Source organism: Chrysochloris asiatica, unplaced genomic scaffold, assembly GCF_000296735.1.
Source record: "Chrysochloris asiatica unplaced genomic scaffold, ChrAsi1.0 scaffold00100, whole genome shotgun sequence".
Classification (NCBI taxonomy): domain Eukaryota; kingdom Metazoa; phylum Chordata; class Mammalia; order Afrosoricida; family Chrysochloridae; genus Chrysochloris; species Chrysochloris asiatica.
In genome coordinates, this window is record NW_006408618.1 from 1,258,559 (window position 1) to 1,325,496 (window position 66,938).

The window sequence follows — 66,938 nt, forward strand, 5'->3', positions numbered from 1 at the left end:
TTCGCCCTCAGCCCTGGTAAAAATCAATCTGTTCCATCATCTCAAAAGCACAGAAGTCAGGGGATGCACAAAGAGTCTATTTAAGATAGAAGAAGACAGAAGACTTTTGGGGCTGCTGCCACTTGGTGCTGAAAGGACCCTTTGCCTTTCTGAGATCCTCATTGGGGCCCTGTATCACCTGATGGGCATCAGGCCTCTGGCATGAGTGGCCAGGCCCATGGTGCTGAGCAAATGCCATGGATTTGGGAAGCAGATCCTACCTAACTATCCCACCTCTGGGGAATCTTCTCATCACAGTAAAGATGAAAATGATATTTTGGTTTGGTGAGCGATTGATTGCTCATGTTTTCCAAGATAAACCAATGCTAATGGCACCTGTGAATTAGAAAAGAAAAAATAAACCAAATGTGTTGGCGTGGTCTAAGAAGACCTTCCAACGGGTCTGCCATTTTGATGCTACCTAACCTGTGCAGTTCCACACTGCTGGGCGCGTGCCTCCTCCAGCCTAACCTTACTTTTGTCTTTAACTCTGGCTCTCACTGGTCACTTTGCCTAGATCAAACTTTGAAGTATATTACAAATGACGCTGTAGGATAAGCACTGGATTGCTAATCACAAGGTCAGTGGTTCAAACCCACCAGCTACCCCTTGGAAACCCATCACAGGGTCGCTGTAAGTCAGAACTGAATCAACGGCACTTAACAACTACAACAAATGACACCACCCATTTTTGAAGTTTGAATAGTTGTCAGAGAGTTTGTGTCATTGTTGTGTTGTTAACTGTTATCAAATTGGTGCTGACTCATACCCTATAGAGTGTTTCCATGGAGTCGCTACTGGGTTTGAACAGCCGACCTTGTGATTAGGTGCCCAATGCTTATCCTAAAGTGCCACACCCCTGTCAAAATGTACGTTACCCAGAGAATTAGCACACAAGTTCTGCTAGTGAAAAATAATAGCATGTTTAAGATGATATGAGGCCGTCACACAAAAACCACATCTTCTAGGTGGAGAGGATGCGTCAAAAATCCATTCCTCCTACCGACTAACACGCACACTCTGATTGCCACTCTCTGCTGTGAACTCAACCCAAAAAACCACACCCATTGCCTTCAAGTCGATTCCAATGCATAGTGACACCATGTGACCCTAGAAGTGCTCCATGGGGTTTCTTTCCTTAGCTGTAATCTTTATGAATGTAGATTCCAGGTTTTTCTGCCATGATGCTACTGGGTAGTTTGGAACCGTTATCCTTTAGACTAGCAGCTGATCACAAACCACTTGTGCCATGTAGGAACTTCCTTAAACCCACTGAGACTTATGTCTTTAACCCTTTATCCCAGTTTATATCAACCATCACAAGAACCCCAAGACTACTGGGTTGCCCTCCTTTCCTGACCTCTAATCTCCATACAGGTATGTAGGTTCCTATTCTGTGCCCTCTTTAATTCACTGCCCATAATTGCAAAGTTTCCTCTCTCTTCAGTCCCCTGTCTGTGTCCTTTACCTTCCTGCTTTAATGAACCAGATTCTCCCTAAGGACACTGGATGGCAGCTTGCCTCCCACAGGCTACATACTGCTGAGCTTGAAGTGGGTAGGAAATCTCCCCATTTTTGCTTTCAGGCATTTTCCCTCTCTCCTCCCTACAGCTCCGAGCTTTGAGCCTCATGGATTCAGATCACAGCACACACAATCTCCTACACACACACAATTTATCCTTGCTTTCATCTACCAGCCCCAGTTCCTTCTCCTTTAGGATGATATTAGCTCCCACCCAACTGTCATTCTTTCAGTACTACTACTCCTCCTATCTTAATCTGAATTCTTGGGGATTTCCATATACCTGTGGGCATTCTTTGTAACACTCCATTTTCTTGGATTTCACTTTTCCAATTGTCTTGTCCTTCACTCTACCTCAGCTACTCAATTCCAAATTTATAGCCTTATCTTTATCCACTCCCGGATATCTGCTTTCTGTCTTTCTAGGCTATCCCTCTATTCTTTTAACTCCTTGCATCTCTAACACATTTTTATTGTCCCTCATCACCTGAGGTTCACTCTCCTTCTTACGCAACCTAAAGTCAGTCATTACAGTCACACATAGATGTGTGTATACACACACATTCATACCTTTTCCTTTAACCTGCTTAAATTTGATAAACCCACCACTCTGGTAAAGCCACCTATCCACCTACTCTGGTGTGTACCCATGTACAGGATTTTGGAGACACAAACAACAACCACACTAACTGGTTTCACTTTTAAATTAATGATTCCCATACGCCAGACTGCAAAGCCATTTGAACTGCTAGGTCGGTGGTTCAGGCTCACCAGCTGCTCCTTGGAAACCCTATCTATACAGGGTCGCTATGGGTCAGAGTTGACTCAACAGCACTTAACAACAACAACATACTCAATGAACCCTTAATGTCTTACTAAGCATCTCTAATCCATTCACTCTCTCTGTTTCCAAAGTTATTTCACACCTTCTCTCTTGCCCTTTCCCCATCACTTCCTCCCATCTCACTCTCAGATGATTGGTGACCTTACCTTCTAATTTCCTGGAAAAACTGATGCTATCAGAATAGAACTCTAAAGATTTCCATCACCTCATGTACCCATTTTATATATATATTATATATATATATAATATCCACGTACTCTGCCTTCCCATTTGTTACCATAGCTCAACTACTTCTGGTTTATCTAAAGCCAATCTGCCCTCTTAGGTACTAGATCCTGTCTCCTCTTGCCTACTCAAGAATATTGCTCCAGCAACTCTTTCCCATCTGTCTTTACGTTTCATTTCCATTAGCACACAAACATAGTATAATTTCTCCCATTTTAACAACAAAAAGTTCTTGTCCTCACTTCCCCTTTCAGCATCTGTCTTGCTTCTTGGCTGTCCTTTGAAGCAACAATTCCAGAAAGCTGTACATGCTGCCTCCAATTCCTCTTCTATTGTCTCTTAAACCCGCTCCAAATAGTTTATTTCTGTCACTCTACCAAAAAGCTGTTCTTTTCAGTGCCCCCAATGATCTTGTCTTTGCTAAGTCCAATAGTCAAGCCTCAGATTGGTTTATCAGAATTTAGCCCAGTTGTAGTTTAAACTTTGAGATATGTTCTGCACTTGGTTTCTGGGATACTCAACTCTTGGTTTTCCTTCTGCCTCAGTGATTGTGCTGCCCCAATCTCTTTGTTCGTTCTTCTCGCCAAGATTTTAATTCATAGTCTTTGGTCCTTTTCTCTATATATGCCCACTTCCTTGGTTATTTTGTCTAGTCTCATGACTTTAAATACAGTGTATATACCAACAACTTCCAAATTTATATCTCTTTTCCATACATCACTTCCAAACTATCTCCAACTCTTTATTCAACATTTCTGCCTGGATGTCTTTAAATACATTTCCAAGCCAACAGACCCCAAACCGAATTCCTAATCTATTTCCCACAACTCTGGGACCCCATCCTACTCCTCATCTCAACTGATGGAGTCACCATATTTCCAGTTGTTCAGGTCAAAAACCTTGGAATCATTTGTGGCTTCTTTCACACCTTACATCTAAAATGCCTGGAAGCACTGTTGATTCAACCGTCAGATTATGTCTGGATTGTAACTATTCTTCCCCACTTCCTCTGTTCTCTCGCTGTTCAGAGGTGGCAACATCTCTTAGTTGGATTGCTACTACAGCTTTCCAATGCTTCTACTACATCTGCTCTTGCCCCACAGCATGGTGATGCTGGTTGTGTGCTGTTGAGTCGGTTCTAACTCATAGCAACCCCCTGTAGAGCTTTCGAGGATGTAAATCTTTGGGAGAGCAGAAAGTCTCATTTTTCTTCCAGGGAGTAGCTGGTAGATTTTCATTTCTGACCTTGCGATTAGCAGCCCAGTGTGTAACCAACTCACTTATACGACCAGGACTCTGTAAACAGAATAAGCCTTTAAATATATGGTGGTGTGCCGTGGAGTCGGTTCCGACTCATAGCGACTCTGTATTGGGATTCCGAGGATGTAAATCTTTACAGGAGCAGAAAGCCTCATCTTTCTCCTGCAGAATGGCTGAGTTTTGAACTGCTGATCTTGAGATTAGCAGCCTGACTTGTAACCACTAGGTCAGATCATGTCCTTCTTTTGCCAAAGACCTTCCAGTGGCTCCCATCTAACTTAAAAACCAAGGTCCTTTTACTAGGCCCTCTCATACACATTGCCTTTCTGACCTCACCTTTTGTTCTCTTCATTCATTCTATTTCAACCATTCCTTACTCTTCCTCCAACACACCAGGCATTCTTTTGCCTTGAGACCTTTCCAGCAGCTGTTCCCTCTACCCAGATGATTCTCCTGACTTCTTTCAAGTTTTTGGTTAATTGTTACTTTTTCCATGAAACCTCACTGACTCCCAATTTAACAGGTTTCTCATATGCACAATTAACTGTTCTAGAATACATATTCTTCACATTATCCATACTTTGTTATGTTCCATGTAGTTGAATGCCTTTGAATAGTCAATAAAATACAAGTAAACATCTTTCTAGTATTCTCTACTTTTAGTCAAGATCCATCTGACATCAACAAAGATATCCCTTGTTCTGTGTCCTCTTCTGAATCCAACTGGAGTTTCTGACAGCTCCTTGTTGATAGACTGCTGCAACTGTTTTGAATGATCTTCAGCAAAACTTAACTTGCAAGTGATATTAATGATATTGTTTGATGATTTTCACATTCTGTTGGGTTATCTTTCTTTGGAATGGGTACAAATATGAATCTCTTTCAATCAAATGGCCAGATATCTGTCTTCCAAATGTCTTGGCACAGACAAGTAAGCGTCTCAAACACTGCATCAGTTTGTTGAAACATTTCCATCTGTACTCCATCAAATCCTGAAGCTGCCTTTTCACCAGTGCCTTCATTGCAGCTTAAACTTCTTCCTTCAATCATATAGTATGCCTTGAAATAGTTGAGCATCAACCATTTCTTTTTGGTACAGTGACTCTGTGTATATACCTTCCATCTCTTTTGTTTCGTGCATCATTCAATCCTTGGTAAAATCGAACTGCTGACCTTGCGGTTAGCAGCCCAGCTTATAACCACTACGCTATCAGGGTTCTTTACTCAGAGAATACTTCAATATTGCAAACTGAGGCTTAAATTTTTTCTTCAGAGTTCAGCTTGACAAATGCTGAACATGTTCTTCCCTTTTGGCTTTCTAACTCTAGGTCTTTTTGCACTGTTTATTATTATAATGTTTGACTTTATCTTCTCGAGCTGCCCTTTGAAAATTTCTGTTCAATTCTTTTACTTTGTCATTTCATTCAGTTGCTTTAGCTTCTCTATGCTCAAGAACAAGTTTCAGAGTCTCTTCTGACATCCATTCTGATATTTTCTTTCTTTCTTTCCTGCCTTTGTAATGACTTTTTGCTTTCTTCCTGTCTGATGTTCGTGATGTCATCCCACAACTCTGTTGGTCTTCAGTCATTATTGTCTAATGCATCAAATCTGTTCTTCAGATGGTCTCTAAATTCAGGTGAACATACTCGAGGTCTTTTTTTTTTGGCTCTTCTGGGCTTGTTTTCATTTTCTTCAGCTTCAGCCTGGATTTTCATATGAGCAATTTGATGATGTGTTCCATAGTCATCCCTTTGCCTTATTTTGACTGGTGATATTGAACTTCTCCACCACCTCTTCCCACAGATGTAGTCAATTTGATTTCTGTGTATTCTATCTGGTGAGATCCACATGCATAGTTTCATGGTGTTTAAAAAATATATATTTGCAATGAATAAGTCATTGGTCTTGTAAAATTCTACCATGTGATCTCCAGTATTGTTTCTATCACCAAGAATATATTTTCCAACTACTGATCCTTCATCTTTTGCATTCCAATCACTGGTAATTATCAATGCATCTTTATTGCATGTGTGATCAATTTCAGATTGAAGAAGTTGATAGAATTCTTCAATTTCTTCATCATTGGCTTTAGTGGTTGGTACATAAATTTGAATAATAGTCATATTAACTGGTCTTCTTATAGATATATGGAAATAATCCTATCACATACAACACTGTACTTCAAGATAGATCTTTAAATGTTATTTTTGACAATGAATGCAGCTCCATTTCTCTTCAATGTGTCCTTTGCAGCAGAGTAAACCACATGATAGTCTAATTCAAAATGCTCAATACTAGTCAATTTCTCCACACTAATACTACTAGGATATCCATTTTTATGTAGTCCATTTAATTTTTTTTATGATTTCCAATTCCTAGATTCATACTTCACAAATTCTACATTCCAATTATTAATAGATGTTTGCAGCTGTTTCTTCCCATTTTGAGTTGTGTCACATCAGCAAATGAAGTTCTCATCCTTTGCTTCATTCGTGTCATTAAGGTCAACTCTATTTTGAGGAGGCAGTTCTTACCCAATCACATTTTGAGCACCTTCTAATCTGAGGGGCTCATCTTCCAGCACTATTTATCTGACAATATACTGCTGTTATTTATAAGGTTTTCGGTGACTAACCGTTCAGAAGTGTTTCACTTCTCATTCCTAGTCTATAAGCTCTGCTGAAACCTGTTCAACCCTGCGTGACCTTGCTGGTACTTAAAACACCAGTGGTATAGTTTCTAGCACCACACAAGCCATCACAGTATAACAAACTGACAGACAAGGTGTGGGCAATTTACTTATATGTTTACCGCTAGACTGTAAGTTCCACTGGGTCAAGTAAGGATCTTTGTTTTAGTCATAGATATTTCCCACATATATAGAACAGTGGCTATCCCATGTAAGTGCTCAATAAGTATTTGTTGAGTTAATAAATTCCTGAGACTAAATATCATAAATGTGTGTAGAGGGAGGCCTAGGCAGACACAAAATGTTGTGTTGGATGTTGAAAGAACAGAATAAGAGATGGAGGGGATGCTTACTCAATAAAGCATTTAGTACAACTGCCTATCAGTTCACCTGTAGGCCTAGATGCATTTCAGTTGTCAGGAAAGTAACTGACACCCCAACTGTCAATGCAGTCTCCTCACAGTCTGTCTCAACTGTAAAGTGGATGTAGTACTTGTCTTACAGAACTGTTATAATAAGTAAGTAAGATAATGTATATAAAGTGTCTAAAGTAGGTACTATTTTTCATCAAATCCCAGTGTGCCAGTTTCTTCCTGAACTCATAGGGACCTCAGAAAGCATTTTAGTTGTTGTTAAGTGCTGAGTCAGTCCTGACCCATAGTGATCCTTTCTAGGGTTTCCGAGGAGCAGTTGGTGAGCTTGAACCACCAACCTTGTGGTTCAAACTGACTTTGCAGGCCAGCACATTAACCCACAGTGATAGTTGCAAAACCACAATTCAGCAAGAACATGAGTCCTACTGCATTTCATTATAAAACTGTATTATCAATTAATTCCACAAGATGGCACTATGTTCCAGCTCTAGCTCCCCAAATTCAATGGATTTAAAATATTGTATAATTGCGTGACTGATGCCCTCTGCTGGCTTATCTATTTGTCCTTGAGCCTTTGAAGATGGCTCCATATGCACCCTCGACCATGAACTCTTAAACCCGTACTTTAAGCTGGCTGCTCAGAGGCTTTCTCAAAAATTTACAGCTCTGATATAATCTTCCAGGAATAACACATCAGTATGGTCACCACACAGCACCACTGATGCACATACTGTGTGTGTTGCTGCACCCAGATCTTCACAACCTTCTAGCTACATACCTCTGATCAGCCACATGATGGCACAAAATAAAGCACAGCTGCCATCCTCTAGCTCTCCCCGTCCCCTCTCCCTTCATCTCACCTACAATCCCTAGTGCCATTTTGGAGAACTAGGCAAAGCCTCCCACCTCACTCTCATATGGCACCAACCCCCCTCCAGTCTTACCTATAAATTGGTAAGAAGCAGAACTGAGAGGAGGTGGGGGGACATGCCGAGAGGAAACGGAAGGAAGCTTCTTATTCAATAGGCTGAGATTTAGCGCTCTCCCCTTTCCTACACTCACCAGAATGGTCTCAAGAAATGAAAAGCATTAATATTGTTTGCACCCATTACATGTGGCTCAAATTTAAGGGATTGATTGGATCCCTGAACTTAAGCGATGAGTTACTTTCTCAACAACTGCCACACTTGTCAGATCAGTGTAAGCAAGCCTAATCTAGGCCTGAATCCCAGGCCAATAGCAACATTTAAGGGACAGTGAGTTCTTAACATTTTTTTTTTACAAGTTTTTGTTGTTAAATGCCATCGAGTAGGTTTCAAACCTCAACGACCCTGTATAGGGTTTCCGAGGAGCAAGTGGTGAGCTTAAACTGCCGACCTTGCAGTTCCAACCAACTTTGCAGTCCAGCACATTAACCCACAGCGCCACTCCAGTACAAATTGTTGTTGTTGTTGTTGTTAAGTGCCGTCGAGTCGGTTCCGACCCATAGCGACCCTGTACAGGGTTTCTGAGGGTATAAATCTTTACGGGAGTAGAAAGCCTCATCTTTCTCCCGCAGAGCAGCTGGTAGTTTCGAACCACTGACCTTAAAGTTCGCAGCCCGATTCGTAACCACTACGCTACCAGAGCTCCTCCAGTACAAATTAGGTCTTTTTATTTATGTTTTCCCTGAACCTTTTTGGAATCCATTTACATTCCAGGCCTTAGCAACCTCTTGGAAAAAGTGTATAAACTTAGGTTTACTTGTCTTAATAAGTAAAATTTTGTCCTTAGCCATTTTATTTCAAGACCCTCTCTCTTTCCAACCTTCCTCCTAGACTGTGGCTATCTATTGTCTAATCCACTTTCAGAGGGCAGCCTCCTTTCCCTTTGCTTCCTATCATTGGGACTATTTTAGTTGTCTGTCTCTAACACCACGCTAGTCTGGTTGCGGGGTAACCACTTCTACATAAAGCATTCCAAATAAGCAGCACTGGATTCTGTTTAGATCTCAGTAACCTTCTAAATTATGCCCAGAATGTTGAGCCCCGTGCCCACCAATTACTGCATATGGAACACCTGCTTGAACCACCTCAACACATCAAACTTAACATGCCCCATTCTTAGGTCATTACTGACTTTACCCCTTAAGTCCACTCTCATTTGTTTCTTCATGGCATAATCCATAAAAACACAAATCCACTCAAGCTTGAAGCTCTATGGTCATCCCTCCCAATGTGAAGTTACAAATTTGTCTCTATGCTCATTGGTGGTTAGATGACATCAGGTCAATCCCAACATACATAAATATAAATCCAGTTGCTGTGGAGCTGACAGTGACTCAGGGCAACCCCATGTGTTCCAGAGTAGAACTGCAAGTGAAAATTCCACGATTTTCAAAGGCTATGACAATTCTAGGAGTTCTGGTAGCGTAGTGGTTACGAATCGGGCTGCTAACCTCTGGGTCAGCAGTTTGAAACTACCAGCTGTTCCGTGGGAGAAAGATGAGGCTTTCTGCTCCTGTAAAGATTTACAGCCTCGGAAACTCTGTACAGGGTCGCTGAGTTGGAACCGACTCCATGGCACATGACAATGACAACAACATGACAATTAAAGGTAGACCAGGCCTTTCTTCCAAGGTATTTCTGGGTGCATCTGAACCACCACCTTTTTGGTTAGTAGCCAAGTGCTTAATCATTTGTGCTACCCAGGGAGTCTTTCTATGTACGTTGGCTGTACCAGGATATATATAATATAGATATCAGAAACTCTATACTGGGTCACTATGACTCAGAATCGACTCAACAGCACTAATCAACTAATTAATATGTGTGTATAATATAGAATCTTACCATATCCCATTTTAAAAGCTCCTTTATTTCCCATTGACTACAGGTTACGAATCAGGCTGCTAATCTCAAGGTCAGCAGTTTGAAACTACCAGCTGCTCCGTGGGAGAAAGATGAGGCTTTCTGCTCCCGTAAAGATTTACAGCCTCGGAAACCCTGTACAGGGTCACTATGGGTCAGAACCGACTCCACGGCACATAACAACCACTAGTATTTGCATGTATATATACTCTCTATATAGTAGAAGCCTGGTGTGGCGCTGTGGGCTAATGTGCCAGACTGCAAAGCCATTTGAACTGCAAGGTTGGTGGTTCAAGCTCACCAGCTCCTTGGAAACCCTATATAGGGTTGCTATGGGGCAGAATCGACTCAACGGCACTTAAAACAAAAACAGCATGCAATAATGCAAATTATTCAGTGTTCTCAGGTTCATCCCGCCTCACTATAACCCACCTACCCCGGGGTCCTCACCATAGCCAAAATGCATCACTCAATGGGCTGTAACAGTCTTCTCCCTACAGCCATCATTCTTCCATCCAAAATGAGTCTCCTGCCCCACCCTTCACCCCAGTCCATCCTGTCTCCCCACCCCTTGCCATCTCCACATTGAATTTCTACCACCGCCAAAATGAATAGGATCAGAACCTGACTGACTCCAAACACTACACAGTAAGGGAGGAAAGAGCTGTAACTGACACAGGCATGTTCATTCATTCATTCATTCATTCATTCCAAGGAACAATTCTTGAAAGTGGTTCAAATACGGAGTATTCTGTTCACATCTATGGATATGGTCACCATGTAAATTCCCTAAAATTTAATATTGGAAATCCATGCAAATAAGGCAAATTGTTAAAACATGAAAGAAAAAATTTTTTTATACAACTCCTTATCACCTTCAACCACCAGCACCTGGCCCTGATGTGGACTGTATAATAAATGTGAACCAAATCTGGCCACTCTGGAGACCTGAGAAGACCAAACTCAATGTACATGAGATGGATGTTCTGGGCTCCACCAGTCTGTCCTTGAGACCATTCTTTTCCACTGACCAGTGTTTTGGGTCCATGAAACCAGTCTAATTGATTTTGTTGGTGTTGTTCTGACTCGACAACCCTGTAGAGGGTTTTTAGATTGTACATCTTTGAGGGAGCAGAAAGCCTCATCTTTTTCCCACAGGGTGGCTGGTAGGCTGGAACTGCTGACCGTGTACTTCACAGTCCAGTGCTAATTCTACAGAGCCACCACTTTACTTAACTGGCTTTAGTGGTGGTGGTGTGCCGTGGAGTCAGTTCCAACTCAGGGACCCTGCATAAGGTTTCCGAGGCTGTAAATCTATACAGGAACAGAAAACCTCATCTTTCTCCCGCAGAACAGCTGGTAGTTTCGAACTGCTGACACCTGACTCGTAACCACTATGCTACCAGAACTTTTATCAAGAAAAAAAATAGTCATCTGTCCAAATTCTAATCAGAAAAAACTGTGTGAATCGAGTGAGCTAAAGGTACAAGTTCTGAATTCTCCTGTTCAAGGCATTTTTGAGAAATCTGTGTTCAGAGAAACAAGAGCATTACTTCTTAAGAACACCATGCCTTGATGAGATTTCTGAATTTCTAGCAAAGGTACAGTATAGCAACTTGCCCCAAATGAATTACCTCATGAAGATCATCTGTTCAGAGGCACTTGCTACATTTTACACCTTGTCTCTGGTCTCGAGTCAGTCTACGTATCAACATAGTAACCATAATTGTTGTTAAAAGTGCCCTGGAGTGAGTGGATTAGGGCTCATACCAACCCTGTATATGATAGATACTAGTATCTAGTTCTAGGATTATATTGATTAAATTAGATAATGTACACAAAATGCTTTGAAAACTGGCAGACACATTATACTATTTGTTGTTAAGTGCCATGGAGTCTGACTCATAGGGATCCTGAACAGGGTTTCCAAGGAGTGGCTGGTGGGTTTGAACTGTCAACCTTGTGGTTAACAGTCCAGTGGTTATCCTACAGTGCCACACCAACACAGTAACAGCTAACACTAAATAGTATAGGAGTCATTACCTACAATTTATAGAGCCTAAATTCTAGATTATCTATGGCAGTGGTGGTTATGTGTGGTGGAGTGGGTTCCGACTCATAGCAACCCTGTAGAGTTTCAGAGGCTGCAAGCCTTTATGGGAGCAGAAAGCCTCACCTCTCTCCTGCAGTGTGACTGGTAGATTTGAACTACTGACCTTGTGGTTAGCAGCTCAGCTCCTAATCCACTATGTTGTTAAGTATCATGGACTCGGTTCTGACTCATAGTGACCCTGCACAGGGTTTCCAAGGCTGTATATCTTTACATGAGAATGCCTCATCTTTCTCCCGCGGAACTGCTGGTAGTTTTGGACTGCTGACTTTGAAGTTGGCAGCCCAACTCGTAACCACTATGCTACCAGAGCTCCTTAATCCACTATGTTGTTGTTAATATGCCATCAAGTTGATTCCAACCCATAGTGACCCTGTATAGGGTTTCTGAGGAGCAGCTGGTGAGCTTGAACCGTCGATCTTGCAGTTCAAACAGCTCTGCAGTCTGGCGCAGTAACCTACAGCACCACACCAGCATTCCGCTATACTAGGCTTCAAATCCACTATACTAGGCTTCAAATCCTCTATACTAGGCTTCAAATTGTTACTCAAACCTTCCATTCCACTTTCCACCCCAACAAGTCCTCATAAACTTAAACTCCCATTAAACTTATCTGTCGGTCTCTGTGCCTATTCCCAAAATACATGTGGAACACTTGTTGAGTGCCAATGAGTCAGTTTCACCTCATAGCAATCCAATATAGGGTTTCTGAGGAGCTACTGGGAGTTTGAATCACTGACCTTGTGGTTTAAACCGACCTTGCAGTCCTGCGCTTATCCTACAGTGCCACTAGTAGTCACATTTTGCCTGCAAATGCTTTTATCTTGCAAGGGGGTTCCTTTTATTTAAACTTAAAGGGAAATTTACAAGTCAGTTTGCACAATGAAAACCAGATTTGCAGCTAGTGAAATTTCATTTGGAATTCCACAAATCTGAATCTAGGCCCAAAATGTTAATAGAAACAATCAGATGGAGCAGAGTGTTAGCCCTCACTGTATGGGGCACACTGTCTCCAGTTTTCCAGAGTTGCCATTAGTCATAGTACCATAGCTTCACTGGTTCATAGAACTGACATGACCTCAGAAGGCCTTCACCATCTAAAGGCTCTTACCATCTAAACACCACCCACCATCCAAGACTAACTTCAAATTCTAACTCCTTTATACTTCCTAACTAGCTGAACTTTACCCCCAGTCTCTCTGAACTCCTAGAGCATCACACTACTCCTTGTAATGGTGCACAAACTTCACTGCATAAGCAACCAAGTGTAGAGAGCCTCTATTTTGTTCATATTTCAGTTACCCTACAAAAGTACTTCGGCTCAATGACAGACAAAATGTTTGCTAAAAATATCTGTGGTTATACACAGAACAAAGTATAAACTCTGAATTAAGTTTAACTAAAACCAACTTTGTGATCTTGGGCAACTAGTAAACTAGACCAAGTATCCAAAATTCTAGGATTAGACATTAGAATTCTAGATAATGAAGTCCACATCGGTGCTAAATATATATATATATATATATATATATATATATATATATATATGGCATGGTTACAAATAGGGCTGCTAACCTCAAGGTCAGCAGTTTGAAACTACCAGCTGTTCCACGGGAGAAAGATGAAGCTTTCTGCTCCTGTAAAGAATTTGCAGCCTTGGAAACCCTGTACAGAGCCACTATGAGTCAGAATCAACTCCAAGTTACTTAACAACAACATATCTATGTAGTCCTATGTAGCTGTGGGCTAATGCACTGGACTGCAATGTCAGTTTGAACCAGAGTCGGCAGTTCAAGCTCACCAGCTGCTCCTTGGAAACCCTATACAGGGTCGCTATGGGTTGGAACCGACTTGACAGCACTTCACAACATATGTATGCATGTATGTAAGAATATACAAGGAGAGCAGGGGTTCCATACGAAAAGCACTTAACAGTGAACACAAAGTCAACGGTTCGAGCCCACCAGTTGCTCCACAGGAGAAACACGAGGCTTTCTGCTTCCACAGATTCAAAGCCTCGGAAACCCTATATATAAATTTGCATATTCTCTTTTCTGTTAGTGCCGTTGAGTCAGTTCTGACCCGTAGCAACTCCATTTAGGGTTTCTGAGGAGCAGCTGGTGGGTTTGAACCACCGACTTTGTGATTCAAACCAACCTTGCAGTCCAGCGCATTATCCTGCAGCACCACACCTGGACTACATTTCTGTAGTTTTTACTCTCTTTCCTCTACAGGTCCCTTCTATTTATTTACTTCTATAGAAAAATCATGAGACCAAGTGATTGACGTGGTTTTTTTTTAATAAATAGGAGCCAAATCACTTCATTTGTTACAGTGAATAATAAATAAGAGGCAATAATTCAAGAGGGCCCTGCAAAGGTTTGCCATCCACAAAATAACAGAAAGAACCTTCCCCACCTCAGCCTTTGGTTAACTTTTTCTTTTGAACTCTGCTCTCCCACCTATATAAGCATGCTACTTCCAGAATGGAACTCCGTCTTCATATCTTATACTAGTTGGGAGACTAGTTTATCAGCTTGCCTTAATCATGGACTCTGGAGACCCCTAACTTAGCTGAGGAACCTGGACAAGTCTTCTTTGATTTCAGCTTCATCCCAAGGCCCATGAATGTTTTCTTTAAAGAGTTGCAGGCGAATGAGGTAGAAAGGACATAGACACGAGATGGAAACAAGCAAAAGGGCAAAGAGGATGGCTCCCACGCCACTGATGGATAGCAGGCCTCCCAGGGCTGAAAACGCGAAGAGCAGTGTGACCCCCACATAGCTGCAAGGAGTACATGCCTTCAGTTTCTTCTGCAACATGGGCCACAAGGCAAAAATCTGGATGGCAAATGTCACCATGATGAAGGCATGCAGGGACCGGGGCAGCCGTGTGGCTAGGCAGACAGAGGCAAAGATGGCCATGTTCAAGGACAGTGTGCTGGACACAATGGCAGCATTGGCACCGTAGTCAAAGAAGATGAGGTGGCCTAACAGCATGAAGACTGACATGGCATAGATGGTGTCAGTGCTGACCGACTCGGTCAGGGTCTTCAGCACTGGGGAAAAACCATATGTGAAAGTAATGAAAACTAGTGCACTCTTCAAGTCTGCCCACCGAGTCCGCCCACTCTTCTTCCGCCCTTCACCTCCATCGATGAGATCGAACAGAACATAGCCAATCAGTGAAGAAGCCAGGCCAGTCCCAAAAAGCCAGTGTGGGGCCAGAAGACCCTCGTCCATATACCACCAGATAACCACAAAAACACACACACTACACAGCTGCTGTATCACCACACTGGACTCAAACACCACAGCCCAGTATTGGTATTTCCGGGCATAGATGTTTTTCCGGAGCTCTTCCAGGAATCGCCGATCAACATAGTTATCTGGGAATGGCTGTCGTTCATACAGGACCTTCTGCCACCTGGCCTCCTTGGTGTTAGTTACTGGTTGGTCACACATTATACTTTCCCTCAAACTCCGGCCAGTTCAGTCTCCCCCGCAGAAGTCCATGTGGTTCTGGTTCTTTACAAAGTTTTGAAATAAGACCTCTCTGGAAATTCCATGCTGTGCTGTAGTTGATATTTTATCCACCTTCCCTTGCTTTCAAAGGCAGCAACCCAGGCTAGGCCTTTGATAGATGAGCTTGTTCTCTGAGGCAGGATAGTACAGCAGTTGCCTAGAAAGAGAGAGACAATGAACTTTGAAAGTTGTGAAGGGTTTAGGATAGGACTCAGTTAAACAATCAAACCAACTCAGTCCACTACAAGTCTGCGCAAAACCTGGTGGTCATTTTCTAATTATGAACATTAAAATTGCACTTCACATTTTAAAACTACAACTTTTTAAAACGTGTACATTGTAATAGCTCACGTTTATAATAAATGTGAGTTAGCATTTATTCAGCACCTACCATGTACTAGGTGCCTTGCAAACTTTCATTTAATCTTCACAATCTTTCCAAGTTGTTATCAGTCCCACTTTAACTAGTAAAAAGGCTGAGGTTCCAATTGCGTTGGAAACTTCAGCCAAAGTTAACAACAGAGCCAGGATTCAAACCAACGTCAGATCTCAAGCCTGTGACTGACATCGTCTAAACCAGTTCTTAATTTATGGTTCATGGACCCCTGAGTCTACGAATAGACTTCAGAGGGTCTGGTCTAAGGATAACAGTACAATAAGCACACTACAGCAAGATAAAGGCTCTGTGGTTCATTTAGTCAATACCAAGGAATAAAGGAAACTAAAGATTCTTCAGCCATTAATTGAGTTTAACACCCTTTAAAGAGTTATCATTCGTCTTACAGCCGCAAAACTCTTGTAAGAACCAAAGAAAAGAAAATCATCACTCGCTTTTCACAACGATTAAGAGTCAGAAACACCAAGGCCATGCAGCAAATCTAAAGAGGAAAAAACCTCTTATTGCCCAACCTTGATTTCTTCCATGGAGACCACGATAAGCTTTGCTTCTCAAGCCAGACACCCTCCAAGGCAGCCCACGCCCAGACGGGCAACGCCCACCGGCAGGGCTGGGTGGAGGTAGGGTGTCCCTGGGGTGCCTTACCCACCCTCCCGGGCCTCCCCTGACTGCCGCAGCCCCTCACCCAGCCTTGGGACTACGGGAGATGGCAAAGGAGAAGGGGACTCGGAACCACTGACGCCCACTAGGAACCCACCTACCCGCGGATTCCCAGGGGGGAGCGGCCAGAGGAGGGCGGCCGCCCGCCTCCTTCCCCATCCGGGGCGCCGGGGGGTGTTGCGAAGGCGACAGAACACTTCCGGGTCCACCACAACCTCAGCGGCAAGAGCGTCTGTCTCCGCCTCGGGAGAACCACGAGAACGCTGTTGCTCCCTGCTGGCGGCTTGGAAGGCCTCCTGGCTTCTCTTCCAGAGACCTGACCAAAAGGAACGCTGGGAACACTCCTCAATAGGAAAGGAAATCCCAACAGAAAGTCAGGTAATGCGGCATCAAAGGGCCTAGTGGGACAAGTGGGGATAGGGACAGGAGAGAGGCTGGCCGGTAGAAAAAAGAGACAATAACAGCTACTTTCATTGAGCTGCTATTATTAAATCGGACTTCTGGTATGGTCTTGAGGATTAATTCTCAGGACTGCAAGTTCGGTTTGAACCTCAAGGTGGACAGTTCAACCTCAACAGCCTCTCCTAGGAAGCCCTATACAGGGTCTCTATGGGTTGGAACTGACTCAACAGCACTTAACAACAATTATTAAGTCAGGCGCAGAGTTTGGGATTTCCACACCACCCTGCATTGTTCATCGTCCAGTGAAGACCAACAAGCATCAAGCACTGCGCTAAGTGCTCCTGATAAAGCAGCTGAGGACACAGATATAACGCCCTACTTTGACGGAGGGCTCACATACACTGTGATTTGGCCAACCAAGAACACACAGCTGCAAAGTGCGTGAACAGAGATCAGCTCCCTGATCTCTCGAGCTTCAAAGCCTGCTTCTTTTCCAGAATATGTCAGAGTAGACTGAAAACCTAGCCAAAGGGCTGAAAAAAGAGGTTACTAATAATTCTGTTTTACCCATTTTATGGGATAGTTACAAGGGTCAAATATAAAGCATGTGAAAGTGTTTTGTAAAGTATTTGCTTTTCTAGAACAATAAAGCATGACTTTTTCCATTCTTGGGAAACTGTTAGATTACTTCTGTCGTTGTAATGATAGCAATGGTCAAGTGTGGCAGATTCTTCACGATGATCTCTTTCCATTTCTCTCCAGGTTTCTGTTCCAAAATTTGAGAAGATTCCTTGGCTTAGCGAGGCCAGCCTCACCAACAAGCCGTTAGTGCTCAGCATCCCCAAAAGGTAACTGTTGACCCTCTGAAGGCAAAACTTTCAAGAAAGGTCTCACAGAGGATGGTTTCTTGGGGGTGAGGATTGGTTATCAGAAGGGCACACTGAGAAACCCAAGGCAAGTGCTTGCAAAACAGAAATGGTCTGCATTTCTCAGACAAAGATGAGTACTGAGTACAGGCCTGGCCTGGAGAGATGTTGCCTCAAATTACTTCCCTCTAGATCACCACCACTTAACTACCAGAGAATTTTTAACCTTAGAAACTGCCTCTCAAGACCTGTCCTGGCCTCTTTCTCAGTCCTTACCCCACCATTTTGCTCTGCCGTAGTTTGAAATTTTCAAATTTCAGCCATCAAAAGCCTAGATCCACGTATTCCAATCCTTACAGAGTAGCAGCTCACAACATTTGACTTTGAGGCAATGTCCCCCAGTCCCTAAATAGTCCCTCTTCCAAATAAACTGCTATAGAACACATATTTCTGGGTTCTCTTTGTTTTCATTGGAGAAGCCTTGCGTAATGAAGGTTTCAGTGCTATCAGAAGCAATATCTCCCAGAATGTGGTGCTTTAATTCACTGGGAGGAAGGGGAAGTGGAAGGAAGGGTAGATATCAGACTGTAAGACCATGTGGGAGGCTGGGAGAAGGCCCGGCCAGGGAGGGAGAGACAAATTCCTAGACACATTGTAGACTAAAACATGGTCAGCTCCCTGGCAAGAGAAGCTGTACTCTCTAAAAGCAGTTTTCCTCCTGCTGCTGGTAATGATACCGCAAAATAGTGGCTCTGATACCTGCTGTAAGAGAAGGCAACACTCAGAGAACTGAGTATGATGAAGCAAGCAAGGTTTAATGTATATGGGATATGCTGGAGGCAGAGGGACTGTGTGTTCACCAAAGACTGTCACCCTAAGTAGAAAGAGGATTGATAGGGATTTGGGGCATGGGATGGAGACCAGGAATTTCAGAAACTTCTTTGTTTCTATGTTAGCCCTTAGGGTGGTTAACCTAAAGGAATGTATAGACAAGGTTAGCACTAATGACTTCTCTCCATACAAGATGGAGCTGCTTTACTCAGTTGTGACGTAACCTCTGCCCTTTGTTGTTGGTGGTGGTAGTTTTCTGTTCTTGGGAAACAGGATTACATTCTCACTGGGCTACTGCCTGCTGATCGGGGATGTAGATGAGGCCTCAGAAGGAAGCTAACTGCTGGGGTTCTTATATGCCGATGGAAGTCAGTGACTTCTTGTCAGATTTGAAGGCTCGTCTCGGTCTGTGGAGGAATGACAGGACAGGTTAGTCAATGTGAAAACACCAGCTGCTTGGGTGCTCTTAGTTATGCCTCCAGTGATTGTCTTAACTAAGGCTTCTTGTGGTTAAGGGCTGTGGAGTCCATTCTGACTCTTAGTGACGCCGTATAGGGTTTCCAAGGCTGTGAATCTTTACCTCATCTTTCTCTCACAGAACAGCTGGTCAGCTTGAACCACCGACCTTGTGGTTTACAGTCCATTGCTTATCCTGCAGAGCCACTTTGGTCACAACTAAGCAGGGTGAACAGGTGCAAATTAGGATTTCTGTGATCACAAGGGTAAGAACTGAAGTAACCAAGAGCCCAAAGTAGGGAAAGGGAGAAAGCTGGCATCTCTTACTGGTGATGGCACAGACACTGCCTGCCATGCTAGAAGAAAATCAAGGGCGACGCCTAGGAAAGTCCCTCCTGTGAGGAGGTTTTAGTTCTGCTTGTGCTGGCTGGAGGAAGTGACTCAATACTTAATTTCAAATGCACTCTGCTTCTGACCTCAGTCACTCAGTCATCAGAGGGACATGAGGTACTCACGAAAAGGTGGCATCTGAACAGTTCAACTTAGGTACAAGATGGAATTAAGCTGTGCCTTCAGATTTCATGCTTGAGAACATTTCCTCCTCTTAATCAGAGATTAAGGAGCTTGGGTAGTGTAGTGGTCATGAGTCAGGCTGCTAACCTCAAGCAAGGTCAGCAGATCAAAACTGACAGCCATTCCTCGGGAGAAAGATCAGGCTTTCTGCTCCCATTCGATATACAGGGTCGCTATGAGCTGGACATCTTGTCAGGAGGGAGCAGTCACTGGAGAAGGATATCATGTTTGGTAAGGTGGAGGGTCAGAGAAAAAGAGGAAGACCCCCAACGAGATGGATTAGCCAAGTGGCAGCATTGATGGACTCAAGTGCTGCAACAGTAGTGAGGTTGGCCCAGGATCGGGCAGTATTTTGTTCTGCTGTGCATAAGGTTGCTGTGGGTCAGTGCCGACTCGATGGCCCCTAACAACACCAACAATGAGCCGGAACTGACTCCATGGCATACTACCAGCACTCAGAGATTGAGGGCAGTCAGACCAATGACTAAAGGCTGGACTTCGCTGGCTTCCTAGATGAAGGCCATAGCATGGTAGTCTCTCACCAGAGACCATCTAATTTTTCACCAGGACTTAGTAGTGGCATGTCTATTACACTGATTATAGAATTGAGCAGAGCTAACCGCACGCCACCTCGGTCAAAGACATCTCTTTCCTTCCAGCACACAGCAACAGCCAACTATAAGCAGACTACAAATTAAAAACATTACTCCTCCTCATGAAGATGGCCTAACCCATGTGATGCTTTATTCCATAGGCAACATATTAATGATTTCAAATAACACTCATTCATAAGCTAACCTTAGGCATATAATACAAAAGCCAAGGATATGAGAATAGATACTAAACATGAACGTTTTACCAGTCCATAAACCCAAATTGCCAAGCTAAGGCAACCGTAAAAGCAAGAGATTTGGATGAAGTCCAGTGGCCTGAAAAGTCCAAGACCTAGGCTACCAAGGAACGTCTGCGCTGAATCTTAAAGGAATGTTCTAGTTCCTTTAACCTGTGACAAATGTTAAATACAACTAACTGCAGCTTATTCTAGCAGGGTCCTGCCAAGAGGCAGTTGAACAGAATAGGGGACACTTAAAATCGGGTTTAAAATCAGGAAAGTTGGGCCTCAGGGTTATATTCTTTTACCATATTTATCTAATCTGTAAACTGAACAAATAATCCAAGATGCTGGATGATATGAAGCATGTGGCATCAGGATCTGAGGAAGTCTCATTAACAACTTGCAATATGCAGATGAACACAACCTTACTTGCTGAAAGAAAAAGAGGATTTGAAATCTTTACTGATGAAGCTCAAAGATTACAGCCTTTAATATGGATTGTACCTCCATGTAAAGAAAACAAAAATCCTCACAACTGGGAAAAGAAATGACGTTAAGATAAATGGAAAAAGGAGTCCTGGTGTGGAGCTGTGGGATAAGCACTGGACTTCTAACTGAGAAGTTGGCGGTTCAGACCCATCAGGTGCTTAGAAACCCTATACAGGGTTGTTATGAGTCGGAACAGACTTGACAGCACTTAAAAACAAGAAATGGAGAAAATATTTAAATTGTCAAAGACCTTAATTTGCTTGTATTCACAATTAATGCTCATGGAAGCAACAGTGAAGAAATTAAACAATGTAGTGCATTAGGCATATCTGCTGTGTGCACAATCTCTTTGAAGTGTTCAAGAGCAAAAACGGAAGTTTGAGATTTAAGGTGCACCTGATGCAAGCCATAGTATTTTCAGTCACCTTATATACATGTGAAAATTGGACAATGAATATGGAAAACCAAGAAAGAATTAATCCATTTGAGTTATGGTGTTCACGACAAATATTGAAAGTATTATTGATTACCAGAAGAACAAACAAATCTGTCTTGGAAGAAGTACAGTAGATTGCTCCTCAGAAGTCAGAATAGACAGACTTCATCTCTCATATTTTGAATATATCAGGAGGGACCAATTTCTGGAGAAGGACATCATGTTTGGAAAAGTGGAAGATCAGAGGAAAAGAGGAAAATCCCCAACAAGAGATACTGAAACAGTAGCAGAAACAATGGACTCAAAAGTAACGTATGTGAGGACAGGTGCAGGACCAGGCAGTGTTTCATTCAGGTGTGCATGGGGTCACTGTGAGTTAGAATGGACTCAACAGCACCTAACAACCGCATGAAAGATACATGGTTAACAGTGTAACATAAGTTGAATCCTCTTGTAGGGAGTCATCTAAAACATCCCAAATATTCTTCCTGAAGGTAAACTGCCCCTCTCTACCGATGATTATAAGTTACTTTCTCAGAATAGGCAAAACTCAAAAGAAGATGTATATGTGTGTATACACCCCCACAGAGCATCCCAGCTTCAATTATGAACCTCCACAGAAATTCTTTGATCATCACAACTGTAGGACCCAATCACACTGGAGGAACCATTTGGTCTCCTGAAAAAAAATGACAAAATCTGAGGCTAGATCCCTTCCCAGATTCAACTACGCAACACGGTGAGGACAGCTTGATCACAAACATTAGAGAAGTATTCCATACTAACTTTGCATTGGAGACCAAACAAAATGGCCACTGATAAATAGTGTTTCTACTCCATATCACCAGTACCAACATACTTCCTTTAGAGTCCATATCTAATTGTTGTTGTTAAGTCCTGTTGATTCAGTTCTGACCATACTGACCCTGTACAGGGTTTCTGAGGAGCGGCTGGTGAGTGTGAACTGCTGACCTTGGAGTTCTGGGTATTATGCCACAGCGCCATACCAGGACCCTGACCTTTCTAATAGACCTTTCTAATGTTGTTGTTAAGTGCTGTCAAGTCGGATCCAACTCGTAGTGACCCTATATAGGGTTTCCAAGAAGTGGCTGGTGAGTTTGAACCACTGACCTTGTGGTTCAAACTGACCTTGCAGTCCAGTGCTTTAACCTATAGAACCACACCAAGACCTTTCTAATAGAACCCTTTAAAAAGAGCACAATGCTCAGAGCCACACCTTCTCAGTAGCCTCTTTGGCTAACAGTTTAAATTGAAATGGCCTCTAGGCATCAATTTCTTTGTAAGACTTAAAGTTCAAAAGGAGCAAAGCAGAAAACACCAACAACACTAGGCCAGTAGTCTGAAACAATTCACAAAACCAAAACCTGAAAGACCTCGTACCAAGAACAACAAATATCATGACATTGTGTCAATATTTAAGCAGTTACTCTGTTGTTGTGAAGTGCCATCTAGTCAGTTCCAACTCATAGCAACCCTGTACAGGGTTTCCCAGGAGCAACGAGTGAGTTTGAACCACCAACCTTGTGGTTCAAACCAACCTTGTGGTCTGGTGCATTATTCCACAGCACCACTAGCTCCCACCAAATGATTGGGTCCTTAAGTGCTGTCTAGTTGGTTCTAACTCATAGCGACCATGTATAGGGTTTCCAAGGAGCAGCTGGTGAGTTTGAGCCACAGATCTGTGGTTCAAACCAAACTTGCAGTCTGGAACTTTAATCCACAGTGCCACACCAGAACTCCAAATGATTGGGTTGTTGTTGTTAAGTGCCATCGAGTCGATTCCGACCCTTAGCGACCCTGTATAGGGTTTCCAAGGAGCAGCTGGTGAGCCTGAACCGCTGACCTCGCAGTTCAAATGACTTTGCAGTCTGACGCATTAGCCCACAGCACCACACCAGGACTCCAAATGATTGTGTGGGACCATGCAAATAGAATACACAGGACTCTAATGCCAAGATTGTTTAGTTTTGCCATCCCACTCGGTTTAAAAGGAGCTATCTCAGAAGCAGGAATAGACAATCACAGAACCACCAAGAAATAAAAGCTAAAAGGAGAGTACTAGATTTCTACTTGAACAAGCGGCAGCAGTAGAGGAGGTGGCAGAGGTGGTGACATGGAGAGACAGAGCAGCTGTGGGCTTCATGGCCCATGGACCGAGTAAAGTTGAGTGCCTACGGGTAGGAGGCTGGCTTACAGAATGTGCCATTTGGCCATTTACAGACTGACCAAAGGAAATTTACAACACTTGACTGAGCAGGGGAGATGCCAAGGGGCCACAAAGTTGAGGAGCCAAAGACAAGAGTGAGGCATGCCTGCAGTATGGCAGACAAGAGTTGTTCCTGAATTGCATCCTGAATTGTTTCTGATCCTGAATTGTACTCTGTTCATGTCCTGTAAGTTCTCTGTGGCTGCTGCTACGGACACTCAAACCCAGCAGAGAAGGATGCAGTAGAAGGGATTGTTGGTGTCACACTAGGGTAAAGAAGGTTGCAGGGTGGAGGCAGGTCTGACATCTGCTTCATAGGAATTGGCCTTGGACTGATTTTGAGTTTGACCTCCCTGCCATTTTTGCAAACATTTAGCAGAAAAAAAGCTTACTGTCATTTTTCTCTGCAAAATCTTAGCCTGCATTTTATGCTTTTCTAGTCATAGTTTTTATTATAATCTTGTTTTTATTAAAATTTACCAACAAAAGTTTTAATCTGAAGAGATACAATTCTGAACCCATTAGTTAGACAAATTGTTGTTAGGTACTATAGAGTCGGCACAGACTCATAGCAACCCTAAGCACAGCAGAACGAAATAATGTCCGATCCTGGGCCAACCTCACTACTGTTGCCACACTTGAGTCCATCGATGCTGCCACCTGGCCAATCCATCTTGTTGGGGGTCTTCCTCTTTTTCTCTGACCCTCCATCTTGCCAAGCATGGTATCCTTCTCTAGCAACTGTTCCTTCCTGACAATATGTCCAAAGTATGAGAGACAAAGTTTGGTCATCTTGACCTTTAAGGAGCACTCTGGCTGTACTTCTTCCAAAACAGATCTATTGGTTCTTTTGGCAGTCCATGGCACTTTCAGTATTCTCCTCCAACACCACAACTCAAAGGCATATGATGTTCTTTATTCACTGTTCAGCTTTCACATCCATATGAAGGTTATTGAAGATACCATGGCTTGGGTCAGGCGCACCTTAGTCCTCAAGCTGACATCTTTGCTGTTCAACACTTAAAAAAATTTTTTTTAAACTTAAAAAAATTTAGACAAATTAGAAGGGGAAAAAAATGGTTCTTTACACCAGAAAAAATAGAACTTTTAAGACACTCATATTATTATTTTCATATAAAAACCCATAGTTAAGTTTTTAGTATATTCAGTGGCTTATCTCTGTTCTTGGTGATTTGGGAATTAGCTGTACGTTGTGAATCCATCACCTTCCAAAGTTGTGGACATCCTGGTTTAGTCTGGTAGGTTCCAGGTTTAACACATCAGTTCTTTCTGCAAGTCTAATAGGTTGAGTGGTAGATTGTGTGGTTTAGTTCTTCTGTGTCTTTGTTGAGTACATTTCTAGTTCTGTCCTTCACTGAAAGTGATGTATTAAAACCACTTACTATTAGCTCTGGTAGCGTAGTGGTTACGAATCGTGCTCTGAGCCGCAAGGTCAGTGTTCGAAACTACCAGCTGTTCCACGGGAGAAAGATGAGGCTTTCTGCTCCTGTAAAGATTTACAGCCTCGAAAACCCTGTACAGGGTCACTATGAGTCGGAACTGATTCCACAGCATACAACAACATTCTTATAGAATTGTCTATTTCTTTCTTCAATGCTATTTGAGTTGATTTATGTATTTTGAGGCTCTTTCTTTAGGAGCACAGATATTTATTATGTTTATGGTCTCTTGTTCAATTGACCCTTTAATCATGATTTAATGTCCTTCTTTGTCTCTTATGCTAATGGTGTCATTTTGCTAGTTTTTCCCTTTAAGTCTATTTCATCAGAGATCAATATTGTCAACTCCTGCTTGTTTTCTATTATCATTAGCTTGATATATTTTTTCTAGTTTTTAATTTTTAGTGTATTTTTATCTTTGTGTGAAAGGTGTGTTTCTTTTTTGTAGTTTTTGAAGGATACTGTTTTCTTATCCATTCTGCTATTTTCTGCTCTTCACTGGTGCATTTAGTCTCTTTACATTTATGATAAGCACTTGACTGTGAACCACAAGCACAGAGGTTTCAGCTCACTAGCTGCTTTGCAGGAGAAAGACGAGGCTCTGTACTTCCACGAAGGTTTAAAGCCTTGGAAATTCTATACAAGGTCGCTATAAGTTGAAAACAACTCAACAACAACAACAATCCTCTGCCCACTAAATAATTTTCTCTTCCCTCCCATCCTTGGTGACTATCATAAAATTTTTATTTAGCAAGAAAATCCTCTCTGAACTTCTTACAACAGGGTCTTATACAACATTTGCCCTTTTGTGATGGACTAATTTCACTAAGCATAATGTCTTCCGGGTTCATTACGTTATGAGGTGCTTCCCAGATTGGTCGTTATTCTTCAGTGTTGCATAGTATTCCATTGTGTGTATGTACCAAAGTTGTATCCATTCTGCTACTCTCTTTCTCTTAACTGTGGCATTTAATCCATTTATGGTCAGCATAATTATTGATAGGTATGAATGGATTGCTATAATTTTGCTGTGCGTGTTTTTTTGTGGTGTTGCTAGTTTCTTTGTTCCTGCAAAAACCATGAAGGAGGTATGTCTGACTTCCCTGGCTTCACAAGAGGGAAAAAGAATGAAACTCAAAATCAGCACAAGACTGATGCCTATGGAGTGGAGGTCAGACATGCCTTCACCCTACAATCTTCTTTATACTATTCTGACACCAACCATCCCTATAGAACTCTCTGCTTCACATCTGGGTTCAATAATCCATTGCAATGGCCACACAGAACTCATAACAATTCTCACGATTATGGGTTCATCCAGGAAGTGAACATACTACAATTCAGGATCAAAAAGAACGCAGTTCTCCAGTCAGAAACACCTCTTGTCTACCATATTGCAGGCAAGCTTCCTTCTTCAGTCTCTCAGCCATGTGGCCCTTTGGCCTTTTCCTGCTCTGGAAAGTGTTACAAAACTCTTGATCCAGTCTGTAAATGCACAAAGGGCACATTCTACAAGCCAGAATCCTGCCCACAGACACTCATGGGCCTAGAGTCCACAGCTGCTCTGTCTCTTCATGCCACCAGCTCTGCTCTCACTACTTTTCTGGGTAGGGATCTCACATTCCACTCATGCTCTTCTTTCTTGATGGTCCTGGGATCCTCTGTTCCTGCTTCTAAAAGTCTCCTTTTACACCTAGTTAGTTAGTTAGTTAGTTAGTTAGTTAGTTAGTTAGTTAGTTAGTTAGTTAGTTAAAACTAACCACCACTACCAGCCTTAAAGTTCTGTATACCTTAAAGTTCCAGCCTTAAAGTATACCCTATTTGCACGGTCCCAACTCTATCACTTGATAGAATTAAGAAGATTTTGGATAGAAAAGCCATACCAAGTAAATTCAAGGTACCACAGTTACACATACATTTCTGCACTGAGTTAATTTTGTTTGTAGGTTTTCTTTTCATTTTCTTTATTGCTATTCCAAGGAGCTCTGGTAGCGCAGTGGTTACGAATTGGGCTGGGAATCGCAAGGTCAGCAGTTCGAAACTACCAGCTGCTTCTCAGGAGAAAGATGAGGCTTTCTGCTCCCGTAAAGATTTACAGCCTCAGAAACCCTGTACAGGGTCGCTATGAGTCGGAACTGACTCCATGGCACATAACAACAACAACAACAAATAAATCTTTCAGATTTTGCTTTTTTTATTTTGATGTTTAGGTGTATTAATTGTCTTTGAGTTGTTGTTATTGTTAGATGTCATTGTGTTGATGACCAACTCATAGTGACCCTATGCAAAACCAAACAAAATACTACCCGGTCCTATGCCAACCTCACAATTGTTGCTATGTTTGAGTCCTTTGCTGCTGCCACTGTGTCAATCCATCTCATTGGGGTCCTCCACTTTTTCTCCTACCCTCCATTTTACCAAGCATGATATCCTTCTCCAGAGATTTGTTCCTCCTGATAATATGTCCAAAGTATGAGAGATGAAGTCTGGCCATCCTGGCTTGTAAGGAGAATTCTGGCTGTACTTCTTTCAACACAGATATGTTTATTCGTTTGGCAGTGCATGGTACTTTTAATATTCTCCTCCAACAGCATAACTCAAATGCATCAATTCTCCTGTCTACGTTATTCATTGTCCAACTTATAAATACATATATAGGAAGTTTTTAAAAATACCATGGCTTGGGTCAGGTGCACCTTAATCCTCAAACTGACTGCTTTGCTCGGAAACACTTTAAAAGTTCTGTACAATCAATTTGCCTAATGCAGTATATCATTTGATTTCTTGACTGCTGCTTCCATGAGTGTTGATGGTTGATCCAAGCAAAATTAAGTCTTTGACAACTCCAGTCTTTTCTTCATGTCTATGGATGTTTTTTATTGGTGAGGATTTCTGTTTTCTTTACATTGAGGTGCAACCCATGCCAAAGTCTGAGGTTTTTGATCTTCATCAATAAGTATTTTATGTTCTCTTTGCTTTCAGCAAGCAGGATTGTATCATCTGCATATCGCAAAGTGTTAATGAGTCTTCCTCCATTCCTGGTGCCATGTTTTTCTTTATATAGTCCAGTTTCTCAGAGTATTTGTTCAGTGTACAGATTGAATAAGTATAGTGAAAGAATACAACCCTGGCACACACCTTTCCTAATTTTAAACCATTTGGTGTTCCCTTGTTCTTTTTAAAAACACTGCCTCTTGGTTTATTTACAGGTTCCTCATAAGTAACATTAAGTGTTCCGGAATACTTATTCTCCACAATGTTATTCCTAGCTTGTCATGACCCACAAAATGAAAGCCTTTGTGTAGTCAATAAAGCACAGGTAGACATCTTTCTGGTATTCTATGCTTTCAGTCAAGATTCATCTGATGCCAGCAATACCTGTCATTCCACATCCTCTTCAGAATACAGCTTGAACCTCTGGAAATTCTCTGTCAATGTATGATTGCATACATTGTATTATCTTAAGCAAAATTTTACTGGCATGAAATATTAATGACATTGTCCGATGGTCTATGCATTTGTCACCTCTCTTTGAAATGGGCACAAATATGGATCTCTTCCAGTCAGTCTTCTAAATTTCTTGGCATAGATGAGTGATTGCCTCCAGTGCTGCATCAGTTTGTTGAAAGATTTCAGTCTGTATTCTGTCAATTCCTGGTACCTTGTTCCTTGCCAATGCATTAAATGCACCTTGGACTTCTTCCTTCAGCTCTTGATCATATGCTACCTTTTGAAATGGTTGACCATCAACCATTTGTTTTTGGTACAGTGATTCTATGTATTCCTTCCTTCCTCATTTTGATGCTTTCTGCATCATTCAAGATTTTGCCCACAGAATCCTTCAATATAGCAAGACAAGGCTTGAATTTTTTCTTCAGTTTCTCACCTTGAGAAACGCTGAGTGTATTCTTCCCTTTTGTTTTTCTAATTCCAGGTCTTTGCACATTTCCTTATAATATTTGACTTTTGTCTTCTTGAGATGCTGCCACACTCAGCTTTATTCAGTCCATGGGCCTAGAGCCCTCAGCTGCTTTGTGTCTCCATGTCCCTGCTTTGCTCCTGGTCCTTTGCTAGGCAGGGATCTCACATTCCACTCATGTTCTTCTTTCTTGATGGTCTTGGAATCCTCTCTTCTTGCTTCTGAAACAGCTCCTTTTAAAACCTAGCTGAATGGCAAAACTAACTAATCGCAGCCTTAGAGCCCTGTATACCTTATTTGCATTGTCCTGCCCAATCACTTGGTGAGAATTAATAAGACATTGGATAGAAAAGCCATATCAAGTAAATTCAAGGTATCACAATTATCCAAATTTCACATGTATATGAGGTGATTGAAAGTACCATGGCTTGGGTCAGATGCGCCTTAGTCCTCAAACTGGTATCTTTGCTCTTGAACACTTAAAGAGGTTTTGTGAAGCAGATTTGCCTAGTGCAATATGGCATTTGGTTTCTTGACTGCTGTTTCCATGAGTGTTGATTGTGAATCCAAGCAAAATGAAATCTTTGAAAACTTCAATGTTTTCTCCATTTATTATAATGTTATTAATTTGTCCAGTTGTGAGGATTTTTGTTTTCTTTACATTGTGGTGCAATTCATACTGAAGGTTGTGGTCCTTAGTCTTCATCAGTGAGTATTATAAGTGTTCTTTGTTTTCAGCAAGCAAGATTGTATCACCTACATATTGTAAGTTATTCATGAGTCTTCCTCTCAGATATTTGCTCAGCGTACATGTTGCATAAGTATGGCAAAATAATACAGCCCTGGTGCACACTTTTCCTGATTTTAAAGCATTGTGTGTCCTTATTCTGTTCTAACAACTGCCTCTTGGTCTATGTTCAGGTTCCTAGTGAGCACAATCAAGTGTTCTGGAATACCCATTCTTGGCAGTGTTTACTGTAGCTTGTCATGATCTGCAGAGTCAGAAGCCTTTTTTGCACAGTCAATACAGCATAAATAAACATCTTTCTGGTATTCTGTGCCTTCAGCTAAGATCTTTCTGACATGAGTAATGATGTCCCTACACCATCTTCTGACTCCAGCTTGAGTTTTTGGCAGTTCCCTGTCAATGTACTGTTTAAACAGCTTTTGAATTATCTTTAGCAAAATTTTACTTGCATGTGATATTAATGATATTGCCACCAGGAAAGCCAATTATTTGGAGACAGGGGTCTGGTAAAACATAAAGCAAGGTTTAACGCAATTTGAATATACAGGCGGCAGAGGGCCTGCATGCCCGCCTAACACGACCTTATTAAGAAGAAAGGGGAAAAAGGATTTATAGGATTTGGGGACAGCTGGTAGTGGTCTGAGGACTTTCAGAAACTTAATTCTTTGGTCTTTTTATCTCAGATTGTTTTGATCCCTCTTTTGATAAATTTCAGGAACTTCTTTATTCCTATGATAGTCCTCAAGGTGGAAATTAACTACTTATTTACCTAAAGGAAGTAAAGGAAGGTTAGCACTCATGACCTCCCTCCTGACAAGATGGACTCCACATGAGAAAGATTCCTGGTGCTCCCCCTATACCCCCATGTCAAAAGCACATAGTGTGATTCTGTCATTTTCAGTAAGCAGTTTAAAAGTTTTATTTTCTGAACATTCTTTAGTACTTATTATTTGTTGTTGTCATTAAGTGCCATTGAGTCCGTTCTGACTCATAGCAACCCTGTGTAGGGTTTCTGAGGAGTGACTGGTGAGCTTGAACTGCCAACCTTATGGTTCAAACTGACCTTGCTCAACTCTTAACTACAACAGGCAGGCAGAGATTCACTAGACCCAAAAGCTTGCTTATAAAACAACCCTAGATGATACACTTACTCAGAGTTGTAGAACACCAGGGAGCAGCATGAGTGAGGACCCCTTAACACTTTTATTGGCGGCCTGGCAGTATGAATTCAAGCATAGTCTAGTGTGAGGTGGGTCCATAAGAAATGAGAAGAATTAGCCAAATGGAGACTACAATGGACCAAGGGCCCCTCCCTTTCTCAGGGAGACATCCGCACTCAACCCTAGCCAGTTGCCTACAAGTACCTTCACCCAGTTATCAGAAATACTCGTTTTGCTAACAATGCCAGAAATTTGGAGTTTTAGGTGAAATTGCTAGTGACCATCCCATCTCACCTGCACACCGAGGTGTCCCTAGCCAGGAACAAAGCACCCCTGTGTCTGGCTGTCCTGCCCCCAGCTTGCTCATTCCTTAATTACGCAAGCCATTGATGTTGTAGATTCTGACTTATGACGACTCACTGTGTACAGAGTAGAACTGCATTCCATAAAGTTTTCCATACTATGATCTTTTGGCCAAACTTTGCTTCCAAGACACCGCTAGGTGGGTTTGAACCACCAGGCTTTCTGTTTAACCATTTGGACTCAGAAGCCTTTGAGAAGGGTGGAAAAGGAGGGAGGTGGGTGTGAGACAGGCAGGCCCAGAACACAAGTGAGCCCAGGTGGGCATCCTTAGCACCTTCTACAGTTACTGCCAGGTGCTGAGCATCAGAGTGGTCCTCTGTAGACAGCCAGCTGGGAAGGGAGGGTGGTGGTTCGTCCTCCACCAGCTAAGCAAGTCACAGGAGAAATTACTTAAGGTGGGACGTGAAGTGCAACTCATTCCCATTCTGGAAGGATTGGGAGCAGCTATCTCAACCCTTGTTAACAGGATGGAGCGGAGTTACCTCACAAGGGTTCTAAGTAAACAACTGGACCGCCCCTGTGAGGGGCCCTGAGCCTTCAGGAGGACACGCTAGGAATACACAGTATGTATTTTGAAAGGACTGTTTGTTTAAGTAGCAACAATTTCTTAAGGAGTAGAAATGCCTCACCTGGCCTTGAGTTCTGGACTATTAATTTTTGGCAAAAGCCTTTTCTGAGTCACTGACATTGGGAAAAAGGTCTAAATGTGCCTTCAATAGTAGATAGCTTTGGGCAAGCAGTTCTAAGGCAGTACAGTCCAAAAAAGTAAAGGGACATTTAGTAAAATGTGCTCAGAGTTCCGGAAAGACACTGTGGGGTGAGAGGAAGTGAGACTGTGCCTGGTACAGACCTCCAGTTCTTCCAAAGAGGATTCTTTCAGGTGGGCCTGAATGTGCTGAAGCCACACTCCTCATCCATCGCCAAATCCCTTTCAATTCACACAAAAAATCCATTTATTTAAGAATATGCTTTTCTGAAGCACTTCTAACCTGGCCTTCTGGTCTCTCTGGGTCAGTATTTGAGGGCAGGTCCAAAGCACCTATTCTTTTATCAAAGACAGAGGCAGTGAAGGAACGTCTTCCAATCTACTACCCCATCTTGCAGGGCCCAAGGAAGTGGTGAGGAGGAATGAAACAATGAATTCCTCTGGAACAGCAAACTCCTTTCGCAAGTCTTGGTTATCAGTGAACAATGGATAATGGAATCCTTCCTAGTTAGAAAGGAGAGAGTTCTTGCTATAGCTGCCAGCATTCTGAGTCTCCATGTTCCGGGTGCCAGGGCACTCACAGTGCTGCACACACAGGTAGCTCAAGCTTACTAGGCTCCTTGCACTGTAATGACATGAATCACAGCAGCCACCAAGGAGGTCATAGGCATGTCACCCTGGGGAGAGAATGGTGTGTCCCTGCAGTAACGTGGTATCACTAGCTTACTGGAAGGAATGTTTCTGAAGGAAAAGAGTAGTTGGAGGGAGAAGATGATGTTCCATGGAAGGAAGGAAGTGGACCGTGGCATTGGGCAGGGGTATATAAGGATGCAGGACAGGAGTGAAAGGACAGGCACTCACTCATTAAACATCAATAACTTCTATCCAGGTCCTTACAGAAGGAGATCTGGAGTGTGTGTTACCCATCACACATCTGCTTTTACCAACCGCTTTTCCTTGCCTTATTTATATACTGTCTCTAGCCATCCAGATCTGGCTCTGGTAATTCAAAACAAAATGGAGATAAAACTGCATACAATTCACAATATAAAGTTTTAAAACAAAATAAAAGGGAGAGAGAAACCAAAAGAACTCGGGAGAATAAAGCCATCTTCTAGGAGCTCTTTTATGGGCTGGACCTCCCAGAATTGGGGTAGAAGGGGAGAACTCCTTAGGGTGGCCCTTGTGTTCTCTCTCAAACAGCCAAGGGCCTGATGCCCAGTCAGTGCATTCTAACTTTCTCTTATTTTGATTACTCAGGTCTCCTCAGCCCTCTGCTACTTGTCTGATTTCATCCAAGAAAGATATGAATTTGCCATTTTTGTTTCAAGTTCCAGATGCCTTATCTAAGGTACACAAAATTTTAAAATATTGAAATAAAACCAACAGTGCTTCTCGAATGACATGGAACGTGAATACAAAGGTGTTCCCTCTATTCTTAGCATAGCATTGTGCCTGGAACATCATCCAACTTCAATAAATATTTGTTGCATGAAAGAAATGAGCACCCTAACCACCCTGTTGCAACGGCTTTAGGACCTCAGGCATCTGGATATAAGGAAATAAGAATAAAGGTTGTCCTATGAGGATTTTTAGTTTGAAATATGTAGAGAAATGCTCAGATTTGTCATTCATAAGCAAATTTATTTTATAGCAAAGTAGTCATGGTAAGGCATGCAAATTAGAGACATGTATTTATTTAGAGCTGGAGAATTGAATTACAATGTTAGCTTACTGATTAGAATCAATATTTAGACTTCAGGCACTTATCTTTAATTGGTGGTCTTTGGAGGAAGGCTTGGCTACATTTCAAACTCAGAGGGTGTCTCCTGTAGCTAGGGTTAGCTGTGGCGAGCTGTATCTTAGCACACTCTGGGCCTTTAGAGAGAGTCAGAAAGACCTTTTTCCAAGTATATGGTGAATGTGCCAAAGTCCAGGGGTTATATATGATTTTTAACCATGACTTTGTATAATAGGAGCCGGGGCTGTCATGCTTAATTAAGACTAGTGTGTTAAATCTTCTGTGTTTTGTATTTTACGGTGAACCAGATGGTGTAATGTTGAATCTTTCTTCAGGATTAGAGATTAAGTGGTTCATTTATGACATATTGAAATCTCAAAGCCAGTTTACAGCAGTTTAGGTACACGTTTATCACAGTATGTACAGCTGTCTTAGAGAGAATGTTTACTAGCAACCTTACATAGTTCTGTTTCTATTTCTAACTTCAGAAATTTTCTGTTACTAACAGCACATTATAAGTGATGTTATACATGGTTTGAGAGTAACACAGGATAAGGTTGTTGTTAAGTGGCATCAAGTCAATTCACACTTATCGTGACCCTATACAATAGCCTATCCAAACCCTACACCGGGTTTCTGAGGCTATAAATGTTGTGGGAACACACAGCCTCCTCTTTCTCCTGCGGAGCAGCTGGTGGACTCAAGCTACTTACCTTGTGCTTATCCTATAGAGTTACCATGCTCCACAGGTATAAAGTCAAAGTCATAAAAAGGAAAACCAATAAAACAAACCTTGTGTAGTCTTCTCCTTAAAGAGTGTGAAAACTTCAGTGACCTCAACCAATTCTAATTTCTGGAGTCCCTGACACTCACCTCCAAAATGAATCATTCATATCTCCTCCATCTATGGAATTTTAAATTAACAACTTATCTCCCCACCACCTCACAGAAAGTATAAAAGGGTCTTGGTGGTGAGCTACGTTGGCTGCTTGGTGACCCACAGTGATGCCTTGAGCTGTACAGAGTCTTCCCTGAGAGAAGGCTATGCCGTCTCTTCACCGGGGATGTTGTACATCCCTCCTATAGGGTTGTGGTAGGCAGAAAGTGCAGCTCTGTTTCTAGAGCACTTGGTGCACTTAGTGCCTCATCCCTAGGGAGTACTCAGTACAGGTGAGCCGCAAGTATTAGGAGCTTTGATGTTATTGTTCTTGTTAAGTGCCATCGAATTGGTTCTGACTCATAGCCACCCTGTATAGGGTCTCCAAGAGGGGCTGGTGGGTTTGAACCATCAACCCTGAGGTTAACAGTCCAGTGCTTACCCTATAGCCCCACACCAGGACTCCAAGATTATTGTTGTTATGCGCCGTGAGTCAGATCTGACTCCTAGTGACTGTATATGGGGTTTCTGAGGAGCAGTTGGTTGGTTTGAACTGCCGGCTTTGCAGTTAACAGTCCAGTGGCTTTCCTGCAGCGCCACACCAGGACTCCAGGATATCAGGTAATAAATGCTGACTGAGCCCTCTGTGTTTGCTTTAACATGGTTTCAGAGATCAGTCAGTCACAGTGGCAGCCTACACAAATGAGTGGGTGGATGGGGAGGTCCACAACAGTAAGATGAATGTCCTACAGAGGGAGAATGCACTTTGAAGGAAAAGGGAGAGAAAGGTCACCTCCAGGCCAGGAGAGAAATGAGCAGAGGGACAGGAAGGAATCATTCAAGAAGGAAGTGATCTGTGCCCTGGATCCTGCAGACACACTTCTCACACGTGGAAGGCAAAGCCAGGAGAGGAGGAATAGCTGACAGGGCTCTCCAGTGAAGGGAAGAGCAGGAGTAAAGACATGGAGACTGCAAGTGCAGAAAATACTTGTCAGGGACTCTGCAGACAGCAAAGTACGGGTATGGGGAAGGGAACCAGAAGATGGGTGGGCCCAGCCAGAGCAGAGAAAGCCAGGAGGAGTCAAGAGCAGTGAGAAGACATCCCAGCTGAGCAGTGTCAAGATGGGAGCTGTACCCTAACTCCTTGGCAAAACCTTGGCAAGAGGGTACCAGTGGTGTCAGGTCATCAACTATAGGGCTGAGTAGAGGTAGGATGGAAAATCAGCAATAACTTTCAGTCCCTGCATCTTTCTGAATTTTCTGGGTTCTCACTGTCAGTGAGTGCTCTTTCATCCCAGGTTTCCTCTAGGGTCGCAATCACTATCGCATCCTATATACTAAGACTCTAGACACTGAACTGGCGGGGCCAGTGGACGGGCAAGGAGAAGGAAAAATAACGATGGGAAGTGAAAGAGGCCTTGCTCCAGCAGGAGTTAGCATTTCTTGTCTGCAATGCTCACCGTTGGCCACTAGATAGCAGCCGAGAGCAATTGTTCATTCAATGGCTGTGCTGGAGGTCAGTCTCAGGATAATCCCTTGACCCAAATAAGACCAAAACCCACTGCCTTCAAGCCGATTCCCATTCATGGTGATGGTGCCTGTGTGCTGTGGAGTCGGTTCCGACTCATAGTGACCCTGTACAGGATTTCCAAGGCTGTAAATCTTTACGGGAATAGAATGCCTCATCTTTCTCCTGTGGAACAGCTGGTAGTTTCTAACTGCTGACCTTACGGTTCGCAGCCCAATTCGTAACCACTACGCTACCAGAGCTCCTTATTCCCATTCATAGAGACCCTATATAGAAGTCACAAATACATGGCTCCTACTGGAGAGGTGAACAGGGCGTCTCACCCTAGCCCTATCAAAAGAGAGTCGCCCTTGCAAATGGGAAAGGCAAATAGGAAACCCAGGCTTCTTTCTCTGTTGGTGACACCTGCCGGTTGCATGTTGTTGTTGTTAAGTGCCATCAAATCAGTTCCGACTCACAGTGACTCTGTATAAGGTTTCCGAGGACCTGCTGGTGGGTTTGAACCACTGACTTTGTGGTTAGCAGTCCAGTGCTTATCCTACAGTGCCACACCAGGACCACAACTGCCCAACTCATAGCAACCCTTTATGTTGTTGTTATTGTTGTGAAGTGCCATTGAGTCATTTCCGACCCATAGTGACCCTGTACAGGATTTCCAAGGAGCAGCTGGTAAGCTTGAACCGCCAACCTTGCAATTCAAACAACTTTGCAATCTGGTGCATTAACCCACAGCACCACACCAGAACTCCAGCAACCCTTTATAGACTTCCTCAAATGTGATTCTAGTCTCCAGTGACTGCTCCGAGCATGAGGCATGCATGACTACATGTGAGGCAAAAGCAGGTTCAGCTGTTGAGCTGCTCCTTCCTGGAAAGACACTGTTGTGTGTCAGGGGAGAGGAATGCACTGCGGAAACTATCTCTCCCTGCAGCCTCCACATCAGACCTGCCAAGAGGCTGCTGGCAACCAGAGGCCCTGGCACAAAGGTGCAGAGGCACAAAGGTCCTGCCACCTGGCACCGTTTCTCTTCAACATCACAGGTCAAAGAGCAGAACTTTGAACAGCCACCTTTCAAGCTGCATTCCTTCCCTGCCCAGGAACAGCTCCAAGGTAGATGCAGGCTGCATGTGTCTAGGGTGCTATACAACCATAAAACAGAGGCTCAGACATAGGGAGAGGGAGACAGAGATAATAAGAGAACAGAAGCCAAGGAAGAGACAGAAGGGAGGGGCGAAGGCAAAAACAACAACAACACACACAGAGAAAAGGAGAGGCAAAGCGTAATAAAGAAGACATATATAAAAAATAAAAGACTAAGAATTAAGCCTAAACCTTTCCCCATTTAAAAACATCTCCAGCGTAGAGGCTTCTTTGTTAGGCATACCTTTCACCTGTTGTTTTTTACAGTCATCAGCTTTGGACTCATGAAGATGCATGAAATAGGAAAGTGGATCATACCGTTGAATAGCTGAGGCCAAGAGGTGGCTTACTCAGCAATCCACAGCCAGGAACAAGCAGATGTGTGTGGGTGATGTGGAACACGGCAGCTGGATACCAAAAACACTTTTGTCCACTGCCGGGGGTGGTGTGTAAGTTAGCCCGAGCTCCACAACCACCAATAAATTATAAAATCTCCTCATTTCTCTCTCTACTCTCTCTGATACGGGTTTGCTGTTCTGGTCTAATGAGTCAGAGTAAATTAAGGAGACCATATTTATTTTATCTGAGAGCCCTGGCTAAGAAAGGCACAGCTGGGGGAAAAATGTATAGGGTGGTGGCTTCCACTTTTCTCCTGAGTTTTCTCTCTTTGGATTTTCTCAAGAACTCTTTTTATTGGTTTTTTTGTCATCGACTATACATTTTGAAAATTCATGACCACAGCCCACCCCTAAATGCTTGCCCTGTTTATGGTGACACATACACTTATGAAAGAGAAGTAATAATGAGTCCTGGTGTGGTGTTGTAGGATTGACTGCAAGGTCAGTGGTTCAAACCCATCAGCTGCTCCTTAGAAACCCTAAGTAGGGTTGCTATGAGTGGGAACCAACTCTATGGGATTTAACAACAGCACACTTCATCCTACCAAAATCATGATCCGATGTATAGGAAATTCCCAAAGGTGTGGCATGCAGCACATTTTCTCTTACAAAAGATAAAAGGAGAGAGATGTGAGCAAAGAAAGAAGGACCTTTTACTACCAAGAAAAGAGGCAGGAGTGGAGTGTATTCTTTGACCTGGGGTCTGTGCACTGTGAGCTCTTTGGTCTAGGGAATGATTGATGTCAGGACACATGGGAATCTCCAAGGAATGCTGGGTCTGTAGATGCTGAAAGGAGACAAGGACGTTTTCCGAAGCCAGGTACTGTGAATTTGGACGTCTAGCTTTCTAAACTGTGAGAGAATACATTTCTGTAAGTTAAAGCCATCCACTTGTAGTATTTCTGTCATAGCAACACTAGATAACAAGACAGGGTATAAGAATCATATGGGTTGTAAGATTTGACTCTTCCTTTGAACAATTGTTGTTTTTAACTCTTTAATCCAAAGAATGGTCTGACTTGCCACTATTTCAATAAATGTAGTGTTGGACTAGTCTCTTAACCTTTCTGAGCCAACATTTCCTTGCTACATTAACTGAAAGAGTTGAACTAGGTGGCCTATGAGGTCTTTTCAGTTATGGCAGGAGTGGAAAGGAGAAAGAAATAGAAATATCAAATATCAAGAAGGACAGAGGCAAGATTGTCAGTGCTTGTGATGCCTATTTTAAAAATCACTGTCTGGAGCTTATATTTTCAGCTTTTGTTATGTAGACAGGTGTGTGTGTATGTGAGTGTAAAAGAGAGACAGACAGAGAAACATGATTCGTTACCAAGGAGGATACAAGAAGGCCAACTACTGAGGCCATGGTTCAGAGCTCAGGGATCACAGCAGGTACTGACCTGGGATATTAGAATAATTTCCGTTGTGAAATGTGGAGAGCAAGATTTGGCTTCTGGGGACTGGCTAAATCATGTACCATACCTTGGCCAAGCTACAAATAGGTTGCTGTCACTCTCCTACCATAACTGTCATTTGTTGTCTTAAGGACAGCTGCTTGGAAAGTGAGAGCCCCGTTAAGATTTCAGAGCCTCTTCTTTTGGCGACTTTGATTCCAAAGATGCTATCACCAGGGACTTGTGCTGTGAGTCTCTGGCCAACTCAATCTGATTTCTGCAACTGCTGCTGAGCTGGCTTTAATGAAAGTACCAGTGATAATGAACAGGGAGGGATAGAGACGCAAAGCTGAGAAGGAAAGTGAGACAGGAAGGAGGGATCTGAGGCCTACAGAACATGGAATTGTTTGTAGCCTGTATAGGCAGGTCTTCCCCAGGGCTCTCATCCTCCTCCCCATGTATGGAGGAGGTGACTGTGAGTCTGAAGCTGACATCATTACCACATTCCTGGCAGACATGAGAGAAGTCACAGATCAAAGGTCGATTTTCACCTCCTCATGTAAAGCATAGGCGGGATCTGGCTACTGCTCTGTCTTTTTGGCCACAGAGACCACTATTGGTAGAGGAGGAGAACCCCAGGAGTTTCCGTGATTGACCAAACTCACTCCAGTTGCTCATAGTTCCAGGTCTAGAACAGAGCTCTTTGGATTCCTAGCCAATGATCTTCCCTAGCACGTTATAACACAGTAGCATCATATAATGCTTCCCAGGAGACAGCATTATAAGAGTGGTCTTCACACATGTTTATATTTTGTGTATTAGGTAGAGTCCTGATGTGATGCTGTAGAGTCAGCATTGGACTGCTAACTGCAAGATCGGCAGCTCAAATCCACCAGCTGCTCCTCAAAAACCCTATAGAGGGTTGCTATGAGTTGAAACCACCTTACCAACAATAACATGTTGGTTATATCTATATTTCTATTCAATCCCAAACCACTGCTACAGAGTACATTCCAACTCATAGAGACTCTATAGGACTAAGTAAAACTGCCCATAGTGTTTCTAAGGCTGTAATTCTTCATGGGAGTATACCTTTCTCTCATGAATTAGCTGGTGGGCTTGAACCACTGACCTTTTGGTTCATAGTTAAGCCCTTTCACCACTATGTCACCAGGGCTACCCAGCTCCCAGGTAGCTTAAAATACCTACAATGGCTCATTCATTCAACTAACTTTTGTTGAGTGTATATTGTGTGCCAGGGATTGTAATAAACTCTAAGACTACCAAGAGGAGCATGACATGATCTTTGCTCTTACAGAATTCTTAGTCTAGTGGAAAAAATAAATACACCAAAATAAGAATATCAGTACAAAATGCAATGGAAGCTATGCCAAAACTATGATGGAATCAGAGAGGCAGACACCCAACTCAGCTGAGGGAGTTAAGAGATGAGAGGTGGGAAAGAAGAAAGGTTTTTAAAGAAAGTAACACCTGAGCTATGGCTAAACGGATGAGGAGTTAACCAGGCTGGGCAGGATAATATATAAAGCAATTGGTCCTTTGAGTTCCAAGGATGAAGCTGTAGTCATTGTGGTTATCAGACTCTGGAGTCACATTTACAGTTGGCCATTAACCTGGCAAGAACTTGCCATGTACCTTGGAGCTTCCCCAAATATATCTGTTGTTTGATTTACACTGTGATCCCAGTCCCTGCAGGGGCTTGTAGTGTGTTGCAGAAACCTGAAGTCTGGTAAAGGAGAAGGAATCAAGTGCAGGGAAGACAAGAATGTGCTTATAACTCTGGTAAAAGCATGTCTATCTAAGGATTCTCCCATGCTCCCTTCTACCTGCCCAATTCCTCTTCCTCCTCTCAGACCAAGCGCAAATGCCACTCAATTCCAGGAAGCCTTTCCTGACTCCTCCCCTCAGAAGTAATCTTCCACTTTTCTGAAGAACCATAGCTACCATGGCCTCCTCTCTGATACCCAAAACATCCAAACTTGAGTCGCAGTTTCAGAAAGGGATGTGAATCTCATGCCTCAGAGATGAGGGATGAAGGAGAAGTCTGAGCTGCTGAGCTCCACCTTGGGCCTCAAGGAACATGTGGTAGAAGCTTGAATCAGTCCAGAAGCAAAGGGGCTCATACTTACAGACATTTCCTCTCTTGCCTTTCTCCTCGCTACCTCCCTCTTCCCATTCTAGCCATTCCAAAGGATCAGTTAACTAGAGCTGATTGGCTAGGTTAGTCTTCCATATTGTTTGCACAGTGTTTCTTGGGTTTGGAATGCCCGCTCCATCCTTGTTCACTTCACAAACACTTATTCAAGCTTCCCTGCTTTGTGAATTCTTCTCTGAGTCTTCCCTCTCTGTTCCAGACCCCACCCAGGTGAGCTCAACAACCTCTTTCAGTTTTACTTTGGCATCAATCTGTTTCTGCCATTGCACCACCAACACCATTGTACTTCTTGGTACGCAACTTGCTGGATGGTTAGCAGCCTGAGGTTGGAAGCTGTGTCTTAGTCATCTGAATGTCCCCAGTTCCTAATTGAATGAGCAAATAATGCATTTGTATTCTTCCCTTGTTTTCCATAGGGCCGGGGACTTTGGCTTATTCATCTTTGTGGCCCCATCACAGTGCCCTCCACATGGTGACACCACAATAAATGTTTGTTGTTAAATGAATGAGTCTAGTCATTCCTGCTCAGACTTAAACATAGCAACCCACAACACTGTAATACTGAGCTGATTCTTTTAAAATACCCTATAAAAATGAAAAGTATTTTAAATATTTGTCGAAGATTCCAACTTTGTCAAGCGTTTTCAGTCCTCTTAACCTCAGTACTGTCCCATCCAAGCACTATATGGCTATCACAGTAGGAGGCTACTTGCTGACCCCTGCCAAAAGGCCACCTCAAGAGCACCCCAAGCACCCTCCCCGGGCCATATGGCTCTATTCCCTTTCTTATGTTCTTTTCAACTTCCCATTGGGAATTGAGTGAAGGTTCACAGAGCAGACCATCAGTTCCACACTCAAAAAATCCGACACTTGACTCCATCACACCACCAATCCCCTCCATGCACCAGCAATCAACAGGAGCCGCCTGCATTCGCTCAGACCATCACCTTCCTCCTTGTGTCTCCTACTACTGTCACCTGTCCTCTACTAACCTCACTCTTGTTGTATATTGCCTGCCCTGTAACTCAAGTTAATGAATCTACCCTCTAGTCCATGAATAATTTTCCCTCCCCTCTCCCCCTATAATCATTATAGATAGTTTCTTTTTATCAAGAAAATCTTTTCTTTTTATAACACTGGTCTCATACAACATTGGTCCTTTGGTGGTTGACTGATTTCACTCAGCATAATGTCCTACAGGTTCATCCATGTTTTGAGGTGTTTTGCAGATTCACCATTATTTTTCAATGTACGTAATATTCCACAGTGTGTACGTACCAAAGTATGTTTGAGCATTCTTCTGTTGATGAGCATTTAGGCCGTCTCCATCTTTTGGATGTGTTTCTTGTAGGCAGCATATTGAAGGATCCTATTTTCTTATCCATTCTGCTCTCTCTGTCTCTTGACTGATGCATTGAATCCACTGACGTTCAGTGTAATTATTGATAGGTATGAATTGCTGTGGTAGTGTAGTAGTCACGAGTCGGGCTGCCAACCTCAAGGTCAGCAGTTCGAAACTACCAGTGGTTCCTCAGGAGAAAGATGAGACATTCTTCTCCCGTAAAGATTTATAGCCTCAGAAACCCTGTGCAGGGTCACTATGAGTTGGAACTGACTCCACGGCACATAATGACAACAACACGAATTGATTGCTGTCATTTTACTGTGTGTTTTTTGCGATGCTGCTTATACCCCTTCTTCTTGTTCCCCAAATGTACCAGAACAGGAAGTCTCCAGGATAGCAGGAACAGACCTGCATGCATTTTTATTTCTGTACACTGCAGGTCAACCAGCTGATCAAACAGAAGGAGCAGATTCCAGTGGATAGTCCTATCTGCTTCTCACTGCACCCTCATAATTTACATGGCTCATATCTGCTGATGCCAGTGAATAAGGAGAGAAGGGTGAGAGAAAAACCATGAAGCATCATTTTGGCCACATGCTCTCATTTGCTCCTGAACCAAACCTTTTACCAGAGATGCAAACAAAAGCCTGTGTGAGTGCTCCTAAGCTCTCTGTCACTCTTTTGGGCAGAGAAAGCAGTGTACAGCCAGGCAGACAGAGTACTTTCACCCTCTCTCCATTGATAATTGCTTTGCCCTTGAAAGCAGTCTCTGCTCTCAGAGGGAGGGGGGTACATTACCCACACACCAGCTGGAGCTCTGTTCATGGCTTTATTTGAGTGCCCAGGAGGTGAAAATGGGTTAAAGAGGTGCTGACCAACACACTTGCAAATGGTTATGGGACCAGAGTAAGACCTGAGAAAAGAGGGTGATAGCTGGGAAGGGTAAGGAAAGAGGTTTGCAGGCGAGACGTCTTCTCTTCATTGTTTTTTTTGGCAATTAGAGATCCTCTGCTACTCCAGATGGCAGTGTCTTTTTGTAATTTTGAGGAAATATAGTACCTATAGGGAACTCAGATTAGAGGTTGGACTGCTAACTGCAAGGTTGGAAGTTCACATCCCTCAGCCACTCCATAGGAGAAAGATGAGGCTTTCTACCTCCTTAAAGATTTATAGTTTTGGAAATAGCGTCTCTGAATTGGAATCAACTCCATGGCAATGGGGATAGTATATGGGAAGTTACAGGTCACAGGTGCTCTGAGGAGCAGAATCCCCGCTAGATTGTAGTCCTAGTCACAGCCCCTCAGCCAGCTGTCTTTATACGTTTCACTGTGTACAGGGATCTAAGATCACCATCTCATCTGCAGCTCACTCTTTTCTGCCTAAATTCTTTCTGAATCGACCGACCATGTAGCCAACTTCAGACTCAACATCCACCCTGGATGGGGGCTGAGACCCAAAGGTCCATCTCTGTTTTGGGAAAGGAATAACTGTTACCTCCCTCCCTTTTTCCACTCTTTTCCCACTTGTTTGTTACCCCAGGTGCCTTACCATTTCCTCATCTCTCTCTGTGTCTTTCCCTACAGGCAAGCAGAGAGCAAAGTAACTCTGTGATGCTCAGAAACAGGCGGCTGTGTGACACATGTCGAGAAATAAAAATGGTAGGCAAAGGGGGTGGACGTAAGAGTTGTGTACAGGCATCCCCAGGGCAGAGCTCTGCCCCTCACCACTGTAGTGAAGCCCTGGGAGTGGGGGCGGGTATTGAAGGCCTTGCAATGGGCTGCAACCAGCAACAGAAACTATATGATAAACCTTCCCTACTTCCATCAAGCCAGAGGTGACCCAAGGTAGGTGAGCCAGAGAAGAAGAAATGAGATGAGATGAACTGCCCTGTTTTGGATTTCTAGGATGACTGCACCGTCATAGGATTCAGGTTCAGGGGCCTGCCTCCTCCCCTTTAATATCTCCCCAATACAACACATGTACAGGTGTGCACCCAGACATGCACACACACACACACACACACACACACTTCTTATCCACAATTACAGTCGTGAAACAAGCAGCTTAATCTCTGGGTTCATCATTAATTCAGTCAGCACCTCCAGGAAATAACTGTGCAGAGAGATTCTCTCTATAGGACTTTCTAGCTAGTGGGGAATGTCATATACCCTGTATTTCTATCATTGGTGGCGGGACAGGATGGGGGCAGTATTAGGAAAAAGGAAGGCTCTCAAAAGGAATGTGGAGGAGGCAAGGACAAACTTCTGCCATCTATTAGAGGTGCAGAAGAAAGAGGCTTTCTGAGGTCAGAGTTAGAAGTAGTGTCAGCTGTTAAGCTCAGAGTATGGATCAGACTCAGGTTGAGGGATAACTTAGATAAATGATTAGGTTTGAGGCAAGGTCTCTTCGACTTTGAGATGCTATGAGTTTCCTCATACTCAGAGAGAGAAGGTTAGATATGCAATAAGAAGAACAGGAGATGGAAGAAACACAAAAGACATAAGAGAAGCTTCTTCAATGAGAGTTCATGGTAGAAGTGTGTGCCTCAGGCTAGTGAGATATGGAAGAAAGAAGCAGTGTCATGAAATTTTTGTGTGAGATTTGGAAATTTAACCAAAGCCATTGGCAAAGGCCTATGTAGATATTACAGTCAATGAACATTTTGTCCATAAATACGAGCATAGTGTTCAGTATTAACACTGACTAGAGTCTGGGAAAGTAGGATTGGGATTTCTCCTGGTCTTACTCCTGGAATCACTTCACATGTGTCCACATTTAGAACACATGGATCCTGGACCTAAGCTGGCCTTGATCAGTTGGCTTGCTTGGGACTCCAGCAGCTGTCCTTTTTCTCAAGACCTCTCCATACTTTGCCCTTGCCTAAGCTTGACAGAATAGAAACTATATACTGTGGTTTTAGTGTTTACAGCCTTTCTATGAAAATTGCTCTTACACTTGTCCCTTCCCTGCTTCAGTCTCTAAAGGAAAGGGCCTCAACTATAAAAGTGCCTAGGGAACCGTTTCCTGCTACTCTCACAGTGCTTGCAGATCTAGGTGGGAAACTTAGAGATGTACGGAAAAAGCATGAAATACCCTTACCTCACTGTGTGCAGTAGCACATCGAAGTCCTTCCAGGGGGAAAGACTACATATCTACAGTCCATTCTTAGCAGTGAGTTGATTGGAGATGCTGGGGAATAAAGAAAAATAGAAGACTTCTTCTATTTTGGTATATAGCATCTGTGAAAAATCCACCGCTAACATCACACTTAATGGTAAAAGATGGGATCTTTTCCCAGTAAGATCAAGAACAAGGTAAAGATGTCTGTTCTCACCACTTCTATTCAACATGTGACCGGAGTCTCTAGCCTGGGCAACTAAGCAAGGAAAAGAAAGTTATCCAGACTGGAAAAGGAGAAATGAAACTTTCTAGTCCCAGATGTAAAAAATTTTAAGTAACTCACAAAAACTATTAGAAGTAATAATTGAATACAGTAAAATTGTATGATATAAGGCATAAAAATTCATTATATTTCTATATGCTCTGTTGTGATTGTTTTCTATATACCAGCAATGAGCAATCCAAAGTTGAAATTGATAAAGTAATTCCATTTTGGAACTGAACACAATTTAGAGTCATTACAGTGGTATATTATATTAGTTCAACAGAAAGCAGTTTGGAGTAATGTTCTAAATAAGGCTTTCTTTCTCAGGTACAGCCAAGAACTGTACTCATCCCAGATGATCTGAAACTGTCCCTTGAGAATTTTATGAATCAAAGGTAAATCAAAGATTTAAATCAAGACTTAACTATAATTCTAGTTATATTTGCTTGGGGACACAAGACAATGTATTTAGAACCATAGTAAGAATTCTTAGAGAATGCTTCTTGTTGTTGTTAAGTGCCATCGAGTCGATTCCAACCCATAGCAACCCTGTATGGGGTTTCCAAGGAGCAGCTGGTGAGCTTGAACGACCAACCTTGAAGTTCAAACTACTTTGCAGTCTGACACATTAGCCCACAGCGCCACACCAGGACTCCTAGAGAATGCTTAGGGGATGGATTTTTTTGATTGGTTTCATTTTCTGGCTAACTGTAGTGAAAACGAAAAATGTTTTTCTTTGTTTTTGCTTGAATTGCTACTGAAATTGTAGAAAATATTATCTTTCCACCTTCACAAGAACAGTATAAGGAACAGGATAGAAGATTTCTTTGGTAATTCAGGCAGAACGAAATACAAATTGCCCATCGAGATGACATATCTAACTAGAAGGTATATGAGATTACATATAATCTATCCTGAGTTCAGGACAACCTCTGCTACTTTTTAATAACTAAATCCCTATTATCAGTTTACTTTGTTGTCATTTGCTGCTTTCTTATCAAGACCAAGTGCAACAGAAATAAATTCCAGTCAAAAATCTGATTCACTGAATTATAAATAATCAGTTGTTTCCATATATTTAACTCAGATGGGGAGTGGGGGAAGGACTCAATGTTTACTTTCTTCAAAAACTAACACATGGATTCACCTTGTAAATGGCACATGTGTAGGTAAATTTGCCGTAAATGGTTGGAATGTAGACATACAGCCAATCTTATACTCATAGATGACTAACCAGAGAAATTATGTGTGATTTAATGGCAATCTTTACATATTCTTTTGTCATATAAACAACAATAATGTGGAAAAATAAATATCTGTTTGTAACCTTACATTGCAAAGCAGCAAATGTCCTAATTGCTTGTGTGAATTCAAGGGCATTTGTTCCAGACTGTGATGTAGACGAAGATGGACTGAAACTATGTCCAGGGACCAGGCTCAGGTAGACAGGGTGGTAGAGGAGCTGGATAATCTGGGTAATACAGGCTCCAGTGCTAATGACACTTACCTAGACTGATTCTGGAGTCCTGGTGTGTTATTTATGGACTTTACATAAATAACTGGACTATCTATAACCAGGGATTTCAGAGTAAAAGTTTCACTCTCCTGTGTCATTTTGAAACTGATTGCCCCATTTTGTTCGCCTTGTTAGAGTGGTAATTTAAATGAAGTCCAAAATCCCAGAACCATTGGTTGGTTTTATTTTAAACAAAGAATTCTTATCGCTTTAAAGCAAAAAATCTAAAGTTGAACCACTCCTAAACTCAAATCAATATCTATCAAAAGTATAAGATCGGTCATTTTTACATATTCTGGAGGAAAATGTGCCACTTCTGTTTGAGATTTATCTAGTGATGATGGTAGTTATTATATGCCAAGGAGTCAGTTCTAACTCATAGCCACCCTGTATATTTCCGAGGCTGTAAATCGTTATGGGAGCAGAAAGCCTCATTTTTTTCCTATGGAGCATCTGGTAGATTTGAACTGCTGACCTTGTGGAATATCATTGCTGATGTCAGATGGGTCTTAGCTGAAAGCAGAGAATCCCAGAAAGATGTTTACCTGTGACTTATTGACTATAAAGGCTTTTGAGTGTATGGATCATGACAAGCTATGAACAACATTTCAGAGAATGAGTATTCTGGAATAATCCACTGTGCTCATGAGGAACCTGTAATATAGACCAAGAGGCAGTTGACCCAACAGAATAAGGTAACACTGGATGGTTTAAAATTAGGAAAGGTGTTCACCAGTGTTGTAGCCTTTCACCATACTTACTCTATCTGTACACTGAGAAAATGCTTCGAGAAGCTGGATTACATGAAGAAAAGTATGGCATCAGGGTTTAAGGGAGACTCATTAATAACCTGAGATATACAGATGACTCCATCTAGCTTGCTGAAAGTGAAGAGGACTTAGAATACTTACTGACGAAGATCCAAGACCACAGCCTTCAGTATGGATGGCACCTCAAAATAAAGAAAACAAAAATCCTCACCACTGGACCAATATATAAATCAAGATAAATGGAGAAAAGACTGAAGTTGTCAAAGACTTCGTTTTACCTGAACCAACTATCAACACTCATGGAAGAAGCAGTAAAGAAATTAAATGGTGTATTGCATTAGGTAAATCTGCTACATGATTTTGTATAAAGTTTTCCAGAGCAAAGATGTCAGTTTGAGGACTAAAGTGTGCCTGATCCAAGCCATGCTATTTTTCAATAACTTCATATGCATGTGAAAGTTGGACAATGAATAAAGAAGACCATAGAAGAATTGATGTATTTGCATTATGGTGTTGAAGAAGAATATTAAAAGTCCCATGGACTGCCAGAAGAACAGACCAATCTGCGTGGGAAGACGTACAGCCAGAATGCTCCTTAGAAGCCAGGATGGTCAGGCTTTGTCTCTCACACTTCAGACATATTATCAAGAGAGTCCAGTTAATGGAGAAGGGCATCATGCTTGGTAAAGTAGAGGGTCAGCAAAAAAGAGGAAGACCCCCAGTGAGATGAATTGGCACTGTGGCAGCAGCAGTGGACTCAAACATAACAACAGTTGTAAGGTTGGTGCAGCACCCACCGGGCAGTGTTTCCTTGTATTGTGCATAAGATCACTATGAGTCTGAATTGACTTGACAGCACCTAACAAAAACAACACCCTCTAGTGTTGGTGATTTTGTGCTGTGGAGTAGTTCTGACTCATGGCAACCTCGTATAGGGTTCCTAAGGCTGTAAATCTTTATGGGAGCTGAAAGCCTCATCTTTCTCCCATGGAGTTGCTGGCAGATTCTAACTGTTGACCTTGCTGTTAACTGCCCAACTCGTAACCCACTACACTACCAGAGCTCCTTTTCTACCCTCTGTCCAGTGAATAATTTTCCCTTCGCTCCCTCCTCAATAACCATCATAGAATGTTTCTTTTAGCAAGAAAATATTTTCTTAACTTTTTACAAAATTTGTTGTTGTTGCTAAGTGCCGCTGAATCGGGACTGACTCGTAGCAACCCTATGTAGGGTTTCCGAGGAGCAGTTGGTGACTAAACCGTTGACCTTGTGTTTAGTCATCCAGTGCTTATCCTACAGTGCCATATCAGAACTTCTTCTGATAAAATATTTGTCCTTTTATGATTGACTGATTTCACTCAGCATAATAGCTTCCAGGATCATCCATGGTATGAAGTGTGTTGAAAATTCGTCATTATTCTTCAACATTGTGTAGTATTTCATTGTATGTATGTACCAAAGTTTGTTTAGCCATTCTTCTGTTGATGGATACTTAGGCTGTCTCCATTCTTTTTACAACTGTGAATAGTGCTACAAAGACCATGGGTGTGCATATATCTATTTGTCTCATGGCTCTTATTTCTTTGGGATATTTAACAAGTAGAGGGATTGCTGGGTCATGTGGTATTTCCCATTCAATTTGTGAAGCTCAGTTTAGGGTTGGTTTGGCTCATGTTGGCTGATGTCTATCATTAATCAGATGGTATAGGAATTGGCATTGGCTCTTGGCCAGTGGGTAAAGCTGAGGAGAAAACACACACAGGAAAACAAAAATAGAACAAGCAAAGAGTAAAAATAGATTATAATAAAGGAGAAACAAGAAACAAAAATGTACAGCATCAAGAAAAAGAGAATATAATAACTAAAAAGAAAAAAGATGGATGGGAAAATGGGACAGTATAAAAGAAAAGAAAACACACACACACACAAGAAAAAAAAAAGGGAAGAGGAAAAGATAAAGAGACTAGAGAGTACTAGAGAAAAATTACAAGAAAAAAAGGAGAAATGGGTGGAAATGAGAAACAGAAGAAGATAAAAACAAAATCAGAGATTAAAAAAGGAAAACAATCAAGGGAAGGGAAAGAGAGAAAGAAGGAGAAGAAAGAATAAACAAACAAATACAATGAAACAGTGAAAGGAAAAACAAATAAAATCAGTGCAGTTGTTGGTCCCAAAGAGGAGAAAACTCTGGGGGGCTCCTGCCAACCAAAGAACTCATGTGATGGGTGGACGGATGGATGTGACAGCCAAGTTCCAGTCCTAATGGAATTCCCATAGACCTAGTATTGTCTGTATTTGTGGCACCCAATCCAAGCAAGATGGATTGTCTAAGTGGCAGCTTCAATGGACTCAAGCATGGCAACAATTGTGAGGTTGGCCCAGGACCAGGCAGTGTTTCGTTCTGTTACGCACAGGGTTGCTATGAGTTGATACCGACTCGATGGCACCTAACAACAACAATCCAGATACAGTTCATGGAGGCCCTTCAGGTTGCTAGTTTCAGTGTCTATCAGAACCAGAGGGCAGCTGGGGACAGGGTAGCTGGTTATGAAGGTTCTGCTAGCCTAATTCTGGCCTGGAGACTCTATGAGTTCTGTAGCTCTGGAGAAGAGTCTGCCTGAATCCAGGTGCCAAGAGGGTTCACGGTGAATCAGGTGCCCACCTCACACCTCTAAACTCCAGGAGAGCAGGGTCTCTATCATCCAGGAGAATGTGGGAAACAAGAAGGAATTATACCCTTTCTGTTGCCTATGTGCCATTGGACTATCTGTCTCTAAAAAGTTGCTCCTAAAAGTTCAAGATGACTGTTCTATGTCTAGCTGGCATTGCGTTCACCAGTCTTCTCCTTTGGCCACCCCTCCTCAGCTTCTCCTCCCAGTAGGTATTTAATTCACTTCCCTAACCTTTCCTCTGAAATTCAGGGTTCCAGGATTGTCCCCTGTGTCTGTTTTATTGGTCTCCTGTATTTGTCGTAGCGTGTCTGTGTAAGCATGTCTGGCTAGCCTGTCATCTTACGGGAAGCCCCATATTATTTCTTACTGTGTTGTTGTTGTGAAGTGCCATCAAGTTGGTTCCAACTCATAGTGATCCTGTATAGTTTCCAAGGAGCGGCTGGTGAGTTTGAACCAGTGACTTTTCTGTTCAAATAACCTTGCAGTTCAGTACTTATTCTTGAAAAATCTTTATTAAAATTGAAAAATAAAGTGAGTGTAGAGCCTTAGATAGATCATCAATGTTAATAGATTTGTCAGTTGGGGGGGGGGCAGGAAAGCAATTTAAACAAATATAAAAATAATTTGTTCTCTTATACAGTGGTTCCAACCAAAATATCCTCTCAATTTTGCTCTTGAAGGACAGATTAATGATCTGGAAAGGTTGCTATTTTGTTTTTTTTTCTGGAAATTTTACTTAATACCTCCAGACCTTGCATGCTCTGATAGTGGACTAAAACCTTTTTTTTAAATGAAAGTTTCCTGAAATCTACAAAAATGTCCCAAGTAAAAACAGCTTTTCCTCATAAGTAGTAATCCCAGTCATCCCAGAGTGCTATAAATGACCTACCTGATCACCAGTTTAACAGGTGCTGGATTCAAGAGGCCCTTTGCGTTTTCAAATAAATAAAGACACAGACTGTTCCACAAAGCCCTAGCCAATTAACCAACGTGTGTTCTTGTTCCCTTCAATCAGGATGATGGGTCTTCACCCACCAAGAACCGAGACTGTACACAGACGTTCCCGTGATGACATTCTGACAGGTGTGGCTTCTTTTGAAGTACTTTCAGTATGACACTGACTAGCACAGGGTGGGAGAATGAAAATGTAATCCCTGAAATAATTTCTAAATTTTCTGAACAAATTGCTATTCCTTATCCCTTTCTTTTGTGCATGTAGCTTTTTGTCCTGCTTTGACTGGATTTCAGCCTTCCACTCTCTCCAGCCCCCCCCCCCCCCCCCCCCGTCCCCTCTTCAGTATATCGTTGTTGTTGTTAAGTGCCGTAGAGTCAGTTCTAATTTATAGCGACACTGTACAGGGTTTCCGAGGCTGTAAATCTTTACGGGAACAGAAAGCCTCATCTTTCTCCCGCAGAACAGCTGGTAGTTTCGAACTGCTGACCTTGCAGTTCGCAGCCCGATTCGTAACCGCTATGCTACCAGAGCACCTTCTGTATACTTGTCCTTTTTATCTATGTCATGACTCTGCCTCATTCCTTCTAAAGAGCCCCATTTACTTGCTGAGGAATGTCCATGGGTATGGGGTACAAACTAGATAACAGTCCCTCCATAGGCAGTTCTGCTGGTACCAATTAAGGTGGGAAGGGAGCAGCATCCTCATATGCCTGGAATTGTCTCTACAGGGCCCTGAACCTTTCACCCCTGCTATTGTTGTTAAGTGCCATTGAGTCGGTTCTAACTCACAGCTATCCTGGAGAGGGTTTCCAAAGAGCAGCTGATGCGGTTGAACTGCCAACTTTGTGGTTCGAAGTCCAGTGCTGATCCTACAGTGCCACAGGTTCCCTAAAATCCCTGCCTTCTTCCAGCAGCTGACCATTGCTATTCTTTTGTTTGTTTATTGTGAATTGAGTGAAGGCTTACTGACAAGACCATAGGTTTAACATTCAACAAACCATGAGTTTTGTTTTATCTCAATGATTGCAATCCCCTACATGCAATAACAGTTGTCTCACTTCCTCCTTGTGGTTACCCATGTACAAATAACCTCTTCCAAACTCATATATAGATCTATGAGATAAATATGTATAGTTATTCTGAGGTTGTGAATTTACTTCTATCCCCTTTGGCCCTCGCTTACCTCCCTGTGTCTTCACCTATTTTCATCATTCTTCTGCCACCTCTCTCTTCTTGTACATTGCCCTCTCCATTACCTGAGTTAACGTGTGCGTACCCTCTAGCCAGTGAATTACTCTCCCTTCCCTCTCACCCCTGGTAACCATCTAAGGATGTTTCTTTTTGTACGAAAACCTTTTCTTGAGTTTTCACAACAGACCACTGCTTTCTTATCTTTGTTTACTATTAATAGAAAAGGTGTAGAATCTGTCTCCAGCTTCAGCATTGGTCTAATCTCCTTCTCTAGAGAAGCTAACTTGTGAATTTGAGAGAGGGCCATTTTTGAAGTGATATAATTTGCGGATTTAGTGCAGCATAGCCGTCACCTTAAATGACTTTGTCCATCTTCTCATTTGCTCCCATAGTAACTGAAACCATCTAAGACTTTCTTTCGTTTGATACACACAATAAGGAAATTAAGATAGGAAACTGTAACCTCTATCTTGTGAGGTTGCAGAGGAGCAAGAGCCAGAACTGAGTTTAGAAGGCATCTAGAAAGGAAATTTGAGGACAGAGGGGGATGTCTTGGGGTTGGGGATACCAAAAGGAGAAGGACCAGATTCTCAGATAAGAACAGATGCTTGGAGATACCGCTCTACTGGAGTAAAAGGCTGTCCATCCCAATAAATCAATTCTTATGTATCCATAAACATTCTCATTTGGACAAATAGACAGAAGAGCCTATGAACTAAGAACCTTCACCCAAAGAAAGATTCCCTCTCTGCTGTTCTCTGGTCTGTGACCTCCTCATTCTCTTGAAGCTAAGAAAACATAAGGTGACAACTGTGTACAGTTGGTTTCAGGGATCTCTGTCCCAGCCACACATTCTTTCAGTTTCCCTTGGATCTGGACTCTTTCAGGCCTGCCATCACAAAGGGATGAAGCAGCCCTTCTCCCCTCCCACATACTTGTGTGTGTGCACATGCGTGCGCACACACACACACACAATTAGATGCCCTTCTCTCAACAATAATTGTTATTTTCTGACCCTGGAGGACAGGGTAACCAGATGCCTTTCATCTGTTTATTAGCCCTGGCAGTGTACATCAATTAGCAATAAAAGAACTAGTCTTGATCAGTACCAGATCTATGGTCAACTGCAATGTGACCTTCCTTTCTGAGTTAAACTTTGGTCTTATGTTCTCTGAGATCATGGGAAAAGCACTAGTCTAGAAGCAAAGAAACCTGGAATCAGATCGTCACCTTGCTGTATGTTGTTGTTGTAGTTGTTAAGTGCCCACAAGTTGGATCCAACTCATAGCGACCCAGTATAGAGTTTCCAAGGAGCGACTGGTGAGTTTGAACCCCTGACCCTGTGGTTCAAACCGACCTTGCGGTCCTACACTTTTCCTACAGCGCCACACCAGAGTCCTTTCTGTATTGTTGTTGTTTGTTGTTAAGTGCCATTGAGTTGGTTCCAATTCATAGCTACCCTGTATAGGGTTTCTGAGGAGAGGCTGGTGAGTTTGAACCACTGACCTTGCGATTCAAATGACCTTGGGGTCCAGTACTTATCCTATAGCATCTTGCTGTCTAGATTTAACCAAGTTGTTCAAACTCTCTGGGCTTTCTTTCCCATGTGTAAAATCAGAGAACGGTTTTGCCCCACTGAGAGCTGGACAATCAGCACAAGCAGCCTTTACCTTTGGCTAACCCAGAAAAGCCGCTGACACTGCTCCAGCCTCACTGGTTTATATATCTAGACATGTTCAGACTGCAGCACTTGCTGCTTATTGCTGAAGCCGTCACCCACCTGGACTGTGTTCCCTGTGGACATGCTACAAATACCACACGGCTGACTCATCCCAGCCAACATTACTGCCAGTGGCTCTCTAGCTCCTTTTGTTGGTCAGAACAGTGGAATTTTTTTTTTTTTTTCTTTCTGGCTTTGGCTAAACCTTATACATTACTAACACTTCTTAATGAGAACCAAGGGAATGAAAAGAGCCTTTCTCCACAAGTGATGGGGACTCCTTCTGGTTTCATTTGTATTTGCCTTGAGTCAAGCATCGCATGACATTTAGTCTTGATGAATATTGCTTCAGTTGCTAACCACCTGTCTTGTGCTTAACCTGTGACCTGGTACATAGAGTACTGAGTTCTGGTCCTCAGTCCATCAGTGCCCGTGACCCTGGACCTCTCTTTCCTCTTCATGACAGGGATGAGACTGGATTCTGGGTTTGTATGTTTCTGTAACATCTCTAAAATCTCAATGAACCAAACTGAGGAATTTGTTCCAAAGAATTCAGAACTTCAATTCCATTAATTAATCAAAGACTCCCAATGGAAAGGTATTAATTCATGTACTGATTTACTCTCCTTCAAAGGATGTGTCTTCCTAAAACATTGAATAGTAACCAACTTCTTGTAAATAATATCATCTTTGAAAAAGAGGTCAGGATGGTAAGAATTTTAAAGACTCCTAGAATAAGTTATTTCATAAGCCAAAGTTTCCTTTTGAAATGCAGCTACTTTTTCCCTATTTTGTAAGATTATGTTTGGCTTTATTGATTTTTTTTTTTTTAAGGGCAGAACTATCTGTGTGGTCCCTGAAAAGTCTCCTGAGAATTGAATCCTCTTTTCCCTTGGACTCACATTTCAATTCCAGACACGTTTTATTTTCATTTCAGTTTAATTGGCAATAGCTCCTAATTCTTGAGTTTTATGTCTCTAGGTGCCCCTTCCTGGTCTCTTGGATGAGATTTGTTATACTTCAACTGTTGTGAGGGATAAGGTGGTTCTGTTCAAAGGAGTCTTCTGAGAATTTGGAATCTGTTTCATAAGATTACCAAAAAGAAAAAAAAAAAAAAAAGTCTTGGTGTCCTTGAGTTATTTTGAGTTTCCTTGAGGATAGAACTTAACAGTCCTTTTCTTGCATTGCCCTCCAGAGAACATTCACTACAGACTGCCCATTATGGGTCCCAGGACAGCTGTCTTCCATGACCTGCTCTCAGATGCATACAAAACTCTGCAGGAGAGGCAGCTCTCTTCATTAACCAGAAAGGAGCCCATCGGCAAGACCAAGAGGCGGTGAGTGGTCTAAATTCATCTCCTCCAGACTACCAGAGAGGAAACACACTCGTCAAGCCAGTCTCTGACACTTGGGCTTTCTCCTCATACATCCCAATAACATGACTCAATTTTGTGTTCCTAAGAATTGTTGGTAGTCTAGCTCTTGCTACTACTTTCTTCTTCCCACTTCTCCCAAAGACAAAATGTCTTAATTTACATGATTACAAAAATATATTGATTAAAATAGAGCCATGTAAATACGTGTATCTCCTCTGATTTTGTCAGAGTTTTTCATCTGTGTTATAATCGACAATATTCTTCTGTTTTGAAGACATGAACTTTCTGTGAAAGTTATTTCAGCAATTCCTTCAAGACAGGGGACTAGAGATGACCCCAGGGGGTGGGGTCCCTAGGAAAGAAGAAGAGAAATGGAGGTCACCCTTCTGCTCTTATCTCTATCTCTTTAATGCTGGCAAATGACAGGATGCTATGATGCAAAACTGGAGAGTGGCAAATGATTAATTGTTGCAACCCTGAGGAGGCCAGGAAGCCAGTGCCTTGCTCTGCCCTCCCCAGTCACTTCCTTTACTGCTTTGTATATATCAAATAGTCAGCTAATCTTTGCTCATTCAAATCTGTGCCAAGTTCTTGCGTTTTGTACCTTGTTGATTTGGTTTGAGAATGTGAGCCTCCACATCTTCCTAATCCATGTGTCACCAGTATGAGGGAGGCAAAGGAAAACTCTAGACTCATAAATATTATATGTACGGGCACATATGCCCTGTACCTAGCTTCAGGAAGGCTCATATAAAAAGGATCCCTTCCATGCCTTAAAAGGCTATGGCCTTGTGAAATCTCAGGATTGTGACTGAATGGTATAATAACAAAAGATGAGGGTCTGTATCAGTAATTCTTAAACTTTTTAGTTGTAGGAATCTTTTACACACTTAAGCATTGAGAAACCTAAAGAACTTTTTAAAATGTGTCTCATAGCTGTTAATATTTATCATATTATAAATAAAAATTGAGACATTTTCAAAACACAAGAATATACCAGCATACCTTCCATTAGCTGCCAGAGTGATGGCATTATCACATGTCATGTAACCTGTAGAAAGCTCCACTGTACTCTTGTGAAAGAAAAAGAGTTAAAAAAAATAAAACAAACAAACAAAAAAACACCTTAGGATTACTGTGAAAATGATTTTGACCACACAGATCCTTCAGAAGGGTTCCAGAGACTCCCCAGACCATTTTGAATACTTCTGGCCACGTAATATATACTTTTGTCTCCATCCATTCTGGAAAAGGGATACCCACTTGAGTAACCAGATTCTCTTGACAGAGGATTTAGAGAGAAGAGAAAAGCAGGGTGTTTCAAAGTTAATACTGACTTGTTGTAATATCCTTTATCATCTCTTGTGCATAGGGTCACTATGAGTCAGTGCTTACTCAATGGCAGCTAACACGACAACAAGAACATACTGAATAAATTTTGTGAAAGAATACAACACATGTTTTCTCAAACCAAAGTAACCAAGCTATGAAACACAAGTACTTGGCCTGGGTGGATTTGACTGAGCAAAAATTAGCTGACTATTTGATATATACAAGGCAGTAAAGGAAGTGATTGGGGTGGGCAGAGCAAGGCACACTTCCTGTCTTTAAGCCATTCAGTGTCCCCTTTTTCTGTTAGAACAACTGCTGCTTAGTCTATGTATACTACCAGTAGTACGTGTTTAAAAGAAATAATCTTATCCATGGAAACATTCACTTCTACTTGTAACATGGGAGTCAGATGGTTGACTGTCATCCCTTGTGAGTTGAATCCTTAGAGGTAATAATAAATTGGGCTTGGTAGTTATGATTTTATCTATAGTATGTTTCTAGACTTCATCACCAAACCTTGTCTCAATAGCTCAGGGCAATTTCTTCATTGTGAAAATCTAATCATAATGATATATGTAGTTGAGATTAATTTTACCAAATGGATGATCTGGAGTTATTTTTGTTTCAAGGCTAACTTCTGCTCTTCTTTAAGGAAAAAAAAAAAAAAAGCCACCTCATATTATAGTAAAAATCAACATGCATGAATGAGTCAGTCTTACTCCTACACTTTCATCTTCCTTCACCCCAATAAGGAACTTAAAAAGTAATGCAGAGAAATGCTGTATTCAAGGAGGAGTCATGCTCTGGCTTTTAAGATATACACTTAGGATATTTAAATCAAGATCATTGTCACATTCAGTTGGCAACTTAACCTTGGGAAACTGTGGGTCTCCATGACCTGGTGCTTGGTTCAGAGTTACTCATTATTTCCCTTGTGTCTGTCAGTTGGGTATAACAAGACAGGCAGAACTGCTTTGTCTCCTCTGAAGGAGCTCTGGTAGTGTAGTAGTTATGAATGGGGCTGCTAACCTCAGGGTCAGCAGTTTGAAACTACCAGCTATTCCACAGGAGAAAGATGAGGCTTTCTGCTCCTGTAAAGATCTACAGCCTCGGACCCTATGCAGGGTCACTGTGAGGCAGAACCCACTCCACGGCACATAACCACCACCACCAAGGAAAGCCCTATCTAGGATGTTCCTATTTGGGTACAGTTACTCAAGTCAGGGGATATCTTAGGGCTGAGAAATGTAGATTTCCAAGTTAAAGGGGGGCGGGGGGGGGTGCACAGGCCTTGTTTCTATTAATCATTCGTAGAAATTTTATTCTCTATCAACTAAATCCTTAAGAATGTGTTTCAACCATGTCCCCCTCAAGCCCATCCTAATTTATCACTGTATTCACTCCAGTCTCGGTTTCTCTAGAAAAATGTACAACTAATGAGGACAAGAACAATATTGCATGCAGACACCATGTCTCCACAAGCGCTACTGAGATACATACTTGAGAGATATTCAGAATGGTTGCTAGATTTGTCAGGCAGTATGAGGAAATCAATGTACTAAATTCCCTGAATTGGGGCTGTGAAGACACAGAATGTATAGGTGTTCGAATCCTGCCTTTGAGGAATTCACAATTTCAGTCTGAGAAATAATGTACATACATACACACAAACGTACCTGCATGCACACGCACACTGGCACAGGTAAATGAAGAGCACGCGAACAGGACCATAAGTGGGAAAGCATTCACTACTACAAACTGAGCATCCTGTGATGACAGCAATAACACACAAACGTACATGTGTGCACATGCACATTGGCACAGGTAAATGAAGAGCACACAAACAGGACAATACGTGAAAAAGCATTCACTACTACAAACTGAACATCCTATGATGACAGCAATAACACACAAACGTACATGTGTGCACATGCACATTGGCACAGGTAAATGAAGAGCACACAAACAGGACAATACGTGAAAAAGCATTCACTACTACAAACTGAACATCCTATGATGACAGCAATAACGCTCTCTGTAATACCAACTGCCCACAGTACCGGACAGGAAAACAAATGCAATTGTGTGACCCTGTCACAAAAGTTGATCGGGGAGAAATAGTCACATCAGCCTACACCGGATGTTATCTTTTGTTCTTTGCAAAGTCTTTGGCAACATGTGTAACTGTCTGGACAGTCAACTGCAGAATAGCAAAACTGGGCACTGGCAGATGTTTTATTTTTTGAGGAAAACTTCAAAACTAGTTCCTATAACTTAGTCTCATGGAGCAGAAATCATCCTGAGTGCTGTTACATCGCCAGAAAAGACAAGAAACCCTGACTTCCTATATTCTCACGTTGAGAAAACTTCATAAAGAGTAAGAGGGGCATAAAATATCTCAAAAGAGACAGTGTAACATCATGTGACATTGAGGAGTGAGATGGGGTGACTAGGGAGATAAAAAGTGTAGGAGGAAAGTCACTTTCACATAATACTTTATTTACTCTTTGAGTTTTGAATCATGCCATTGTTTCACTGATTCAAAAACAAAACAAAATGAAACAAACAAATGAACAAAAAAACTTTCTTAAATTTGCCAAGAGCTATCTAACTTTGGAGTTGGAAACCCAATCGACATTGTATAAATGATTTCTTTTAGAAATATCAGCACGAAGCCGGTCCTTATGAGTTGGAGGTTAAAGATATCCCACATGTCCAACTTTTCCAATATGTTATTTCACTCCATAGTCCTTGATATCAACACCACTTCCCCGCTCCCACAAGTCCCAGCAACATGCTGCAACATCTCACAAATCTCACCATTGTCAAAGGAAATGGCTCATGCATTTGTGGAGACTAGCAAGTCCCAAATCCATAATTCAGAGATCAGTCTGGAGGAATCCTCTCACCCAAGTAGTCTCAGGAAGTGAGGAACCCGTATTGACAGATTAGAAGGCAGGCTGTTGATGCACGAGCCTATGGCAGCTGGGAATCATGTCAGGTGAAAGTCCCATGGACTAGAGGTCAGACATACTAAGCCAAACACAAGATCCTGGACAAGTAAATTGACTTTTTTCCAAAGCAGTCCTAGAAATCAGAGTCAGACCATGCCTCCAAGGGAAACTAAGGATGGTGACTTGAGTCGTACCCTCTAGTAAGGTGGGGGCATCCTTAATCCTTAGTTTCACTGCAATCCTTACTCCATAGCCCAACCTTAGCCTTGCTGTTGTTGTTGAGTGGCCTTGGATTGGTTCTGACTCATATCAACTCTGTATAGGGTTTTCTGAGAAATAGCCTGTGAGTTTTAACTATTGACCTGTGGTTAGCAGTCCCAAGCTTATTGTACAGTACCAAACCAGTACTACACTTTAACCCTTAATCCGTAGCAACTCTCTGGTAGCACAGTGGTTACGAATTGGGCTGCTAACTTTAACGTCGGCAGTTCGAAAACTACCAGCTAGCTGTTCCATGGGAGAAAGATGAGGCTTTCTGCTCCCATAAAGATTTACAGCCTTGGAAACTCTGTGCAGGGTCGCTGTGAGTTAGAACTGACTTCATGGTACTTAACAACAACTGTAGCAACTCACTTCAAAATTGGTCCATAACTACAGGCATTGTTGTTGTTTATTGTTAAGTGCTGTTGAGTCAATTCTGACTCACAGCGACCTTATATAGGGTTTCAAAGGAACAGCTGGTGGCTTTGAACCACTAACCTTGTGGTTAGCAGTCCAGTGCTTATCCAAATATGCCACATCAGGACTCCATGCTGTTGTTTTTCAGTGCTGTCAAGTTGGTTCTGACTCATAGCAACCCTGTATAGAGTTTCCGAGGAGTGGATGATAAGTTTGAATCACCGACCTACCAGTTCAAACCCACCGTGCGGTCTAGTGCATTATCCACACCAGGACTCCGTAGAGGCTTGGATTTACAATCCATCACAGCATGGAGAAATTTGGCTAGAAGGGTCATAATAAACAATGAACTGCCTTGCAAACATATCAACATAATTATTTGTCTTCCAGACACTCAAACACAGCCTTTAAATACTACAAAGTTCAGGCATGCATCCAGTTTAAACAAGAAATGTTATCACTGGTCCTTGGAAGTTTTGCCACTGAAATGCTACTACTGGCAGATAGTATCAAATGCTTATGTAACATTTTAAACTTTTCAAGGTACTTTCACTTGTTTTTTCTCTCCAGGTCAAATCTTACTGTTATTCTCCTATATTTAAACAAAAGCAGTCATGGTTTAAAGTATGTTAAATAGCATTTGCTAATGCTCTTTAACAAATACAAATTTTTTCCAGGGGCAGCTATACAAAAATTCTTGCTTTCGTTGAAACAAGTGCACCTGGTTCTTTTTAGTACAACTTCTAGCATGAAACTAGTCCTTCTTGCCCTAAACCATCATCCTTGAAATATATGATGACATAAGCCATTTTCCTCTTTGTATTCTTTAATTTAAGATCCCTAGGTCCTTTGACTAGGAGCTCTGGTAGCGTAGTGGTTACGAATCGGGCTGCGAACCTTAAGGTCAGCGGTTCGAAACTACCAGCTGCTCCGCGGGAGAAAGATGAGGCTTTCTACTCCCGTAAAGATTTACACCCTCGGAAACCCTGTACAGGGTCGCTATGGGTCGGAACCGACTCGACGGCACTTAACAACAACAACAGGTCCTTTGACTAGTATCATAATGGCCCCAGTCATCTTCTCTAGATCTCCAGAGACACTAAAAATGTGGCAACTGGAGTTTCTGATCCCAGATGTGTCCTGGCCAAAGGTGACTCAGATTCTTAACTGCCCTTGTTCTGGATTTCCTACTTCTATAAAGAGAAACTAAAATGAGTGTTTCTAGTCATTCACTCATGACCAACTAAAACCTTTTTGATTACTGTTCTTTTAGCTGTTCTTTCAGCTTTTCCCAGGCTGCTAACTTTTTTTTTTTTAATTGTATACATTGTTGTTAAGTGTCGTTAAATCGGTTCTGACTCATAGCATTCTTGTATAGGATTTCTGAGGCTGTACATCTGTGCGGAAACAGAAAGCCTCATCTTTTTCCTGTGGAGTGGCTGGTGGGCTCAAACTGCTGACCTTGCAGTTTTCAGTCTCATGCTTACCCTGCAGAGCCACCATGCGCCCCTTTAACTCTACATGTGTGCCTCCTCATGGGGTTCTGGCGTGGCACTGTAGGTTAAGTCTGGACTGCTGACCGTAAGGTTGGCAATCAAACCTACCAGCCACTTTGAGGAAGAAAGATGTAAGTCAGTTGCAACCGTATAAGACTGGGTAGAACTGCCCCATAAGGTTTCCAAAAGTCTGCATTCTTTATGGAAGGGATGAGCCCTAGTATGGTGCTGTAGGATAAGTATTGGATTAGTAACCCACCAGCCGCTCTTAGAAATCCTGTACAGATCACTATGAGTTAGAAGCAACTCAACCATACACAATAACAACAACAATCTTTGTTGTTGTTATTATGGAAGTGGACTGCCACATCTTTTTCCCTCTGAGTGGCTAGTGGGTTTGAACCACTGACCTTTCTATTAGCAGCTCAGAGCTTAATCACTGTGCCACCAGGGCTCCTTTGAGGAATATACTGTTGTTGTTGTGTGCCATCGAATTGGTTCTGACTCAAAGTGACCCTGTATAGGGTTTTCAAGAGCAAGTAGTAGATTTTAACTGTCGACCTTGCAGTTACCAGTCTGATGCTTATCCTACAGCACCACACCAGGGCTCTGCCCTTCCATGAAGATGACAGCTTTGGAAACCCTACCCTGGCTACGAATTGGAATTGACTTGACAGTAATGGTTTTTACAGTCTTCCTTATTAAGGTGCCTCTGGCTAGCTTCCGGTCCTGCCTGTTTTTCTGAATCTAGACTCTGCCCTTCATTAGTCAGCCCAAGTGTAATAACCTGGCCCCCTGTCATCCTTTCAGTCTTTGATACAATTGCTGAAAGAAACAGGATCAGGAACCAAATACTAGACAGTCCTCCCTTCAGATCAGGGATTCCCAAGATCTTCTTTTACAATTTGCATTTCATTTTGAAAATATTCAAATATACAGAAAAGTAGAAATAACAGTGAATACCCATACGTCTTCTGTCTGGAGTCTATTAATTGTCAATATTTTGTCATATTTCCTTCATCTGAATATTGTTTTGTTGATCCATTTAAAAATAAAGACACAATGTTTTACCATCAAAGACTTTAAATTCTCCTTAAAAACCTACTAACATTATCCCACTGAACAAAAAATGAGTAATCACTCCCTGTTGTTATCTACATTCAACACATACTCACATTTCCCAAATTGTCCCCAACATGTCATCCCAGCCAAATCAAATAGAGGATGGCACTTTGGATTTGTCTCTCTGAAGCTTTTCTTTTCTTGACATTGACCTATTGAAAAGATCAAGGCAATTGTTTTCTAGGATGGCAGAGACCTCTTTAAATATCACCCCTCTTCATTTTTCCTTTAGTTTCAAACTCTACTATCAAATAAGTCCCACTTACCCTCTTCCCCCGCAAACAACTTGTAGTGACACTACAGAACAGGGGAGAATTGTCCCCATAGGGTTTCCAAGGCTGTAAATCTCCTATGGAGCAGTTAGTATGTTTAAACCACTTGCTTTTTGGTTTGCAGTCAAGTGCTCCTAATTAGAGCTTCTAATTCCATTTATTAAGTCATTACCAATGTTCTTTTTATTAATCAAAGTCATATGTAACTATCAATTAGAGCTTCTAATTAGAGTCCTGGTGTGGCGCTGTGGGCTAATGCATCAGACTGCAAAGTCAGTTTGAACCGCAAGTCGGTGGTTCAAGCCCGCCGGCTGCTCCTCAGAAACCCTATACAGGGTTGCTATGGGTGAAAAGCAACTTGATGGCACTTAACAACAACAACAAATTGGATTGATATCCTCACAAGCATAAGCCCAGAAATGTGATACTTAATAGTTGGGTAACTTTGGTCATGTTCCTTAACCTCAATGTTCTTGGTTCCCGCTCCTGTAGAATGAGGCTAAAGCTCTCAGTTGCTAATCTGAAGGGTGGCAGTTGGAATCCACCAGCAGTTCTTCGGCATATTAAGACCTGGTGATCTGCTTCAGTAAGGATTACATCCTAGGGAACCCAATGGGCAGTTCTATTCTGTCTTACAGGGGTGCTTTGAGTTGGAATTGCCTTGATGGTACACCACCACCACCACCATCATAATCAGAATGCAACATCTGTTTTGATAATACGTTTCTAATGAGGAAAACATTCATTTGAAAAGCTTTGCATTTAGAGTCTCTGATCATAGGAGTGAACCCATGTTTTTCTGTAACGTTTCAAAACCTGAAGTTTAAAAATCAAAAATGAAGATTAAAGAAAACCAACCCTTTTAAATCTATACTGCGTGTTAGCAAAGAGGGGTATCAGATGAATACTTTCTGCATGCTCTACTACTTTTCCATGCCCCCGAGTTGTGCAAATGATTAACAAAACTGGATGCTAATTGGAAAGTTGGAAGTTGGAGTCCAACAAGAGGTGCCTTGGAAAAAAGGCCTGGCAAACTAGTTCTAAAAATCCAGCCATTGATTTTTATGGAGCATAGTTGTGATCTGATACACAAGGATTTCCAAGAGGCAGAATTGACTCGATAGCAACTGGTAACTGGGTGTTTAGCACTGTGGATGAATTCACATATCATCCTTACAATGACACTACAAAATAACTATTACTACCCCTACAATCAGGGAGCTCTGGTAGCATAGTGGTAACGAATCGGTCTGCGAACCACAAGGTCAGCAGTTCGAAACTACCAGCTATTCCACGGGAGAAAGATGAGGCTTTCTGCTCCCATAAAGTTTTATAGCCTCAGAAGCCCTGTACAGGGTCACTATGAGTTGGAACCGACTCCCGGCACGTAACCACCACCACCACCACCTCTACAATCAGAGTCCTGATGTAACACTGTGGGCTAATGTGTCAGACTGCAAAGTCGTTTGAACTGCAAGGTCGGTGGTTGAAGCTCACCAGCTGCTCCTTGGAAACCCTATACGGGTCACTAACAACTACCCCTACAATGGAGATAAAGAACTTGGTCCCACAAAGTTTGAATAACGTCCCCATGTTCATATTAAGCTGGGAATGGAACTCAGGCCTTTTTGGAGCTAAGCTGAAGCTCTCTCTAACCTCCTACTCTGCTTCTTTGAATGTGTACAGTGCCGATTTCTTGGTTAGGACAACATCGAAGATTTTATATCAACTAATCATCTCAACCTTGGTTAGAGTTAAGCCCAAAATAGCAGTTCCTTCTTTAGAATCCTCTACCTTCTGGGTAAAACTGACTACGAGACAGACAAAGTCAGGTCTCATCTTGTTGGGAAATACCACATGCTTGATGCAGCAGAGAAGCCTCTGTTCTCTCAGCCTGTTAAACATTCAGGTTTATTTGACTGTGTCATGCCTTTGGAATGGGAAGACAGGGAGGGACCAGAAAGAACCAGTTTCTGACATAAAACTCACCCACCAGGATAAACACGGTTTGGGAGGTAGATAAACAGACTAGACCCAGGAGCGTGGCAAAGTCAGTGACTACACTTGTATCAGCAATTGGAACCCAAGAAACGAAACGGAGGAGTCTAGCAGTGGGGGGTGGAGAGGGACTGGTACTTGGAAGTGTAAAGGGAAAGTTTATCATCCTGGGAGTCCTGTTAACTGTGGCACAGCTCAGCCACTGGACAAGATTTAAGGGGCAGAAAGAAATCTAGTCTGGGGAAGGGAGTCTGGGCAGAGCAAAACTGGGGAAACCCAGAGTTTTCAGTGGGGCCACATCATGAAATATGGGGGAGAGAGGGTTACCCATTGGGCTGCTAATTGTAAGGTCAGTGGTTCAGACTCAGCAGTGACTCTGTGGGAGGAAGGTGAGGCTTTCTGCCCCCCATGAAGACTTATAGTGTCAGAAACCCAAGGAGCAGTTCTACTCTGTCATATGAGTTGGAATTGATTCGATGATAATGGATTTGGTTTGGTATGGACACACACACACACATGTTGTTCTCATTATGTTCGTGATACAAAATGAGGAAAGTAAATCTAAACAAAATCTTACTAGCTGGTTAGAACATGCAGAAGATGGATTCTAGCTTTAAAAAAAAATCATTTATCTTGGGCATACTAGTGATTTCCAAAGGGGTTATGAAATTTCTGTTACAAAAGGGACACCAGCTTAAACACTGAGAAGCCCCAGGAGAGCAGGAAGAAAGTCAAAGGGAGTTTATTTCTGGGGATAGGCAACCAGTTAACCAAGCACTCCTCTCCATTTAGTTGATTTCAATTCAATAAATATTCACTAAAATCTGCTAAACAACAAGCATTGCGTTGGGTGCTACATACACAACAGTGAATATAGTTAATTTTATGCCCTTAAGTCCTTAAGGAGCTCTGGTAGCATTGTTGTTGTTGTTGTTGTT

The 66,938-nt window shown here is 42.3% G+C and overlaps 2 protein-coding genes across 2 annotated transcripts; one reads left to right on the forward strand and one right to left on the reverse strand.

Annotated features, from left to right (window-relative positions):
* Window positions 1-14,482: 14,482 nt before the first annotated feature.
* PIGC (phosphatidylinositol glycan anchor biosynthesis, class C) lies at window positions 14,483-15,376 on the reverse strand. Its single transcript, XM_006867048.1, has one exon. The coding sequence runs from the start codon at window positions 15,374-15,376 to the stop codon at window positions 14,483-14,485; it is 894 nt and encodes a 297-aa protein (XP_006867110.1).
* Window positions 15,377-17,547: 2,171 nt separating this feature from the next.
* On the forward strand, window positions 17,548-56,113 carry LOC102816891 (chromosome unknown open reading frame, human C1orf105). The gene is made up of 7 exons (XM_006867095.1): window positions 17,548-17,613; window positions 17,658-17,743; window positions 33,225-33,315; window positions 44,147-44,221; window positions 46,276-46,343; window positions 51,922-51,989; window positions 55,968-56,113. Exons 1-7 carry the CDS (start codon window positions 17,548-17,550, stop codon window positions 56,111-56,113), a joined length of 600 nt encoding a protein of 199 aa, XP_006867157.1.
* Window positions 56,114-66,938: the final 10,825 nt, after the last annotated feature.

What these genes read in the sequence shown, in the direction of transcription:
- PIGC (XM_006867048.1), bottom strand. Translation starts at nt 15,376, where the DNA reads ATGTGTGACCAACCAGTAACTAACACCAAGGAGGCCAGGTGGCAGAAG.
- LOC102816891 (XM_006867095.1), top strand. Translation starts at nt 17,548, where the DNA reads ATGACTTTTTCCATTCTTGGGAAACTGTTAGATTACTTCTGTCGTTGT. An exon ending in CATGTCGAGAAATAAAAATG is followed by an intron (nt 44,222 to 46,275) that starts GTAGGCAAAGGG and finishes TTTCTTTCTCAG; the next exon opens with GTACAGCCAAGAACTGTACT. An exon ending in CCGTGATGACATTCTGACAG is followed by an intron (nt 51,990 to 55,967) that starts GTGTGGCTTCTT and finishes ATTGCCCTCCAG; the next exon opens with AGAACATTCACTACAGACTG.